Here is a 72,089-nt window from a genome sequence, read left to right as displayed (position 1 = left end):
GCGTGAAGTCATAGGTCACAATATCCAATGATCCACAATAATAACCTTCACAGCTCGTATAAATCATCCAGACGCCAATGTCCGTTGCACCTCGCACATGATTCACTAGGTGATCTCTCAATACGCCCACATCTTCAGTCGAAACCACACGTTAAGGCAATGTTTGAGCATCTTTGGCTCCCTCGTAGTCCATCTGCGGCATCACAAACCGTCGATGCACAACTGATATTGAGTGCGCAATGTCATACACGAGTGGATACAAAGGAATATGAGATATATGTTTCAAGCTAAATCAATGCCGCACGATAAGGAATCAAAGAAGTGAATATTTTTCTAACAGTTCCATAGCCTCCCGAAGATAAGTACAGACGTCTCCATACCGATCCACAAGACTCTACTAAACCTGCTTGTGACTCATGACACCTATGAACCTAGTGCTCTGATACCAACTTGTCACGACCTCAAATTCCCTCCGTAGGATGTCGTGATGGCACCTAGTCTCTAAGACTAGGTAAGCCTATCAATGCGGAATAATAATAAATATCTGAAATAAATAAATTAAAATTCAAACAATTTCAACTCCCAAAACCCGGTAGAAATAAGTCACAAGCTTCTAAGAATTTATTCTCAATGTCTCTATATGTCAAGGTCTAAATAAAATATAAGGAAGCAACATAAAATGATAGAAGGGGACTCCGGAGTCTGCGGACACTGGCAGATATACCTCGAAGTCTCCGTGCGCAGGTAACTCACTGACGTCTAGGCTGGTAAAATGTACCTGAATCTGCACAAAAAGATGTGCAGAAGTGTAGTATGAGTACACCACAGCGGTACCCAGTAAGTGCCAAGCCTAACCTCGGTAGAGTAGTGACGAGGTCAGGTAAGGCCCTACTGGAATATAATAATGGTATGGTAAAATGTTTATCAATGTAGTAAAATAAAATGACATTGGAAATGAATCAAATAGTATGTCACATTTAATGACACCAAATAATTGCAAATAATATCTCGTGGAATCAAAACAGAACTTCCTTCAACTTTATGAAAATCACAACAATTAATCGAAAGCAACTATGGCCATAAATCAATATCAACAAGGGCATTACCGAGGTACCGCCTCGTAGTCTCAAGTTATAAATAATTTCACAATATCTCATTTCCTTATATCACCGCGGGAGCCTTCACAATTTATTTAAAGAAAAAAAATATTTTTTTCCCGAAATAGCATCCCGCGTTTTAGCCACCCTTATCACACCGCATGACTTCTAGTAGTCACCCCTACTAGCCACGCGTATCAATCCACCCTTATCTCACCGCATGCGTTTCAACACCCAGACCTTATACCACCGAATGCGTATCAATATCACACTATATCACAATTTGCACCTCAACTGCTCAAATAATTTAACTTGCCAAAATAATTCAACAACAATATTTTTTCACAATAAGGAGCTCACGGCTCATGCCAAAATAAATCATCAATAATAGTTTGCCACAATAAAGAGCTCACGGCTCATGTCAGAATAATTCATCAATAATATTTTTCCACAATAAAGAGCTCACGGCTCATGTCAAAATAATTCAACAATAATATTTTTCCACAATAAAGAGCTTACGGCTCATGTCAAAATAATTCAAAAATAATATTCTTCCACAATAAAGAGCTCACGGCTCCCTCACAATGAGTATAAAAATATTCAGGAGTAAATAATTTAGGAAAATAATATTTCAAAATCTTTACTACGTTGCTTCAATATCAAGTTTAAAAATGTCAAATACTTCATATTAATAATATTTAATTTAAAGAAAATCAATCTTCAAATAATGCACAAAATAAAAGAAACCAAGTTTCAACTAAACAGGTAAAACAATTAGTAAGAAAAGAGCAAACAAATTTGAAGTATATATCTCAGATCAATGATGAAGAATATAACAAGATAAAATAATTTAATAAATGTGCAACAGTGATCTACACAATTTAAAAATATAATCTTTCGCAATTTAGCCCGTGTACACACTCGTCACCTCGTGCACACGACTTTCAACACATTTCAATAATCACATCAATACCAATCCTAGGGGAAATTTCCCCCACACAAGGTTAGACAAGTCACTTACCTCGACTTGCTCCAATTTAACCAAGTATTATGCTTTTTCCTCGATTTTCCGACTCCGATCGACTCGTATCTAGTCATAATTAATTCGATACAGTCAACAAAAATTATAGTAATCAATTTCATAAGAAAATATTACATTTTCATTAAAATCCGAAATTAGCTCAAAATTTGCTCGTGGGGCCCACATCTCGAAATCCGGCGAAACTTATAAAATCCGATAACCCATTCAATTACGAGTCCACCCTTACCAATTTTACCAAAATCCGATAACAACTCGACCTCCAAATCTTAAATTTTTGTTTTTGGAAGATTTTGCAAAAATCTTGATTTTTCTTTCATAAATTCACGGATTCATGATGTAAATGAGTATGGAATCATGAAATATAATCAATATAGGAGAAGGAACACTTACCCCAATGTTTTTCCGTGAAAATCGCCCAAGAACCGTGCTCCACAAATCCAAAACGAAATGAATGAAATGACCATTTTTGGTCCTTAAGTTTCTGCCAATCCGTCACTAAAAGTCCATTTTTCGTCACTAAAAGTCCACCAGAAACTGCTATACCAGCCTTCCTTCAATTGATCATAACTTCATGTACAAATATCCAAATGATAAATGGTTTAACTTTCTGGAAACTATAATCCAACGACTACAACTTTCATGTTTTGAAAATATTCTGATTCCTTATGAATTGCGAGATATAAGCTTCCAAAGTTGGCTCCATGCACGAAATTTCCAGCACTCTTGGTCCGAAATTCATTCCGTTTACCTTCCGAAATCCACCCGAGACCCTCGGGACCTTAATCAATTATTCCAACATGTCCCAAAATACCATACGAACTTAGTCGAGGCTTCAAACTACATCAAACAACATCAAAACGACGAATCGCACCTCAAATCAAAATCAATGAACTTTGAACTTTCAAATTCTATATCTTGTGTCGAAACACATCAAATCAATTCGGAATGACTTTAAATTTTGCACACAAGTCATAAATGACATAACTGAGCTATGAAAATTTTCAGAATCATATTTCGACCCCGATATCAAAAAGTCAACCCCTCGGTCAAACTTCCCAAAAATTCAACTTTCGGCATTTCAAGCCTAATTCCACTACGGACTTCCAAATAAAATTTCGATCACGCTCCTAAGTCCAAAATCACCATACGGAGCTGTTGGAATCATCAAAATTCTATTGCGGGGTCGTTTGCACATAATTTGACATCCGGTCACTATTTGAACTTAAACTTTTAATTTTTCATCAAAATTCCATATCTCGGGTTAGGGACCTCGGAATTTGATTCCGGACATACGCCTAAGTCCCAAATCACGATACAGACCTACCAAAACTGTCAAAATACTGATCCGAGTCTGTTTGCTCAAAATGTTGACCAAAGTCAACTCAGTTGAGTTTTAAAGCTCTAATTCACATTTTAATTCATTTTTCACCTGAAAACTTTCCGAAAAAATTTTACGGACTGCACACGCAAGTCGAGTAATGGTAAATAGTGCTTAGATCACATAATTAATCATTAAATTTAAAGATGACATTTTGGGTCATCACATTCTCCACCTCTAAAACAAACGTTCGTCCTCGAACGGAGTTAGAAAAAGTACCTAAGCTGGTGAATAAGTGTGGATAACAGCTGCGCATATCATGCTCGGTCTCCCAAGTCGCCTCCTCAACCGGATGACCCCTCCACTGAACCTTCACGGAAGTAATGTTCTTTGACCTCAGCTTTCGAACATGCCTATCCAAAATAGCCATTGGTTCCTCAACATAAAATAGATTCTTGTCCAACTGAACCGAACTGAAGTCTAGCACATGAGACGGATCGCCGTGATATTTCTGAAGCATGGAAACATGGAATACCGGATGACTGGCAAAGAGACTAGGTGGTAGTGCAAGTTTGTAAGCCACCTCTCCAACTCTCTCAAGAATCTCAAAAGGCCCAATATACCTAGGGCTCAAATTGCCCTTCTTCCCGAACCTCATCACACCCTTCATAGGCGAAACCCGGAGCAATACCCGCTCACCAACCATGAATGCAACATCACAAACCTTCCGATTCGCATAACTCTTCTGTCTAGATTGGGCTGTACGAAGTCAATTCTGAATCAACTTAACCTTTTCCAAGGCATCCTGCACCAAGTATGTACCCAATAGCCTAGCCTCGCCCGGTTCGAACCAACCCACTGGGGACTGGCACCACTTACCATACAAGGCCTCATACAGAGCCATCTGAATGCTTGACTGACAACTGTTATTGTAAGCAAGCTACGCAAGTGGTAAGAACTGATCCCAAGCACCCCCAAAATCTATCACACACGCACGAAGCATATCCTCCAGTATCTGAATAGTGCGTTCGGACTGCCCGTCTATCTGAGGGTGAAATGTTGTACTCAACTCTACTCGAGTACCCAACTCACGTTGTACTGCCCTCCAGAACCGTGATGTAAACTGCGTACCCCGGTCAGAGATGATAGATACCGGTATGCCGTGAAATCTGACAATCTCGCGAATATAGATTCGAGCCAACTGCTCGGAAGAGTAGGTAGTCATCATAGGATTGCAATGAGCTGACTTGGTCAATCTATCCACAATCACCCAAGCTGCATTGAACTTCCTCTGAGTCCGTGAGAGCCCAACAATGAAATCCATAGTGATCCTCTCCCATTTCCATTCTGGAATCACTAACTTCTAAAGCAATCCACTAGGTCGTTGATGCTCATATTTTACTTACTGACAATTTAGACACCGAGCTACATACTCTACTATGTCTTTCTTCATCTTCCTCCACCAATAATGTTGCCTCAAGTCCTGCTATATCTTCGCAGCACCCGAATGTATGGAGTACCGCAAACTGTGAGCCTCCTGGAGAATCAATTCACGAAAACCATCTATATTAGGCACACATAGCCTGCCCTGCATCTGTAATACATCTTCATCTCCAATTGTGACTTCCTTGGCATCGTCGTGCTGAATTGTGTCCTTAAAGACAAGCAGATGGGGGTCATCATACTGACGTTCCATGATACGCTCATAAAGAGAAGACTGAGAAACCACACAAGCAAAACTCGGCTCGACTCGGAAACATCCAGTCTAACAAACTGGTTGGCCAAGGCCTGAACATCCAAGGTTAGAGGCCTCTCTGCTACCGGTAAATATGCTAAGCTGCCCAAACTCTCCGCCTTATGACTCAAGGCATCGGCCACTACATTGGCCTTCCCAAGATGATAGAGAATGGTGATATAATAATCCTTAAGTAACTCCAACCATCTCCGCTGCCGCAAATTAAGATCCTTCTATTTAAACAGATATTGTAGATTTTGGTGATCGGTGTAGACCTCACAATGGACACCGTACAAATAATGGAGCCAAATTCTTCAAGGCACGAACAATAGTTGCTAACTCAAGGTCGTGGACGGAATTTTTTTATTATTTTTTTTTTTATGTACCTTTAACTGTCTAAACGCATAGGCAATCACCCTACCGTCTTGCATCAACATCGCGCCGAGACCAATATGTGACGCGTCACAATACACAGTATAAGACCTTGAACATGTAAGTAATACCAACGCTTGTGTCGGAGTCAAAGTGATCTTGAACTTCTGAAAGCTTAACTCACACTCGTCTGACCCTGTAAATGGGGCACCCTCTTGGATCAATTTGGTCTTAATAGTTGTTCATAATCAATTACAGAATCGTCATTTAACCTCATGTTAACAAAAATCTCGTTGCAAACCTTCACAATACTGATAACTAGATGCGAGGCATGAAGACTTCATAATTATTTACCCGAATTAACGAGTCACATTTAACGCCACCTAGGCAGGCACCTACCTCGTAGGTTAAAAATTAATAATTACAACACGAATTTGACAACTATGCACAGAGAATTTCATATAAGAATTTTCAAATAAGCCTAACACGCATGACTCCCTATTAGTACTATAGTACAAATTTAATTTCACAAGGGAGAACTTAAACACAAGAATTTTTCTCACAAGGATCCCGTCCTTATATAACTTCCACCGCAACTCGTAGCCCGGTTTAAACATATCAATTTATATAAAAATGTGAGGATCTCGTCCTCAGTTCTGAATCACAAGTAATATGCACATCATGCCAATTGAAAATTTCCATTTTCTCCTTTTAAATAATTTCGGTTACACCAAATCACAACACATAATGAACCCCATACCGGTAGGGCATATAATTCATAATTTGCAATTAATTATTCAGAATTTACATCAAAATTTACCGAAATGAGTAACAGAAAGCCACATTTAGCCCCGCAGCTCTTACTAGTGACCAACACGAAATGATAGGCGTAGTTATCTCCATAAAATCTCCCAACAGGGATAAACACATAAGTAAATTATAGAATTATGAAGCTCACTCATAAGTGGAGCACAATAGGAAGACTCATTTCGATATTGAGAACCGAATCAACTTAAGAAAATTATTCCTTTATATTAAATCGAGGTCGTACCTGTAACGACACCATCTGATGTAGCGACCTCCGCCATACCGTAAAATAAATATATCAACGGCTGGGTCTCCACCTCTAGGACGCCTTCTACCCGTATGTCCTCCACCCCTAACTGGTCGTGTGAGTGGTGTAGTAACTTCAATGGGGCACGTAGCCTGAGTGCTTTGATGAAATATGTCTCTCCCAAGTTTGGGACAATTTTCTCATTATGTGCCTAGTATCACCGTATTCATAACAACCATTTTTGCGGGTTAGGCTGCTCATATTGAGTCTGTGCAGATAACTGGAATAACCATTGTAGGAACTCATGTCGGTGGTGCATTAAAAGAACTTACTGGAGCACCCCGAGTAATCCGATGTGCGGACTGGGCTGGCCGACTGCCCGAGCCCCCGCCATAATGATTTGTACTTGCAGAGTAGAATCCACTGAATCCCCCAGAACCTCCAGATGTCTTGGTCTCCTTAGTTTCCTTTTTCCTCACCCCGAACACATTCTAATATCTTGGTAATTTGTACAACTAGCAGCAATGAAGTATCATCTTGTAGCTCCCGAGTCGTACAAAATTTTATGATCATAATTGAGTTCTTTAATGAGTCTATGGACTCGCCCTCTGGGTGTAGGAAGCAAAGTAGGAGTATGACGGGCTAACTTATTGAACTTGATGGCATATTCTGACATCGTCAATGGTGACATGACGCAACCGTTCAAACCCTATGTGCCACGCATTACGGAGAGTCCAGAAAATAAACTCTTTCAAAAGCGTTTCTGAGAACTGAGCCAAGTGGGCGGTGTTGCATTGGCTGGTCTGCCCTCTTCATAGGCTTGCCACGAACACTGGTGGAGAATTATCTCTCCCAAGGCAAATTTCTTCTTTTGTTATGCTGACTCAACACTGTTGAGCTGACCAATTTCTTAACAAACTCTTCGATTCTTCTTTGGGGTAACCCTTACCCCTATTTATACACAACGATCATGAAAGTAGAGCTCCATACAGACAAATCTTATCACGAACCACATAGTCCAGACTCTCGTCAACAAGTGTAAATACTCCGAAGCACCCCAAAATCCGCAACAGTGACGTCCACGCTGAGTAGACCTTCTATAAATTTAGAGTTGTTTCTATAACTCCTTTGGTATTGAAGTATAGGATTATTAAGGAGGCGGACATACCGCAAGTCCCAACCCTATCCTCTACGAAATTTCAGGCCTTAAACATGTGTAAATTTTAGGGAACCTTTCAGTACCACATATATACATATCAGGCCCAAAACTGATATAATACATGACCCCGCAATCCACCCATTGATAGTGGACGGCATGAAGTCATAGGTCACAACGTCCGATGATCCACAATAATAACCTTCACAGCTCGTATAATTCAACTAGACGCCAATGTCCGTTGCACCCCGCACATGATTCACTAGGTGATCTCTCAATACGCCCACATCTTCAGTCGGAACCACACGTTAAGGCAATGTTTGAGCATCTTTGGCTCCCTCGTAGTCCATCTGCGGCATCACAAACCGTCGACGCACAACTGATATTGAGTGCGCAATGTCATACACGAGTGGATACAAAGGAATATGAGATATATGTTTCAAGCTAAATCAATGCCGCACGATAAGGAATCAAAGAAGTGAATATTTTCCTAACAGTTCCATAGCCTCCCGAAGATAAGTACAGACGTCTCCGTACCGATCCACAAGACTCTACTAAACCTGCTTGTGACTCATAACACCTATGAACCTAGTGCTCTGATACCAACTTGTCACGACCCCAAATTCCCTCCGTAGGATGTCGTGATGGCACCTAGTCTCTAAGACTAGGTAAGCCTATCAATGCAAAATAATAATAAATATCTGAAATAAATAAACTACAATTCAAACAATTTCAACTCCCAAAACCCGGTAGAAATAAGTCACAAGCTTCTAAGAATTTATTCTCAATGTCTCTATATGCCAAGGTCTAAATAAAATATAAGGAAGCAACATAAAATGATAGAAGGGGACTCCGGAGTCTGCGGACGCTGGCAGATATACCTCGAAGTCTCCGTGCGCAGGTAACTCACTGACGTCTAGGCTGGTAAAATGTACCTGAATCTACACAAAAAGATATGCAGAATCGTAGTATGAGTACACAACAGCGGTACCCAGTAAGTGCCAAGCCTAACCTCGGTAGAGTAGTGACGAGGTCAGGTAAGGCCCTACTGGAATATAATAATGGCATGGTAAAATGTTTATCAATGCAGTAAAATAAAATGACATTGGAAATGAATCAAATAGTATGTCACATTTAATGACACCAAATAATTGCAAATAATATCTCGTGGAATCAAAACAGAATTTCCTTCAACTTTATGAAAATCACAACAATTAATCGAAAGCAACTATGGCCATAAATCAATATCAACAAGGGCACTACCGAGGTACCGCCTCGTAGTCCCAAGTTATAAATAATTTCACAATATCTCATTTCCTTATATCACCGCGGGAGCCTTCACAATTTATTTTTAAAAAAAAACATTTTTTCCCGAAATAGCATCCCGCGTTTTAGCCACCCTTATCACACCGCATGACTTCTAGTAGTTACCCCTACTAGCCACGCGTATCAAGCCACCCTTATCTCACCGCATGCGTTTCAACACCCAGACCTTATACCACCGTATGCGTATCAATATCACACTATATCACAATTTGCACCTCAACTGCTCAAATAATTTAACTTGCCAAAATAATTCAACAACAATATTTTTTCACAATAAGGAGCTCACGGCTCATGCCAAAATAAATCATCAATAATAGTTTGCCACAATAAAGAGCTCACGACTCATGTCAGAATAATTCATCAATAATATTTTTCCACAATAAAGAGCTCACGGCTCATGTCAAAATAATTCAACAATAATATTTTTCCACAATAAAGAGCTTACGGCTCATGTCAAAATAATTCAAAAATAATATTCTTCCACAATAAAGAGCTCACGGCTCCCTCACAATGAGTATAAAAATATTCATGAGTAAATAATTTAGGAAAATAATATTTCAAAATCTTTACTACGTTGCTTCAATATCAAGTTTAAAAATGTCAAATACTTCATATTAATAATATTTAATTTAAAGAAAATCAACCTTCAAATAATGCACAAAATAAAAGAAACCAAGTTTCAACTAAACAGGTAAAACAATTAGTAAAAAAAGATCAAACAAATTTGAAGTATGTATCTCAGATCAATGATGAAGAATATAACAAGATAAAATAATTTAATAAATGCGCAACAGTGATCTACACAATTTAAAAATATAATCTTTCGCAATATAGCCCGTGTACACACTCCTCACCTCGTGCACACTACTTTTAACACATTTCAATAATCACATCAATAACAATCCTAGGGGAAATTTCCCCCACACAAGGTTAGATAAGTCACTTACCTCGACTTGGTCCAATTTAACCAAGTATTATGCGTTTTCCTCGATTTTCCGACTCCGATCGACTCGTATCTAGTCATAATTAATTCGATACAGTCAACAAAAATTATAGTAATCAATTTCATAAGAAAATATTACATTTTCATTAAAATCCGAAATTAGCTCAAAATTTGCCCGTGTGGCCCACATCTCGGAATCCGGCGAAACTTATAAAATCCGACAACCCATTCAATTACGAGTCGACCCATACCAATTTTACCAAAATCTGATAACAACTCGACCTCCAAATCTTAAATTTTCATTTTTGGAAGATTTTGCAAAAATCTTGATTTTTCTTCCATAAATTCACGGATTCATAATGTAAATGAGTATGGAATCATGAAATATAATCAATATAGGATAAGGAACACTTACCCCAATATTTTTCCGTGAAAATCGCCCAAGAACCGTGCTCCGAAAATCCAAAACGAAATGAATGAAATGACCATTTTTGGTCCTTAAGTTTCTGCCAATCCGTCACTAAAAGTCCATTTTTCGTCACTAAAAGTCCACCAGAAACTGCTCTACCAGCCTTCCTTCAATTGATCATAACTTCATGTACAAATGTCCAAATGATAAATGGTTTAACTTGCTGGAAACTATAATCCAACGACTACAACTTTCATGTTTTGAAAATGTTCTGATTCCTTATGAATTGCGAGATATAAGCTTCCAAAGTTGGCTCCACGCACGAAATTTCTGCAACAGAAATTTCCAGCACTCTTTGTCCGAAATCCATTCCGTTTACCTTCCGAAATCCACCCGAGACCCTCGGGACCTTAACCAATTATTCCAACATGTCCCAAAATACCATACGAACTTAGTCGAGGCTTCAAACTACATCAAACAATATCAAAACGACGAATCGCACCTCAAATCAAAATCAATGAACTTTTGAACTTTCAAATTCTATATCTTGTGTCGAAACACATCAAATCAATTCGGAATGACTTCAAATTTTGCACACAAGTCATAAATGACATAACTGAGCTATGAAAATTTTCAGAATCGGATTTCGACCCCGATATCCAAAAGTCAACCCCTCGGTCAAACTTCCCAAAAATTCAACTTTCGGCATTTCAAGCCTAATTCCACTACGGACTTCCAAATAAAATTCCGATCATGCTTCTAAGTCCAAAATCTCCATACGGAGCTGTTGGAATCATCAAAATTCTATTGCGGGGTCGTTTGCACATAATTTGACATCCGGTCACTATTTGAACTTAAACTTTTAATTTTTCATCAAAATTCCATATCTCGGGTTAGGGACCTCGGAATTTGATTCCGGTCATACGCCTAAGTCCCAAATAATGATACAGACCTACCAAAAATGTCAAAACACTGATCCGAGTCTGTTTGCTCAAAATGTTGACCAAAGTCAACTCAGTTGAGTTTTAAAGCTCTAATTCACATTTTAATTCATTTTTCACCTGAAAACTTTCCGAAAAATTTTTACGGACTGCACACGCAAGTCGAGTAATGGCAAATAGTGCTTAGATCACATAATTAATTATTAAATTTAAAGATGACATTTTGGGTCATCACATTTTGAGAGGAGATTTCATCTAGCAACTTGAAGGTAAGTTAATTCTACACACTTTGAGTTAAATACATAGATTATGGGTAGATTATAACTTGTAAATCTTGGAAATCAAGGGTTAGAGGAAAAACCTAGATTTGTATAAAAATGAGATTTTAACCACGAAAATGGTTATGGAATTGGATGGAAATTGTATATTTGAGTTCTTGAGATTATGGGTAACGATTTCCTCCAAAAATTTTCGAAATCCGGGCATGAGGGCCCGGGGTAACTTTTAGGAAATTACCATTTTTGGATAGGGTAATTTATTTAATAGTCTAATTTTGAATTTTTGAGGATGTATTAATTATTTTATATAAGTTTTGGATAGTTTCAGATTTTTCGGCACCGAATTGAGATTTTTTGTGACATTGTGATCGGGAAGTGGGCTTTGAGACAAGGTAAGTCTCTTGCCTAACCTTGTAAGAGAAAATTTACCTCATAGCCGATTCACATTAATAATTGTTGCTAATTGTGGGGACTACGTACGCATGAGGTAACGAGAGTCTGTGCGTAGCTACTAATTATGTTAATGTCCGGGTAGTTTAGGACTTAAATCATGAATTACTTGAGATAATTGCTCCTTTTATTTAATAAAATTATTGCAATTATATTGTAAATTGTTTGAGGAAAGAGTAAAAGATAGAAACTTCATATACTCGAATTTTGTGTAAATTATTTAATTGTTAATAGAGACTGAACATCCTACATGTTAATATTATAATAACTTCTCATTCCGGAGGTTCATAAGAAATGTCTTCCTTTCTTGTGGAGCGGGCCGAACTCCTCGGCAGCATAGATGCATTTATGGATCGTGTCGCACGTCCCTCGGCAGTATACACGACACTCTGGATCGGTTCGTACGACCTCAGCAAAAATCATGCCTAATAATAATAATTACACGATACCTTGATATTTTAATTGTTGTTGGTGAAGTTAATTGATAAATTAGAAATTATTAAAATGTAAGGAATTAATTATTTCTGTTTGTTAAGAAAATTATTGTTGTTCATCTAAAAATCATGTTTAATTCAATATATTCTATTGTAATATTATGGACCCATAGTGAGTGTCAAAATCGACCTCTCGTCACTACTTCTTAGAGATTAGGCTTGATACTTACTGGGTACACATTGTTTACGTACCCATGCTACGCTTGCTGCACTTTTTGTGCAGGACCTGAGACAAGTACTATCGGAGGACCTATCGGAGTGCACCCACGTTATCCAGAGGCTTAGTGGTGAGCTACATTTCTGAGTCGTTCTGCAGCAACTAGTGCCTCTTCTTGTATTTGTATTCTGTCTATTTTATTTCAGACAGTATTTAAAATTTTGTATAATCTACTAGATTCTCATACACTTGTGACACCAGGTCTTGGCACACACTAGTAGAATTTGTGGATTTAATTATTTTAATCGGGATTTAATTTATCTTATTTTTCTCATATCTTCTTAATTTTTTTGAAATTTTGAGGAGTTTGATTATTCGGATAATTTTTTAAAGAAATGCATATATGTTTAAATCATTAGTTGGCTTGCCTAGCTGGGATGTTGGGCGCCATCATGACCTATAGGTGAGTTTGGGTCGTGACAACATGGTATCAGAGCATTAGGTTCACGTAGGTCTCACAAGTTATGAGCAGGCCTAATAGAGTCTTGCGATTCAGTACGGAAACGCCTGTACTTATCTTTGGGAGGCTATAGGGTGTTAGGAAATCTACCTTTCTTCATATCCCATCGTGCAAATAAAGTAGTACTAAATATATTTCTCTTATTCTCTCATAGATGGTGAGAACGCGCTCTAATGAGGTTCAGGACCAGGGAAGAGCTACTCCCCCTGTTGTTAGAGGCCGAGGCAGAGGGAGGGCTCCAACCAGTGGTAGGGGACGAGGACGTCCCAGAGTTGTTCCAGTTATGCCACCAGTGGGTCCAGCGGAGGATCCTATTATTGAGGAACAGGGCGAGGTGCCCGTAGAAGAACTAGCTCCGGTAGATTTCACGTCTGCACCAGGATTCCAGGAGGTCATGGGCCGTATGTTGCGGTTCATGGATACTATGACTCATGCCGGTTTATTTCCGGCAGACCCAGCCATATCTCAGGCGGGCGGGGGAGCACAAACCCCTACCGCACATGCTCATAGACAGGCAACTATTGTATATCAGACCCAGGGTGCACTACCCGTGGGTAGAGTCCAGCCAGTGGCTGCAGCTACACCTGAGCCCAGACCAGCTGTGGCCGCCAAGCCGCAGAAGCTATTGGACCAATGGACTAGACTACATCCTCTTGTCTTTGGGGGTGAGCGGCATGAGGATCACCAGGATTTCATTGGTCGGTGCAGGGACAAACTACACAATATGAGGATATTGGAGTTTCATGGGGTAAACTTTCCTACTTTTCAGCTGGAGGGCGAATCCCGTAGATAGTAGAAGTCTTATCTTCTTGGCAGACCAGCAGATTCTCCTCCCATGACTTGGACAGGTTCACCCATATTTTTCTGGATAGGTATATTCCACCATGTCATAGGGAAGAGTTGCGGTTTCAGTTTGAGCAGCTCCAGCAGGGTCAGATGTCAGTGACCAATTATGAGGTGAGGTTATCTGAGTTATCTCGCCATGCACTTATGATACTCCCTACAGAGGCAGAGAGAGTGCAGAGGTTTGTTGGGGGTTTACATACTAGCATTCAGGACACTATGGCCGAGAGATTGAGATGGGGACTTCTTATAAGTTGGTTGTGGAGATAGCCTGGAGGATTGAGGGTGTGCGTCATCGTAGCCGAGAATAGGTTATGCGGGATAAGCGATTTAGATATTCTGGAGAGTTTAGAGGAGCTCCGTCTGGGGGTAGAGGTCAGTTCGTGAGAGGGCAATCCAGCAGGTCCCCCATATCCAGCACCATCACCTCCTTGGGGTGCCCCAGTGCGACCTTATTTCAGTGCTATGCCAGAAAGTTCTTATCGCCCACCAGCTATTCAGGGTTCTTCCAGTAGGTACTCGGGTCACTAGGGTCATACTCCTAGTCAACTACCCATCGCACCGAGAAGTTATTACGAGTGCAGGGATTCCAGTCACATGCATAGATTCTGCCCCAGGCTTCTAGGTAGACCAGTGCAGCAGGGTCAACAGCCTATGATTACCGCACCAGTTTCTCCACCAGCCGTCCGACCACCTATAGGTGAAGGGCAGGTAGGTAGGGGTCGTCCTAGAGGTGGAGGCCAACCAGTTGGCGCTCCAGCCCGGTTCTATGCTTTTTCGGCCATACTAAATGCAGAGGCCTCAGATGCAGTGATTACAGGTATTATTTCTGTTTGCGGCAAAGATGCCTCCGTATTATTTGATCCAGGATCTATGTATTCATAAGTGTCGTCTATATTTGCTCATTTCCTGGGGGGTTTCGAGAGTCTTGAGTACTCATGTTTATGTGTCTACTCCTGTGGGCGATTCTGTTGTTGTGAATCAGATCTATTGGTCCAGTGTTGTTATGAGACTAGAGCAGATCTTCTGTTGCTTGATATGACCGACTTCGAGATTATCCTGGGCATGGACTGGCTATCCCCATATCATGCCGTCCTAAATTGCCATGCTAAGACTGTTACTTTGGAAATGCCGGAATTTCCTAGGTTGGAGTGGAAGGGTTCGTCTGTCAGCGCATCTAATGATGTTATTTCCTTTCTAAAAGCTCGACATATGCTCGAGAAGGGTTGTTTGGCTTATTAATCCTATGTTTGAGATACTAATGCAGAGACTCCAACTATTGATTCAGTACCTGTAGTTCGAGAATTCTCCGATGTATTTCCTTCAGATCTTCCGGGCATGCCACCAAATCGTGATATTGATTTTTGTATTGACTTGGCTCCAGATACCCAGCCTATATCTATCTCACTGTATCGCATGGCTCCGAAAAAATTAAAGGAATTGAAAGAATAGTTTAAGGAGTTACTAGCAAAAGGGTTCGTCAGACCGAGTGTATCGCCTTGGGGTGCACCGGTGTTATTTGTGAAGAAAAAGGATGGAACTATGCGAATGTGTATTGACTATCGCCAACTGAACAAAGTCACCATTAAGAACAAGTACCCGTTTCCGCGTATTGATGATCTATTTGAGCAATTGCAGGGTGCTAAGGTATTTCTAAGATCGACTTGAGGTCGGGGTACCATCAATTGAAGATTCGGGATTCAGATGTTCCGAAAACTGCTTTCCGGACTAGATATGGTCATTATGAATTTCTAGTGATGTCCTTTGGTTTGAATAACGCCCCGGCAGCGTTTGTGGATTTGATGAACAAGGTATTCAGGCCATATATTAATTTGTTTGTCATTGTCTTCATTGATGATATTTTGATTTACTCGCACAGTAAGGAAGAGCACGAGCAGCATATGAGAGTGGTGCTTCAGACACTGCGGGAACAAAAGCTATATGCTAAGTTCTCCAAATGTGAGTTTTGGCTAAATTTTATAGCATTCTTGGGGCATATTGTATCAGGCGAGGGCATTAAAGTTGATCCTAAAAAGATTGAGGCAGTTCAGAATTGGCATCGTCCCACTTCGGCGATTGAGATCAAGAGTTTCCTAGGTTTAGCAGGTTATTATCGTCGGTTCGTGGAGGGTTTTTCATCTATTGCAGCGCCTTTGACCCAATTAACCTAGAAGGGTGCTCCATTCTGATGGTCTGATGATTGTGAGTTGAACTTTCAGAAGCTCAAGACAGCATTGACTACAGCACCAGTGTTAGTGTTGCCTTCCGGTTCGGGGATGTATATAGTGTATTGTGACGCTTCTTGCATTGGTTTGGGTTGTTTATTAATGCAGGAGGGGCAAGTTATTGCATATGCCTCACGTCAGCTGAAACCCCACGAGAAGAACTACCTGGTACATGATTTGGAGTTAGCTGCAATTGTTCACGCTCTTAAGATTTGAAGGCATTATCTTTATGGGGTGTCTTGTGAAGTTTACGCTAATCATCGCAGTTTGCAGCATTTGTTCAAGCAGAGAGACCTAAGTTTGTGGCAGTGAAGATGGCTTGAGTTACTAAAAGATTATGATATTACTATCCTGTTAATGGTTCTTCGAGAAACGGTACTACGGGGTGGTGCCAAGGAAGTTACTATTGGCGCGGATGGTGTTCTGCGACTCTAGGATCGTCTATGTGTTCCTAATGTGGATGGACTGAGGAAAAAGATCCTAGAGGAGGCATACATTTCTCGGTATTCTATTCATCCAGGTGCTACGAAGATGTATCGTGACTTGAGGCAGCATTATTGGTGGCGGTGGATGAAAAAGGACATAGTTGAGTATGTAGCTAGGTGTCTAAATTGCCAACAAGTTAAATATGAGCACCAGAGGCCGGGTGGCCTACTTCAGTAGATAACTATACCGGAGTGGAAATGGGAACGCATTACTATGGACTTTGTAGTTGGGTTGCCGCGGACCTTGCGGAAGTTTGATGCAGTTTGGGTCATTGTCGATAGGTTGACCAAGTCGGCACACTTTATTCCGGTTGTGACTACGTATACTTCGGATAGGTTGGCCCAGATTTATATACAGGAGATATTTCGGTTGCACGGTGTATACTTGGGTCGTGACATTAAATATTTGAGTTATTTGGCTTATATGTAAATAATCTTAAAATTTAAGCCTTCTGGATAAATATAGATAATCATTGGATATTAATTAAGAAACACTACATGAAAATGATTAAAAATTTCTCAAATCTCCTAGTTATAATTCTATTTTTCTTTTTTGGTACCATTCACGCCGGTGTCATTGGATCCAAAAAATAGTTAGGAAGCAAAATAATAACTCATATTGATGGCAAAACAATCAAAGGTTGAGACTATGAAAGACTCTTTGGATATGACTTGACTCATTTACTACTGCTTGAACTCTTATTTGGTGTGTTGATATTTTTCAAAAAATATTTCTATTTTAAAATTTTAGTTTCTAAAACTTTATTTTTCAATAATAATTCTTTTTATAATAATATAAGTGAAAATATTATTCTTAATTCAAAACTCATTTTAATCGGCTATCTAAAATTTAAAAAATTCTTCAGCCAATGATTTTTTTTCTAGTATGACTCCATTTTGATATGTGACATTAACCATGTTAAATATCTGAGTTATTTGAATTATATATAAATAACCTTAAAATTTAAACCTTCTAGATAATTATAGATAATCGTTAGATATTAATTAATAAACACTACATGAAAAAAGGCTAACATTTTCTCAAATCTCGTAGTGATAATTTTATTTTTGCACCATTCTTATTAGTGTCATTGAAACCTAAAAAAGTCACAAAGCGAAATAATAACTCGTATTCATGAGCTATGGCAAAGCACAAAGGTTGGCACAATATGAACGATTCTTTGGTTACGACGTGACTCTTTTACTACGATTTAAATTCTTATTTGGTATGCTATTATGTTTAAAAAAAATATTTCTATTTTGAAATTTTAATTTCTAAAACATTATATATTTTTCAATAATGATTATCTTTATAATGATGCAAGTGAAGATATTATCCTTAATTTAAAATCCACTTTAATCGGCTATCTAAGAATTTAAATGATTCTTTGGCCGGTGAAACTTTATTTCAGTATGACTCCATTTTGAGTCTATCGATATATCTAGCTACAGATTTTGAATTTTGAATACCCTACATATACATATTTTTTGTTATTTGAATCATTAAATGTTAGATTAATTGATTGTTATTATATAACATTGCATATATTGTCTTAAAATTACCAAGTAGTTTTTTTTCGATACCATACTTGGCTTAACTTCAATGCAAACTACTTAAATTGCATTCAAATTCAAATTCGAATATCATACCAGTTTGTTAGTAATAGTAATTTTTTTTAAAACGACACACAATGTAAATAAAAAAAAAAGTATTCTAAGATATTCTTATCTTATAATATATGTATATGAGTTGAAAAAAATATTTGAAATCGATGAGATTCGATTCCAAATTTTTACACTGAACAAAGATGAAACAGAAGAAGAAATTCATTGTCGTCTCTTATTTCTGGTTTTTAGATTTTTCATACATTTTTTTCTATATTTATTTTCTTTATCTTATTTTTTATGTATTTCTTTCTTTTGTTACAAAAAATTAATTTATTTCATAATAAAAGGATGAGTTTTAATAGAAATTGTATACATAAAAACTTTATTTATATTTTTAGTCTTTGGTTGAAATTTTGTCATATTTTTCTTTTGGATTTATCTTATCAGCCTAAACAGGTGCTCACCCAACCACTTACATTAAAAAGTTGAGGATGTGAAATATATATATAATTTATATATAGCAGGTGTATAATTGTGTATTGTCGGTATATCATCTACGTAAATTAGCTATAAAAAGTAAACAATAAATTTGACCAGATATTTATGTAATAATCCGTAAGATTTCTGTTTCTTGATTTTATCCATGATATGAATTCTATTACAATTATTTTAAAAACTCTCTACTAAAATTTAAAAACATCTTATCTTTTATTTTAAAAATTATATTTTAATTTAAAAAATAATCCCATTTCGAAATAATTTGTTTACATTTTAAAAATAACTATTTCACGTCATACCAATTTATTTTTTAAAATATACTTTTTGTTACACTTGAAAATCGCTATAGAAACTATCAATTAGAAACCAATATCCCTCTTGTTGAATTTGAGAAAAAAAATCTTTCACATAATCTAATGATTCAAAACTAATATTCTTCAACGAAAAAAATACTATACCTTTGCAATGTTGGTTTTGACTGCAGCTAAATGAAGAGGTTTCGGCTTATACCCTTCAATTCCTTGAAGGTGTTAAATAGAAATTAATGATATCGATTGTATAGCCAAAGTTTTGTTATTTGTTTGATGTCCATTTATACAAATTGACTCTTCAAAAAAATTTTTTTAAAAAAAAAAAATAATAATTTATTTTGTGTTATAAAATAAAAACTATAAAGTAAATAAACCGAAGACAAGTATAGAGAGAGATTGATTTGAAGTTTGAATAATATATCAATCTCTCTCTATACTTGTCTTCGGTTTATTGACTTTAATGCCAATTATATATGGTAATATTTGGTAAGGAAGCAGCTGCAAGGCTTTTTTTAGCTGCTTGTAAGCTGTCTGCATGACCTGCTTGCAACCACAATGCCAATTATATATAGTAACTTTATTCCTATATATATATATATATATATATATATATATATGGAGCAGCTTATACGGAGATCAATTTTCTTGGATAACGTACCTAACGACTAAAAAGACTAATTATAACTTTATATTTTTTAGTATATCTCATTTTTTGATGAAATCAACCGAATATTCGTAAAAAATATGTGATGACCCGATAGGTCATCTTTAAATTTAATATTCAATTCTGTACTCTGAGACCTCGTAGTAATATTCCATTTCAGTTGGAAAATGCAGTCAAGTGTTTGGGGCAGTGTAAGTGATCAAGGGGTAGTAACTCATATCACGGGAGGAAACTGTAATAGCGCCATTCAGCATTCATCGACTTGCGTGCGTAGTCCGTATATTTTTTCGGAAAGCTTTTAAGTGAAAAATTGACAAAAATGTGAAATAGTGCTTTAAAACTAACTTAAGTTGACTTCGGTCAACATTTTGAGCAAATATGCAAGGATCAATATTTTGACAATCCTGGTAGGTCCGTATCGTAATTTGGGACTTGGGCGTATGCCCGAAATTTAATTTGGAGGTCTCTAACTTGAGTTATCGCCATTTATCAAAAAACTTAGAAGTTTGAAAGCTTAAAGATTTTAAAGTTTGACCACAAATTGACTTTTATTGATATCACGCTCGGATATCGATTTCGAAAGTTAGAATAACTCTGTTATGTCGTTTGAAACTTACATGCAAAAATTTAGGTCATTCCAGACTGTTTTGACGTGTTTCAATGCGAATTTTATAATTAAAATTATTATAAATTCATTACGTTCGAATCGAGGTGCGAATTATAGATTTGTTGTGATTTGAGACCCCGAGTAGGTTCGTATGATGTTTTAGAACTTATTGGTATATTTGGTAGAGACCCCGGGGGCCTCGGGTGAGTTTCAGATAGTTAACGGATCAAAATTTGGATTTAAGGAAAATCTGGAATTTTGGCCTTCTAGTGCAATAGCACCTGCGGATTTTTGACCGCAGGTGTGAGCTCACAGAAGCGAGGTGAGCATCACAGAAGCGACCTTTCAAGGGGTTGCGCAGTGTGCACAGGTGCGAAGCTTTTGTCGCATCTGCGAAGCCGCATAAGCGGCTTGTTGATCGCAGAAGCGGAATGCGGAGGGGCGAGCTGCTTCGCAGAAGCGGACAACCTCTTCGCAGAAGCGAGTCCACAGATGCGGAAACACTGGCAGTGTTAAAAACGTAGGGGTTCCGACATTTTTGTCATTATGGACATTTCAAGCATAGTTTGGGGAAATTTTTCGGTGGGAATTCACGGGAAAGCTTTAGGTAAGTCACTTCTGATCATTGTTAGTCAATAATATTAAATTATCGTCGAGTATTTCGACTAGATTACATGTTTATGAGCAGAAATCTGAGGATTTGGGCCTAGGGATTTGGAGGTCGAGTTAGTGTCAGAATTTGGTAAAATTTGTATGGTTGGACTCGTGGTTGAATGGGGTTCACATTTTGTAAATTTTGTGAGGTTTCGAGATGTGGGCCCCACTATTGATTTTTGAATTGAATTTCGGATTTTTAATTGGAAACTTTAGTATTTTCATATAGAATTGGTTTCTATAATTCGTGTTGAATATATTAAATTGTTTGTGACTAGATTCGCGGCATTCAGACACCAATTCTCGAGGTAAAGGTTTATTGGAATCTTGAGTTGGTTGCAAAGCGAGGTAAGTGTCGTGGTTAACCTTGACTTGAGGGAGTAAGACTTGTTTGTCTATTTGCTACGTGATTTAATGTGCGGGTACAACGTATATGTGAGGTGACGAGTACTTATGCATTGTGGTTGAGTCAAAGCATGTTGGAGAAATTTAATTCATTGTGAATAATTGCCTATTTAATTAAGGTATTCCTGCTTAAGTTTATTATTATTTATTTGATCATTTTTCATGAAATTATTGCTAATTTAATTATTGTTGAATATTTTGGAATGTGAGGTTGGTATTCTGGTATTGAATTGATTGACAAGTATAGATCCCCGTATTTAAATACTCTTCTGAATTTATATTATCATTTTAATAGTAAGGAAGAGTGTAAAAGCATGAAGGGTGATACTGTGCCATTTATACTATTTATATTATTATTATCATGGTGAGGAAGAGTGTAAAAGCACGAACGATGATGCCGTATCATTTTCACATTATTATTTTTTGATTTATAAAGTGAGAAAGAGAGTCAAAGCACAAATGGTGATGTCGTGCCATTTAAATTATTTTTTCTTCATACTGTGGCAAGAAAGAGTGTAAAAGCACGAAGGGTGATGCCATGCCATTCATATTATTTATTTATCATTTCATGGAAAGGATGAGAGTAAATACACGAAGGGTGGTGCCATGCCATTTTTATATTTCAGCTACCTATTTTGTTGTTGGTGCATTATTTGGCTGCTACGTGACACTTCCTGGCTTAAATTTGCATACCATTTCCCTTCACATGTTCCCTCCCAAATTGTAAAATTTGTTAATTACTATGTTCAATATTGCTTCGTATATGTATATACTTGCACATATTGTTTACATATGTGTCTTGTCATAGCCTCGTCACTACTTCGTCGAGGTTAGGCTCGACACTTATGGATTACATGGGGTCGGTTGTACTCATACTACACTCTGCCCTTTTTGTGCATATTTTGGAGTTGGTCCCGGCGGCGTACCATAGACTTGCTCGGATTCAACTACTCAAAGGAGACTTGAGGTATAACTGCACATCGTCCGCAGTTCTGAAGTCCCCTTCTTTTTTTTTGGTAATTAACTTTCTTTTGTATTAGTCGCCAAAGAGAAACTGTACAAACCATAGTCATGCTAACTCAGCTGACTATCTCAAAGCTGAAAGACAAAACAAAGGATACCTATTTATAAACAAAACTAATGAATCTACTCTGTTCCTAGCCAAAACTGTTGTATGTAGCTCCTAGCTCGAGTAGCTACTCTAACATTGCATATCTATGTTATCTCCCTCATAAGGACATCACTCCCTCGGTACCTTTGCTCAAATATACGTGTGTTTCTTTCAATCCATATTGCATGCGAAATCTCATCATAGATCATTTTGAAGATGCTAGCCTTCTTGGATTTCCCCTTTCCTTGCTTGATGATCCACTGAAGATGTTGATCCCAGCAAGTGGTAGACATATGTGATGTTTGAACCCAAGTCATTACTTTTTTTCACAGTTCTCTAGTGTATGGGCATGTAACAAAGAGGTGCTCCCTTGATTTATCCTGACCTTCACAAATAATACATTGAGAGGTAGCAGTTATACACCAGCTGGCTAGCCTATCTTTAGTTGGCAATCTACCATGGAGCAACAACCACATAGTGAAGACTGCCTTTGGCCTAGCAGTATTCTGGAAAATCAAGCATTTCCAGCTTACTCTTGGTAAATCACCTAGGAGCTGCAGGTATATTTGTCTAATAATGCTTTTGTTGTTATCATTTATACTCTGTTTCTGCAGCAGAGTTGCTCTAGATCTAATTATATGTCTCACCATCCAACTGGCTTGCTGTGGTATTGGCATATGTTGTAGCTGTTGTTGTTTGATATAATATGCATTGATCCGCCTTATCCATAGCTTGTCTTGTTTGTGTGCTAAATCCCGGCAAGTTTTGAAAATTGCTGCTTTGTTCCACAAAGGAAGGTTAATGAGGTTAAGTCCACCAGCTAACTTGGGAGTACAGATATTTTCCCATGCTACTAAGGACTTCTTGGTTATTGTGTTAGTTTCAGACAAGATGTAGCTTCTACAGAATGCTTCTATCATTTTCAGTACCTTAGTAGGTAAGATAAATAATTAAGCCCAGTATGTTTGTATGCCAAAGATTACAAACTGGACCAGCTGCACACGACCATCACAAGAAAGCTTTTTAGCAGTCCAGGAAGAAATCTTAGTTGTGATCTTTTCAATCAATGGTTGCCACTGGATGAGAGCTATTTTCTTTGTAGACAAAGGAATGCCTAGGTACTTGAAGGGTAATGCACGGCTTCCTACATCTGGGATGATATTGGAAGTGAGGCTCCTTCTTAAGTTCATGCAGTGATCTACTCAAGTACTCCATCACTATTGCAAAGAGAAAAGGGGAGATGGGATCTCCTTGTCGAAGACCCTTGGCAGCATTGAAAGGTTCTGTGGTTTCTCTATTCACAAGAATAGTATAGTTGACAGTCTTAATACATTCCATTATCCATCTAATAAACCTGTCAGGGAATCTAAGCTCCTTCATCACTTGTTGTAACAAGATCCATTCTACTGAGTCATAAGCTTTCTGGAGACCAATCTTTATCATACATCTAGGGGATATATGGGCTATAGTGTAAGATTTGACAAGCTCATGAGCTAGAATGACATTATCTGCAATCTTTCTACCAGGAATGAAGCTTGCTTGAGCCTCACAAATGATGTAAGGCATGACTTTCTGTAATCTGGAACCCAAGATTTTAGAGATCATCTTATATAGGATTGAACAGCAGGCTATTGCTCTGTACTCTTTGACTGTGGTGGGTTTATTCACTTTAGGTACCAATGTAACATTAGTGCAATTTATAGCCTTATAGAGTTTTCTAGTCGAGAAGAACTCTTTCACAGCATCTATGATCTGAATATTGATAATGTCCCAGGCTTTCTTGAAGAAAACTGCATTAAAGCTATCACGACCCGAAATTTCCCACCGACGGGACCGTGATGGCGCCTAACATTTCACTTGCCAGGCAAGCCAACGTTAGAGAATTGTTAAACCATTTACTTATTTCGATTCAGTAAATATCAATAATTAACTCAAATGAAATATAATAAGTGCGGAATATCATAAAACTGTATTAATTACTACCACCCGGATCTGAAGTCACAATTCACAAGCATTCTAGAATTTACTACAAGTAATAGGCTGAAAGAAATACAACTGTCTAAATAAAAGAAACAGTAGAACATAATTGATAGACGGGGACTTCAAGGTCTGTGGACGCCGACAGATCTACCTTGAATCTCCGTACAACGGACCAATAGCAAAATCTATATCAACCAGAGCCGGTATCAAAATCTGCACAGAAAGTACAGAGTGCAGTATCAGTACAACCAACCCCATGTACTAATAAGTGTCGAGCCTAACGTTGACCAAGTAATGACGAGGCTAAGGCAAGGCACCTACAAATCAACCTGTACAATTCAACAATGTATATACGAATAACAGAAATGAAGAACTAAACAGGAAATATCGGGAGGGGAACATACTAAGGGGAATACAAGATAAAGAACTACAACAGAATGATCACTGGAGCAGTCAATATACCATGAATCGACAAAAATAGTGAATACAGTAAGGAAAAATGCACGGTATCACCCTTCGTGCTTTTACTCTCAATCTCACCATAAAATTAATAGAAACGGCACGGCGTTACCCTTCGTGCTTGTACTCTCATATCATGGCACGACATCACCCTTCGTGCATTAGCACTCACAATATGGTACGACATCACCCTCAAATTGAGTTCCTTCTGCTTGAACAAATACTGCAAGCTCCGATGATTAGTGAATACCTCACATAGCACGCCGTAAAGGTAGTGCCTCCAAATCTTCAACGCGTGAACAATGGCTGCCAGCTCTAGATCATGAACATGGTAATTCTTCTAATGAACCTTCATCTGTCGTGAAGCATATGCAATAACCTTGCCACCCTACATCAATACCGCACCCAGACCAATACGAGATGCGTCACAATATACTGTATAAGATCCGGAACCTGTGGGTAACACCAATACCGGTGCCGTAGTCAAAGCTGTCTTGAGCTTCTGAAAGCTCGCTTCACACTCGTCTGACCACCTGGACGAGGCACCCTTCTGGGTCAATCTGGTCAACGGGCTTCTATGGATGAAAACCATTTCATAAATCGACGGTAATAACCCGCCAAACCCAGGAAACTACGGATCTCTATAGCTGATGTGGGTCTAGGCCAGTCCTCGACTGCCTCAATCTTCTTAGGATCCACCTGAATACACTCTGATAATACAATGTGACCCAAGAAAGCAACTGAACTCAACCAAAACTCGCACTTTGAGAACTTAGCATATAACTGGCTGTCGTTCAGAGTCTTAAGAACGATCTGAAGGTGCTGCTCATCCTCCTCTCGACTATGGGAGTAGATCAAGATATCATCAATAAACAAAACCACAAAGGAATCCAAGTAGGGTTTGAACACCTGGTTCATCAAATCCATGAATGTTGTTGGGGCATTTGTCAACCCAAATGACATCACTAGAAACTCATAATGCCCATACCGAGTCCGAAAAGCTGTCTTGGGAACATCAGATGCCCTAATCCTCAACTGATGGTAGACAAATCTCAAATCAATCTTTGAAAACACCTTGGCACCTAGAAGCTGATCAAATAAATCATCAATCCTCGGCAATGGATATTTGTTCTTGATGGTGACTTTGCTCAACTGCCGATAATCTATACACATCCTCATCGATCCATCTTTCTTATTTACAAACAACACAGGTGCACCCTAGGGCGAGACACTAGGTCTAATGAATCCCTTATCCAGCAGATCTTGCAACTGCTCCTTCAATTCTTTCAACTCTGGCGGGGCCATGCGATATGGCGGAATGGAAATAGGCTGAGTGCCCGGAGCCAAATCAATGCAGAAATCAATATCCCTGTCAGATGGCATCCCCGACAGGTTTGCAGGAAACACCTCTGGAAACTCACGAACAACCGGCACCGAATCTATGGAAGGAACCTCCGCACTAGAATCGCGAACATAAGCCAAATAAGCTAGACACCCCTTCTCGACCATATGCCAAGCCTTCACATAAGAGATAACTCTGCTAGCAGAATAGCCAAGATTCCCTCTCCACTCTAATCGAGGCAACCCTTGCAAGGCTAAGGTCACCGTCTTGGCGTGACAATCTAATATAGCATGATAAGATGACAGCCAATCCATTCCCAGTATGACATCAAAATCAACCATGTCGAGAAGTAGAAGATCTACACGAGTCTCAAGACTCCCAATGGTGACCATACACGAATGATAAACACGATCTACAACAATAGAATCTCCCACTGGTGTGGACACATACACAGGAGCACTCAAAGAATCATGGGGCACAACCAAATAGAAAGCAAAATAGGAAGACGCATATGAGTAAGTAGATGCTGGATCAAATAAAACTGAAGCATCTCTACTGCAAACTGAAATAGTACCTGTGATAACAACGTCAGATGACTCAGCCTCAGGCCTAGCTGGAAAAGCATAACACTAGGGTTGGGGCCCACCACCCTCACCTACATCCCTGGGATGGCCTCTAGCTGGCTGGTCTCCACCTCTAACGGCCTGACCTCTACCTCTAACTTTCTAGCCCCTACCTCTCGCTGCCTGACCCCTGCCTCTGACTGGCTGAGCAGGTGGTGCAGCAACTGGTGTCGGAACCATGGCACGAGAACTCTAATGCTGTGAGTTGCCTGTTGCTCGAGGGCAAAATCTAGCAATGTGCATCGGATCACCACAAGTATAACACAACCTCGGCTGCTGTGACTGTTGACCCTGAAACTGACCTTGTCGACCTAAATAACCACCCTGATAACTTTGGATTGAAGGTGCACTAATAGGAGCTGGTGGTGCACTGTAGGCGAGATGGTCGGAATAATGCATCTGCGGGTCACGACCACCTGAGGCACTGTGGGATGCCTGGAGCGCTGAATGAAATGGCCTGGGAGGATGGACTCTACCAAAAGTACTCCTGCCTCTAGATGAGGCACCGTTGAACTCACCGGAATGACGAGGTCTCTTGTCATACCCCTGACCTCCCTGAGTAAGAACCATCTCGACTCGTCTAGCGACATTAGCCATCTGCAATCTGATAGGCTGAGCAAGTCCATCAATAAACCTCTCCACCCTCTCTCTCTCTCTCTCTCTCTCGGTGGGAAGCAGAAGAATGGCATGACAGGCCAAATCCACAAAACGGGTTTCATACTGAGTAACAGTCATACCGCCCTGCTGGAGACGCTCAAACTGACGGTGACGCTCCTCTCTCAATATGATAGGCAGAAAATGCTCCATAAAGAGCTGAAAGAACTAGTCCCAAGTAAGATCAGGCAACCCAGCTGATCTGGTCAACAAGTAATCTATCCATCATTTATTGGCGGAACCAGTCATCTGAAATACAGCAAAATCAACCCCATTGGTCTCCACTATACCCATGTTCCGTAGAACCTCGTGACAGCTGTCAAGATACTCCTGGGGATCCTCTGAAGGAGCACCACTGAAGTGAACAGGAAAGAGCTTGGTAAACCTGTCCAATATCCATAAAGCCTCAGAAGAGCTATCTGCTTGGCCCATCTCCGACCTGTGCCGCAATAACCGGCTGAACTAATCTGACTGGCTGAGATGATGGAGCCTAATACTGGGGAGCCATCTGCTCCGAAGCGGGAGTGGTAGGAGTTTGGGCTCCTCCTCCAGCTTGGGAGACTGTTGGTGCCATGGGAAATGCGCTAGTCTGGGCCACACTCTCCATAGGCCCACCAAATGGACCAAAGCGTCCTGAAGTACTGGGGTAGCAATGAACCCCTCCAAAACCTGAGCTGGTCTAACAGGAACAGTTTGGGCTGGAACCTCCTCGCCAATCTCTATCTAAGGCTCCACTGTTGGGGCTGCTGCTCGGGCCCTAGGCTGAGCCCTGCCCCTGCCTCAGCCTCTGGCATGACCATGACCTCTGCCCCACATAGGAGTTGTCACTGGAGGCTCTGGCTTCTGCTCAGCTGAGGAAGCGGTACGTGTTCTCGCCATCTGCGAGAGAATAAGAGTAGAAGAGTTCAATCAATATTGCAAAAGAAAAATCATACGACAAGGAAGAATAGAAGTGAAACTCGTTCCTAAACTTCATAGCCTCTGAAAGATAAGCACAAACGTCTTCGTATCGATCCTCCAGACTCTACTAAGCTTGCTCATGAATCATGAGACCTAAGCAACCTATTGCTCTGATACCAACTGTCACGACCCGAAATTTTCCACCAACGGGACCGTGATGGCGCCTAACATTTCACTTGCCAGGCAAGACAACGTTAGAGAATTGGTAAACCATTTCCTTATTTCGATTCAATAAATATCAATAATTAACTTAAATAAAATATAATAAGTGCGTAATATCATAAAACTGTATTAATTACTACCACCCGGATCTGGAGTCACAATTCACGAGCATTCTAGAATTTACTACAAGTAATAGTCTGAAAGAAATACAACTGTCTAAATAAAAGAAACAGTAGAAAAGAATTGATAGATGGGGACTTCAAGGTCTGTGGACCCCGACAGATCTACCTTGAGTCTCGGGACAGCGGACCAATAGCAAAATCTATATCAACTAGAGCCGCCATCAAAATCTGCACAGAAAGTGCAGAGTGCAGTATCAGTACAACCGACCCCATGTACTGGTAAGTGTCGAGCCTAACCTTGACCAAGTAATGACGAGGCTAAGGCAAGGCACCTACAAATCAACCTGTACAATTCAACAGTGTATATACGAATAACAGAAATGAAGAACTAAACAGGAAATGTCGGGAGGGGAACACACTGAGGGGAATACAAGATAAAGAACTACAATAGAATGATCACCGGAGCAGTCAATATACCATGAATAGACAAAAATAGTGAATACAGTAAGGAAAAATGCATGGCATCACCCTTCGTGCTTTTACTATCAATCTTACCATAAAATTGATAGAAACGGCACGGCGTTACCCTTCGTGCTTTTACTCTCATATCATGGCACGGCATCACCCTTCGTGCATTAACACTCACAATATGACACGACATCACCCTTCGTGCATTAACACTCTCCTTTACCATAATGCAATACATAGATAACAACAGGGAGACAGAATAACAAGTACACAACTTAATTCAATACATGGTTCCATAATATCAACCTCAACTTGAAATAAGAACTCAATTATCACTAGAAAATCTGTAAACATGATAAGAACGATAAATTAAACAATACTAGCATGACACGTATCAATTTGACATGGAAAATGATAATATAAGAAAAACAGAGAAACATAGAGAAAAAAATAGGTAAATTTGGCGGCGCATAAGTACTCGTCACCTCACATATACGCCGCTCACATGGATTTTACTTAGCAAGAAATGTAAGGTTCATAATTTCCTCAAGTTAGGGTTAGACACAATACTTACCTCGCTCTGAAGGCCACTTAATTTTCAATCACAGCTTTTCCTTTGGAATTCACCTCCAAACCACTCGTATCTATTCAAAAATGACTCAATAATATCAAATATTGCTAAAGGAATCAATTATATTGCATAAATTAAATTTCCCAAATTTTCCTCCAAAAAGTCAAAAAATCGACCTCGGGCCCCGCTTGGTCAAAACTTGAAGTGCAGACCAAAATTCTTTTACCCATTCACTCCCGAGCTCGAATACATAATTAGTTTTGGAATCTGACCTCAAATTGAGGTCTAAATTCCTAAAATCCCTAGTTTCTACCCTAACCCCTAATTCTACCATGAAATTCTAGATTTTAGGTTGAATTCTAGTAAAATGAAGTAAAAGATTGAAAGAAACGAGTTAAGGAACACTTACCTATGATTTTGGGAAGAAACTGTCTCTGAAAAATCTCCCTAGGCCTCCTATCCTTTTGAAAACAAGAAGAAAAATGGTTGGAGCCCGAAATAAATGCTCATTGCCCAGCGACCTTCGCACCTGTGCATCCGCATGTGCGGACGGGATATGCGCTTCTGCGAAGAAGGACTGGGCCAACTAGGGCCGCACCTGCGTACAGGGTTTCGCTTCTTCGGTCCCGCTCATGCGGAGAAAAGTCTGCATCTGCGGAAAAATGAAGTCTAGGCCTGGGTCGCATCTGCGGTGCTTTCGCTCGCACCTGCGACCAAAGGCTCGTAGGCGCGGGCACACCAGATTTGGTGCACCAGCATCCTTGTTGAGGTTTGAACTCAACTCGCGCATCGCTCGAATGGCACCCGAGCCCTCGGGGCTCCAAACCAAACATGCACGCAAGTATAAAAATATCATACGGAACTGCTCACGCGATCAAATCGCTAAAATAACACATAAAACTCTAAATTTATCACCAAATCAAATGAAATTCTCAAGAACACTTTAAAAATTTTTATTTCCTCAACTGGACGTCCGAATCACGTCAAATCAACTCTGTTTCTCACCAAATTTCACAGACATGTCTTATATATCATAATGAACCTGTACCGGGATTCGAAACCAAAATACGGACCCGATACTAACAATGACAAACATCAATCAATTCTTAAAAACAAATAATTTTCAAACTATTAATTTTCATCAAAACTTCATAACTCAAGCTAGGGACCTCCGAATTCAATTCCGGGCATACGCCCAGGTCCCATATATTGATACGGACCTATCGGGACCGTTAAAGTACGAATCCGGGCCCGTTTACCAAAAATATTGACCGAAGTCAACTAAAATTAACTTTTATGGCAAAAATTCTTATTTTCATTAGTTTTCAACATAAAAGCTTTCCGAAAATCTACCCGGACTGCGCATGCAAATCGAGGAGGGTAAAAATGAGATTTTTAAGGCTAAAGAGCGCAGATTCAAGTTCTAAAATATAAGATGACCTTTAGGGTCATCACAAAAGCCATCAATACCTGGAGCTTTACCATCACCAATTGCTTTGAGGCTCTCAACAATCTCTTGATTGGTTACTTCTGCACATAGATCAACCCTTTTATTGGTGAGATAGTGTAGGACCATTCTTTATGTACATTCTGTTGATGGCGGGCAAGGTATTGGTAGTTGTTCCCATTAGGCTTTTATAGAAATCAACAATCTCTCTTTTGATAGCATCAGGGTCAGTCTCCTTGTCTCCTAGCAAAGTTGTAATTTCTATGATTTGCTTCTTTTGAGTTCTATCCTTCATTACTGCTGTGAAGTACTTAGAGTTTGAATATCCAAGTTATATCCATTTTGATCTAGCCTTCTGCTGAAGGACACTCTCTTCAATTAAAGACCACTTCTCAAGGTTCAGTAGTACTTTTTTCTCCATATCAAGTAAAGCATCAGTGCAACCCTGTGAAATTTTCCCTTGGATGTCACTCAGCTCTATTCCAGCCTTCTCAATTTTCTGAGTAATGCCCTTGAATTCCTTAGAGTTCAGAGCTTTCAAAGCAGGTTTCAGATCTTTCAATCTTGCCCAAATTGATTTCAGTGTACCATATGGACTATGTAAACTCCATATGCTAGCAACTATTTATGAAAATTCATCATGTTCTACCCATATGTTAAAGAATCTGAAAGGCACTCTACCTTTCCATGTGGAGGTTGTCAGAGATAATAGCATAGGAGCATGGTCTGGAATTTGAGTCAATCCATAGTTTGTCTCTACATGACCCCATGACATCATCCATTCATAATTGCCAAATATTCTATCTAATCTACTGCTGACCCTATCAGTTCCAGGCTGCTTGTTAGACCATGTATAGTAGTCACCTTTCCAAGGCACTTCTATTAATGCAGTGTGTTGAAGGCAGACAGTAAATCTTGGATTTCTGAGTAGCTTATTGAGTTACTAGATAACTTGTTAATGGGTGATAACACTGCATTAAAATCCCCATCTATCATTCATGGGACTGCTATACTTAGATATAGTTGCTGCAATGTATCCCAGAGGGCTCTTCTTTGTTCAAGCCCATTGTATCCATATACTACTGTTAGTAAGAAGTCAATATCTCTTATTCTACTTTTTACCTGACAGTGTATTATTTGAGCATCACATTTAATACCATTAACAATCAGGTTAGTGGTATCCCATAGTATCCAGATTCTTCCATTACCTGAAGTCCCCTTCTACTTTATCTTATCTGTATATTATCTTTCAAACATCTTGAATTTTTTTAGACCTTTATTTATATTATTCTAGTATCTCGTGTACTTGTGATACCATATTCGGGGATGTATTTATATGATTCAGTTGTTATGGTCCTCCACACTTTATTTCAGTAATTGACTTTGTAATGATCCAACCGGTCATTTTTACTTTTAGAACCTCGTTCCCCTAAATAAAACTCCTCGTATGTACTTCTATAAATTTATTACTTGTGGGGATGGTTGGTTCGGGATTTAAAAGTGTTCGGGTTAAAATCGGAACACTTGGTTTCTTAAATTGGCCTTAAAATGCTAAGTTTGACTTCGGTCAACATTTTGAGAAAATGACGCCGGAATAGAATTTTGGTGATTCCAACAGCTCTGTATGGTGATTTTGGACTTAGGAGCGTGTTCGGAATTTTATTTGGAAGTCTGTAGTTAAATTAGGCTTGAAATGGCTAAAATAGAAATTTAAGTTTGGAAGTTTGACCGGGGAGTTGACTTTTTGATAACAGGGTCGGAATCCAGTTCCGAAAGTTTTTATAGCTCTGTTATGTCATTTATGACTTGCATGCAAAATTTGAGGTCAATCGGACTTGATTTGATATGTTCCGACGTCGTTTGTAGAAATTAAAAGTTTCAAAGTTTATTCGGCTTGAACCTATGTGTGATTCGTGTTTTTAGTGTTGTTGGATGTGATTTGAAAACTCGACTAAGTTCGTATGATATATTAAGACTTGTTGGTATATTTGGTTGAGGTCCCGAGGGGCTCGGACGTGTTCCGGATGGTTAACGGATCAATTTTGGCCTTGGTGAGATAGCTGATATCTGCTGCTGCAATTTTTTTGGTTTCCTCTTTCGCATTCGCGAGAGGAGCCTCGCATTCGCGAAGAGTGTTCTGAGCTAGTGAGAATTTTGTTCTCCACGTTCGCGGAGGAGAGAACACGAACGCGAGGGGGTAGGGCAGTGTGTGCATCGCGAACTCGAAGGAGAGTGAGGCAGCTAGGGAACCCCAGTCTTTTGTCTACGCGTTCGCGAGGTAAGGGACGCGTTCGCGAAGGTCTGAGTTTGCAAAGCTTCGCGTTCGCGAAGCGTAGGTCGCGTTCGCGAAGAGGAAAGTTGGGCAGCACAGTTTTTGTGCTTCGCGAACGCGAGGCAAGGATCGCGTTCGCGAAGAAGAAACCACTGGACATAATGTTTAAGTTGGAGCTCAGATTGAGGCGAGTTTTGGGAGATTTTAAGAGAAAACATCGGGATAAGTGTTCTTAACTCAATCTTGGTTAGATTACCCTAATCCATCACTGTTTTTAACATTTAATTGGTGATTTAAGTTGGAAAATTTTGAAAACCCTCTTGGATAGATTTGAGGATTTGAGGGTCGGATTATTATTGGAATTTAGTCATTTTGGTATGGTTAGACTCATGGTTGAATGGGCGTTAATATTTCGTAAATTTCACTGGATTCCGAGACGTGGGCTCCACATGCCATTTTTGAGAAAATTTCGGTTTTTATTGAAAAATATAGTATTTTCTTATAGATTTAATTCTATAATTTCTGTTGACTGTATCGAATTAATTATGACTAGATATGAGTCGACTGGAATCGAAAAATTGAGGAAAAAGCATATTACTTGGTTAAATTGGAACAAGTCGAGGTAAATGACTTATCTAACCTTGTGTGGGGGAAATTTCCCCTAGGATTGGTATTGATGTGATTATTGAAATATGTTGAAAGTAGTGTACACGAGGTGACGAATGTGTACACGGGCTAAATGTGAAAGATTATATTTTTAAATTATGTAGATCACTGTTGCGCATTTATTAAATTATTTTATCTTATTATATTCTTTATCATTAATCTGAAATATATACCTTAAATTTGTTTGACCTTTTCCTGCTAATTGTTTTACCTATTTAGTTGAAACTTGGTTTCCTTTATTCTGTGCATTATTTGAAGGTTGATTTTCTTTAAATTAAATATTATTAATATGAAGTATTTAACATTTTTAAATTTGATATTGAAGCAACGTATTAAAGATTTTGAAATATTATTTTGCTAAATTATTTATTCCTGAATATTTTTGTAAGAATTTTGTACTCATTGTGATGGAGCCATGAGCTCTTTATTGTGGAAAAATATTATTGATGATTTATGTTAGCATGAGTCGTGAGCTCTTTATTGTATGTTGGCATGAGCCGTGAGCTCTTTATTGTGGAAAAATATCGTTGTTGATTTACTTTGGCAAATTGAAATATTTGGGCACTTGAGGTGCAAATTGTGATATTGATACGCATGCGGTGGTATAAGGTCTAGGTATTGAAACGCATGCGATGAGATAAGGGTGGCTTGATATGCGTGGCTAATAGAGGGAACTACTAAAAGTCATGCGGTGTGATAAGGATGGCTAAAACGCAGGATGCTATTTCGAAAAAAATATTTTCTTTAAAATAAATTGTGAAGGCTCCCGCGGTGAGATAAGAAAATGAGATATTGTGGATTTATTTATGATTTGGGACTATGAGACGGTACCTCGGTAGTTCCCTTGTTGATATTGATTTATGGTCGTAATTGCCTTTGATTTTTGTTGTGATTTTTCTTAAAATTGAAAAGAAATTATGTTTTGTTTCCACAAGGTATTTATTTGCCATTATTTGGTATAATTAAATGTGACATACTACTTGATCCATTTCCATTATCATTTTATCTTATTATATTATTTAAGTATTTTTTTCATGTCATTATTTATTCTTCGGTAGGGTCTGACCTGACCTCGTCACTACTCTACCGAGGTTAGGCTTGGCACTTACTAGGTACCGCAGTGGTGTACTCATAATACGCTTTTGGACATCTTTTTGTGCAGATCCATGTACTTCTTACCAACTCAGATTAGTGAGTTACCTGCGCACGGAGACTTCGAGGTATATCTGCCAGCGTTCGCAGACTCCGGAGTCCCCTTCTATCATTATTGTGTTGCTTCCTTATTTTCTTTAGACCTTAATATATATATAGAGACATTGAGGATAAATTCTTAGAAGCGACATTGAGGATAAATTCTTAGAAGCTTGTGACTTATTTCTACCGGATTTTGGGAGTTGAAATTGTTTGAATTGTAGTTTATTTATTTCAAATTTAAATTTTATTCTGCATTGATAGGCTTACCTAGTCTTAGAGACTAGGTGCCATCACGACATCTTACAGAGGGAATTTGGGGTCGTGACAGACTTTCGTTTAATTTGATTTGTTTAAAAATGATTAAGATTATTATAACATTGGCTTGCCTAGCAAGTGAAATGTTAGACGTCATCACGGTCCCGAAAATAGGAATTTTGGGTTTTTAACAAAATCTGTTTGAATATTATAAACTCTGCATTGTTGAACCGGCAAAACTCCGTGCAAAAACCATATTCTACATTTTTCCTTTCCACTTATATTCACGGTTCACCATCTTTATTTGTTCAGTTCTCATTTGTTATCTTACCCACAAAATAACAGTTTAAATTGCTCTTAGAGGGTGTTTGGCTAAGCTTATAAGTTAGTCAAACTCACTTATAAGTACCTTTTGGTTTATTTACGCGTTTGGCAACACCCAAAGTGCTTATAAACTAAGTGCTTAAGCTAAAATCAGTCATAAATTGATCACCTCCAACTTATGACTTTTCAGCTTATAAGCACTTTTAGTTTGACCAGGGTTTTTACTAATTTATCCTTAGTAATAATTTTTAATTCACAAAATATTTTTCCCAAAATAAATTTTCTAACTTTCTCTTTATTCCATTTTCAATATTCATCATTTTCTTTACAACGAAACTTATTAATTTATAGTAATCTTTTATAAAGTTTTAAGGTTATTTTAGTCATTTTAACAAAAGAATAGCTTATCAGCACTTTTCTACCAAACAACTTATTATCAGTTTCAGCATGTCTATCCAAACGCGTAAATATTTATTTAAAAAATTAATTTCAGCTGTTAAATATATTTTTTAGCATTTCACGCTTATCAGTTATTTACAATCAGCTAATCCAAACAGGTTCTTAGAAATAAGCATGCCATGCCAATTTTCAAATATTAAATTCGAGGCATAAAAGAATCCTAGTTGTCCTCATTAAGGTCCGTTCATGTCCTATTTCTTCTAGAAATTACGACTTGGATTTGCGTCAAAAGAGTTTATCTTACATGCTACAAAGATTCTAGTGGACCGATAAGTATTTCCTCATTATTAATAAATAAAATAAAAAAATTGCCTAATATTCCTTTATTTTCCCCCCAAACGTCTATAAACGTTATCATTTTCCAAATTCCTTGTTTGCTAATTTCAACAAAGAATTGCAGTTGGGAAAATGCAGGCTTACTGCACCATTGTAAAATATTCATGCGAGATGGCACAACCTTAGCTGAATTCACAAATCAACAAACAACATAATGAACATGTATAAATTCAACCGATTTTTACCGAGCTATACACTTTATGAAACATTTTATCCTCTCTACTCATATGAAAATATCTTTAAAACAGTACAAGGCATTTCAGATCTTATCAAATCATGTAATTTCATTCGTCTCCATATACACTCGCGCACCCATATCGTTCCGAATTTTCATTGGAGGATACCGTTCGTTCACTCTGTATTTGATCTCGATGATTTTTACAGAAGTATTTGTCATTAGGTGTTCTGCAATTGCGGCATTCAAAGCACTATAACTTGAATCTTCATTGATTACAATTCTGTCAACATCAAAATCTATATATCTCCCGAAGCTATCCCACCGACCATTGCGCTGAATTATTATCACCAGTTTTGACATTGTAATCCAGTCGTATCCACAAATTCAAGCTAGACAAAATAATTTCGCAATCATATAATTTTTTTAGAAATCTACTATATGGTCAGAGCTAATTGAGAATACTTCACATTCATATGCAATCGGTTTATTCTGAAAGGATTTTGCTTTGAATTTGTTGCCTTTTTGTGAAAAAGCTAAGGAAAACATCGTAGAGAATGATTATGCAGAAACTTGGGAGTTAATTGCGTATTATTTTGGTTGTAGATTGCAGCATATAAATTTTGCAACTGAAAAATATTCTCTCTCGCGCGTCTAATTATAGATGCCCACAGAAATAAGGAGACTATATTAGGCGATTGTATAATTTTTATAGGGAAAATATATTTATGGTGGGTAATTTATAATATTTGAACATTTTAGGTAAATAAGTTTCATATAGTGTATAGAAAGGAAAAAATCCCAAAATTCAATTTTAGAGTTACATTTGACTATAATGCCTTTAATAAAAAGTGCTTTACTCCTAATTGGAACATTTCGGCGCGAAATTTAATTAGACCACGCCAAAGCGAATATTGAATAGCGGATGAAATGCCAAAAGAAGAGAAAACAGGCCACAAACATACCTTTGGAGCTGTGACTTGTGAGCTAGATTGACCCCTTATTAATATTGGGGCCAATGGAAAAGACAAGAAAAAAATAGAAATATTGTGTAAAAAACACAAGAGAGACAAAAACAGAAAAAATATTGTGTGAACTCTAGTGTGCCATATGGGTGGAATGGTTGGAAATAATTATTTGTATTCAATGTTTGTATTAAATTAATAAACGTAGAATATTTTAACTAAAAATAACTTTATCCATGTTTCTGAGGATTCTTATCTTTTTTTTTGGGGGGGGGGGGGTAAGGAATTAATAAAATTTTAACAAGGAGGACTCAATCTTTTTATATTTAGATTAAAGATTATATCTGCAATTGGCATGTATATTGTTTAATTTTTTATTTACTTATAAGAAAATCACTTAATATAAAATAATAGTATTGGTGCTTCTAGGCCCCGTTTGGATTGGCTTAAAAAAAATAGCTTTTAAGTTAAGTGCTTAAAAGCATTTTATAAGTGTTGGAACTTGTTTTATAAATAAGCAGTTATGTGTTTGGATAAAAGTGCTGAAACTTAAAACAAGCTGATGAAGTGTTTGGTAAACAAGTGCTGGTAAGCACTTTTTCTTGTTAAAATGATTGAAATATCCTTAAAGTTGTTAACATTATAAAGAAGATGATGACTATAATATTATATTTTTCGTTCATAGCTTCAAATTCAGGGGTAACACGTAAATTCATTGAATGATTTGATTTTAGAATATAGTTACACCAATTTAAAAAAAAGAAGGATTCAACAACCAAAAAAATTAAATGTTATGGAACCAAAAAAGAAGCCAAAAGAACAATATTTACAAAATATTGGAATGTATCAAACATTATTTTAAAAATTATTGTTTGCTTCACGTTAAGAACTTCAAGAAATTGACAAATATTGGAGAATGGAGAAAAAAAATAGTATGTTGTAGGGTTTTTACTTAGGGGTAATTTTGGAATTAAGAAAAATTATAAGGGATAAGAATGTAATATCCTTGGTCAAAGCAATATGGCTTTTAAGCCAATTTAGAAAAAGTTGTGTTTTTCAACTTATTGGTTTTGTTTTTTTTAAGAAGATTTTAACTTTTTTTAAGTTTATTTTTTGATTGCAAAATACTTTCTCAAGTTAAAAACTGCCGCTTTTAAGCCCATCCAAACAGGCTCCTAGTCTAGTATCCATAAATTTCAACAAAGTTGACTCCATTTTGTTTTTTAAAAGACTCAATAAATTACGCAACCAATTGTTACGTTGACATCCATAGCTGGCATGAAATATGGACGGCTACATTTAATGGAAATAAAAATAGTTATATTCTACCACTTCAAACATTGTCACAAAAATTAAATAAAGAAACAAAATAAATAGACGAAATTAAAAATATAAGAAACAAGGAGATAATAAATTCCATTGCCAGTCGTTTCTATTCAAGATCACCATTTATTTTTAACAAAATAACAAATTATATTCCGTGAAAACTGGTCAATTATTAAAAGAACAATATCTTATGCACAATGTATAAGTTTCAATTCCGTAATCTCCTTGTCGCCGTTGACCCATTGGGTCCCCTATTAACGAAAAAAAGGAAAATAAACAGATTATAAAATTACTTAAAAGCAAAATAAAATAAAAAATAGCACCTTATGCTGATATAAGATAATTTTAAAGGTTTAGAAACAATATTTACTAATTTAAAAGAGAAGTGGATACTTTGGAAAACAAAACAAAAACAAAAATAAATGATAGGTTGATATTAAATAGACATTGTCTTCTTAAAATCACCGTTAATAATAATATTTTAAGATAAAAAGGGGGAAATAAGTATTTATAGCTTAAAGTTGGATGAGAATCATTTTTTCCAACACAAAATTAGAGGAAGAAAATATTCACTTAAAAATAAAGTATAATTGTATAAATGCTTGCATTGGAGTTTTTTTTTTTTTTTTTTTTTTGTATAACACACTAGATTAATAGCTACCAAATTCAATTAAGGTAACATAATACACTTCGATTTAGCTAATGGGGAGAGTTACACGTATCTTTACCAAGGTTCGGCATATTTAACATATCTTTGTATGGTCTTAAATATTAGGTACATTTCTCCAATTTCTAATTTTAGTTTTTCCTATTACAAATGATTATTTAAGTAGTTAACTTATATAACTAGTTTCAAGTTATCACTTTATATTTTTAGACAGTTAACAGGCTTTTAGATAATAATATAAGGAGTTTAAATATTTTGATAATCATTAATTTATAACCTAGTTAAATTGATAATTAACCTGGTATTACGGGTTAAAATTCACTGTTAATCTATAAAAACGATTTGCATTGTCAGTATATATAACTTAAGTTTTATTGTAAAATTATTTTTACACAATCTAAAAATTAACAAAATTTGCTAGATATTACACAGTGAGTATGTTATTCGGTGCGCGCCCGAATATAGTGGCCGCAGGTTTCCTTTGAATTTTATTTTTTTAAAAAAATTAACAAAATATTTGCCGGTAGACTACCCCACAATGACAAAGTATGGGAAATAATTGCAATTGCGAGAACCTAAAGGGAATAGGAGTTATAACCAATAAATTTTAGTGCAAAGAATTTGACCAACTGCCTACCAATAACAACTACCTACCACCTTCTTGTCCTAATAATAAACCCCACCTCTACCTCTACCTCTACCTCTACCTCTACCTCTACTCCCTCCAAATTGTTGGCGATTCAATTCACATCACAAGAAAAAACAATAAAAACAAACAACAAATAGTAACAAGAAAGAAGTTTCTGAAAGTTATTAATTACTGTAGCTTTATACACACACCATATATATTAGCTACTGATCACCAAACACAGACAAAGACTCTCCCCAAAACAACAAAGAACTCTCCTTCACGTTTCCTTTGTGGGGTACTTTGTGGGGTAAATATTACTTCCTCTATAGTTTATTATAATTTTTTCCACTGTTTTCAGAAATACCCTGAAAAAAAAGTTTAGAGCTTTGATTCTTGTATTGACCTTTTTCTTGATTTTTCAGGTGAGTTTCTTGTTTTTCTGCTAAACCCACCTTTGTTTCTTGTTGAAAAGAATTAAAGTTTGGAAATTGATTAATTTGGGTAGTTGGTATTGGTTAAATTTTGAAATTGAACTGAGTTTTAGAAGAATACATGTGAAAGCTTGGATTTCTTTTAGTTATCTTGGTTATCAGTTTGATTTATGGGAAGGACTAAGTAAGAATTTGTATTTACTGGAAGAAAGTTGTGATCTTGATGTTATGGAAAGGACTAAGTAGGAATTTTTTTATTTTTTTTTATTTTTTGGAGAAGAAAGTTGTGATCTTGATGATATGGGAAGACTAAGTAGGAATTTATCTTCTTTTTTGGAAGAAAGATGTGAATTGTGATTCTGATGTTAAAGGGTGCATAATTCCTGTTGAGTGTAGCTTTTGAGTGAAATCCTTTATTTGTTGCAATTGTTGATAAAGAACAATGAAGAAGGGAGCCTTGGAGCAATGGTAAAGTTGTCCCGTGTGACCTATAGGTCACGGGTTCGAGCTGTGGAAGCGGCCATTAATGGTTGCATTAGGGTAGGCTGTCTATATCACACCCCTTTGGGTGCGACCCTCTCCCGGACCCTGTGTGAATGCGGGATGCCTTGTGCACCGGGCTGTTTTTTTGTTTTTTTTTAAGTTGATAAAGAACAATGAAATTTGGTGCATAGTCAGCTCAGGATGTGTCAATGATACTACACCCTCGTCGAGGAGACCGGAGATCATATACAGTTTACATAATTCTTGTCATTTAGCGGGAAACTGATATGGTGCATTTCATTTTAGGGAGTGAGAGTGTTTAAACTTTGGTTACTTTAGTTAGCTTATGTTGATCATTTGCTGCATGATTCCCTTTGAAAAAGTCTTGAGGCTCATCTGAGGGAGAACTGGATGCAGAAGTTTTTCATTGCAGGTCGATAGTTCAGCATTGCACAATGTAGGGGATGAATAAGTTAATGTTAGTGTTTGTGAATCTCCTTTTTTATATGCTTAATTTTGGGGTTCAGGCTTAAAATTGGAGGAATGCTCAAACAAAGCTATGTGCTTGGACAAAAGATAATGAATGCTGTTGTGATCAATTCTGAGTGGTATTTGTTGCTATGGGTTTATGATTCTCCTTCTCTACACCTACAAAGCTATGTGCTTCGACAAAACGAGTAAACTATCCTGACGAGCATAGTGCAATGTGCATTTCCAATAGACTCTTCTACAATTGATTTTTTTCTCTCACCAGCCACACTTATTTGAGTTCTTAATATTACTTCAACAGTACAAGATGGTCAAACCCTTGAATTGTTATGGATCTGATTCTTGCTAGAAAGTCTCTTGGCGAATTTTTAAGGCAAAGTGCTTACTTTTGTCTTGCTTTATTTCTCGTTCCAGCAGCTTCATCCCCCCCAACAATGTCAAGCTTGGAAGAGCCTCTTAACCTGGACAGGTTGCCAAGTTTGAGCAACATTGATTGGCTAGAGAGATTCTCATCTGGTGGCTGCAGGCCTATAGGAGAAGATATGGCGATGGGGGACTCCTGGACTGATGGGAGAAGTTGCAGCTCATCCAACAGCTGTGTGTAAGTAGATAAAGTGTTGCTCTTATTAAGCTAGTATATATCATGACTCAGGTTGTGCTTTTCGGTGTTTCTCTCTGCACAACTTAGAGTGACAAATAGTGATGGGGAGCCATTTCTTGTACTGTATATGTCTTTGCACGGGGTTAGATGCTTATATCCTTTTTTTGCAAGTTGTTCCTCTTGCTCATTCTTATTATATTTGACTTCAAGGTGCCTGCTCCTTCCACTGATTTGTTTTTGAGTAACAAAGGTTCAAATAGGCCGATATCTTGGGTAAAATTGAAGCCTGCATGAACATAAAAATCGGTGTTAGGAAAAATTATTCATAATGTAGATCTGTTTGTATTGCTATTATAATGGTTTCTGTTGTTTTGGATCATTAATTTCTATCAATGTCTTGAGCAATGTTTTAAACAAAGCTAGAATGTTATCTTTTTCGTGACAAAGGACACAACTTTTTCCACTCTTTCTTTGAATAAAAGAGTTCCTATCATTTGGTGGTTCATTAACAGAGGCACTATTATCTAATAATCCTTGAAGTTTCTCGCCACTTGGCATCTCGACGTGGATTTTTTTTTTTTTTAGGAATTTTCGCCTTGATGTGCTTGACTGAATTTCCCAGACCCCACTTGTGGGAAATTACTGGGCTTGTTGTTGTTGATGATGTGCTTGACTGAATTTGATGTATGAAATTCCTAATATGTTTGTCTTCAGTGAAGATGATGACGAATATGGGAGAGAGAATTTCAAATGGAGAAGACATGGATCGCGTAACGGCATCTCAAGTCGAAGGTCCAAGAGTTTTAGCACTAATTATAGAGTATGTGGAACTGTGTCTCATTCACAGTACTTGACAGATCATCAATATAAATCTTACAGCAACCATAGAAGTACAGTGAGTAAAACGTTCAAGGTAATTCGTCGAAGTCCTTTTTGTCCCTCTGTTAGCTCGTCTAGAAAACATGGAATGAACAGTGATTCTGGTTTGCCTGAATGTTTTTGGTTTATCGTAGATCAGTTGGAGATCCAGCACAATGATAATGTTTTATTTCAAGACAATTGTTTCTTTATTACGTGCACAGATTTCCGGTCCTTCTTAATCATTTTAATTTCCTGATTGTTTCTTTGTCTGGTAACAGTTGTTTGATGGCATGCCAAAGTATGTGAAGATAGTGGAAGTTGGTCCAAGGGATGGGTTACAAAATGAAAAGAATATTGTTCCTACATCAGTGAAGGTTGAATTAGTTCAAAAACTTGTCTCTTGCGGGCTACCTGTTGTTGAAGTGACGGGGTTTGTTTCTCCAAAATGGGTACCTCAGGTAATTCTTCCTCCTTTTATATATAAGGAAACCTCTTTTGCTGAACTTAAACATTGGCTATAGCCTATATAGAAGCTTGCTTTAGACTCTGTGATTAAATAGCTTGATTTTTATGCGTTTATTCTGTGAAACTTTTCCTTACTATACTCATTCTCCTGCTTCTTTTTGATAGCTGTCGGATGCCAAGGATGTAATGGAGGCAGTGAAGGATCTGGAAAGTGCCAGATTGCCTGTATTGACACCTAATATGAAAGTATGTAGCACTTATTGGAAAAAATTTCATGCTTTAGCTACCACTTTCTTCGTCTGATAATTATATTGGTGTTATTTGAATTTCTGTTAGGGCTTTGAAGCAGCTGTTGCAGCTGGGGCGAAAGAAGTAGCTGTCTTTGCATCAGCTTCGGAGTCTTTTTCAAAGTCAAACATTAATTGCAGTATTGAGGAAAGCCTTGTCCGATATCGAGCTGTTACTTCTGCTGCCAAAAAGCTGTCAATACCCGTGCGCGGGTATGCATTTCATGCCCACATATCTTTATATTAAATGAAATGCTCTTTCGTTTTCTATTTTTCCCATGAGTTCGAATTCATTGACCTCTAATGATCATTTGAATTGCCTTAATTTTGAAGCGAGCCGTCTAAATTACCTCACTTCCTAACTTCAATTTCATTAGTAGACTAATGACAGGATGAGGACCTTAATATTATTGGATCAACAATCCTTGTTACTAGTAGCTATCAGTTTGTTTTTAGTATTTATCTCTTTAGATTAGATTGCATTTATCGATATTATAGTTAGGTATTCAGAGTTATCCCTTTGATTTAGATAGGATTCGTCAGTTATTTGGTTTACATAAAACTCTAGAAAGATGGTTACTGTAACTTGTATTTAAACTCATTGAGGCATTCAATAACAGAAATAGTATTTCCATCATCTATTCAAGTGTTCATAAATATTTCTATAGGGAAAGAGAAGAAGAAATCTTATTAGTTTGCTGCAGCCAGCTTGGATGTTGTAGCATGTTGCATTTTATGCCTTACCATCATATGTGGTTCAAACTTAAAAATCTGACCTTTCAATGCGTGACAGATATGTATCATGTGCTATTGGTTGCCCAGTCGAAGGAGAAATTTCACCTTCGAAAGTGGCATATGTAGCAAAGGAACTTCATGACATGGGATGCTTTGAAATCTCCCTTGGAGACACAATAGGAGTCGCTACTCCAGGTAAAATATTTTGAACGATGTACTTTACTTTTCCAGTGAAAAATGCCTTAGTTTTTCAGTGATTACTTCAACTGAAATGCTATTTATGTTTCTGAACTAGTTCTATGATTAGGTTCCTAAACTCAAGTTTTTTCTTTTTGGTAAGTGGTTCAAAAACAAAAGTATTTTGTTGCTGAAAAAAGGATTTTTTCCAGTGTAACCAAGCTTATTGGATTAGAAAATACAACATATACAGTTAAGATATAGCTTCGACCTCTTATCTTGCTTTAGTTGGTATCTAAATCGTATTTCAATTGGATGGTTGGTAAGAGCGGATAGGAACGAAAAACAGAGTTTCTACATATTAAATTTGTGGAGTGACTTCCTAAAAAAAAGTGTGTGACTTAACTTCCTTTCCATGTTATTTTGTTTTACAGGAAGTGTTGTTCCTATGCTTGAAGCTGTGATGGCTGTGGTTCCTGTTGAAAAGCTTGCTGTGCATTTCCACGATACCTATGGACAGTCTCTTTCTAATATTTTAGTTTCCCTCCAAGTAAGTTCTTCTCTTGGAATTCAAGTACAAGATGAAAGTTTAGGTAGCCAATCAACTGAGCTTCTAATATTCCCCTCTTAGTCTGGCTATTGTTGCAGAGTTTTCAAATGTGTAAAAGATTTCAAGAATGTTCAACTCATGTTACTACTGTCTGTTGTATTGTCCACAGATGGGTATTAGCACAATAGACTCGTCGGTTGCTGGACTCGGAGGCTGTCCATATGCCAAAGGAGCAACTGGCAATGTTTCAACTGAAGATGTTGTTTATATGCTTAACGGTCTAGGGATAAAAACCAACGTCGATATACAGAAACTCTTGCTAGCCGGAGAGTTCATCAGCAAGTATTTGGACCGGCCATCCGGATCTAAAGCAGCCATTGCTTTGAGCAGAGTCACAGCAGATGCATCCAAGATATAGGAAAGTAAACAACTCGCGCCCAGATGTGATCAAATGGTCTCACTTAAGGTGCAAAAACCAGAAGATAGAGATTATAATATATATGCCACTTCTATAGAGTATACTTATCAAAATTTGATGAAAAATAATGTATTTGAGACTCTGTTGTCAAAATGAAGATGCCATCTATGACTACATCAGGCTGCTCATTGCAGCATATCTAATACAAAGAGTATTGATTTATGCTTCCCTTTTTCTTCTTCATATTTGTTCAACTTGTTATCAACTTCTCACCAGGCTTTCTTTGGCGTAGACGTCATTTTGAACTTCGTAAAAAAGGAAAAAAGAAAAGTTGCACAGTGCACTAAGCTCCCGCTATGTGCCAAGTCCGGGGAATGGTCAGACCATGTTGAGTCTATTGTACGGAACCTTACCTTGCACTTCGGTAGGAGGTTGTTTCCATGGCTTGAATATGTGACCTCCTGGTCACACGTTCCATTATCATCGAGATACACAAAGAACCTTCTTAGTGTGTCTGTATACGCACACATTATACAGTGTGTATATACATATACATAAAAAAAAAAATCCAGATTTAGCTCAAACAACCATTCTTTAGTAAAACTTAAAAACTGATTTTGCAAAATCAAAAACTCCAAATAAACGCCAAGGTATACTTTCAAATGAAATTTGGACAAAAAAAAATACAAATGAACATAAAATGGAGAACGAAACTATATATATATGTATATATTCCGGTGGTGACTACCTAATCTTCAAAGTAGCTGGCTCATATCTATATCCGTGAGGTTGTTCGTCTCCATGGTGTGCCGGTGTCCATTATCTCCGATCGAGGCACGTAGTTCACATTGCATTTTTAGAGAGTCATGCAGCGTGAGTTAGGCGCACGGGTTGAGTTGACTACAACATTTCACCACAGACGGACGGGCAGTCTGAGCGCACCATTCAGATCTTGGAGGATATGCTACGCGCATGTGTTATGGATTTCGAGGGCTTCATGGATCAGTTCCTACCGCTTGCAGAGTTCACCTACAACAACAACGACTAATCGAGTATTCAGATAGCTCCTTATGAGGCCCTATATGGAGGTAGTGTCGTTCTCCAGTTGGTTGGTTTGAGTCGGGAGAGGCTAGGTTGTTAGGTACTGATTTGGTTCGGGATGCCTTGGAGAAAGTCAAGTTGATTCAGGATCAGCTTCGTACAACACAGTCTAGACACAGCTGAATTGAAGTAAAAGTTGAAAGAATCTCTTCTTTGCCTTGTACAAATTATTGGAAAAAAAAAAAAAAACTTAGGTTCATAAACTTTTTATTCATGTGAAGGAATGTCGAACAAATTTCTTTCCTTTGTTCTCCGTCAATCAAATGATAAAAAAAAATATTGTTTATTTCGAGCATATTTGTTTATTTTCCTTTTTCTCGAACAAAGGAAGAAAAAGAAAGAAAGAAAGAAAGAAAGAAAGAACATAATCTTTTTTTATTCGTCCTCAAGCTATAATCGTGTGATTTATAAGTCGCATTTTTTGAATGAGATTTATAAGTAACATTATTGAATGTGATTTATATTCGCTAATGGACACGCCTCAATTTTTTTCCATTCTCGATCCGCGTTTGGATCCTTAATCGTATTCATATAATTTTCCCCCCAAAATTTTAGCTCTTTATTTATAATTCTCTGGTAGAGAATGACTTTAAAAAAAGATGAGATTTGTCCTCTACAAAGTAATAATTTATTCTTCAATGTAGCATAACGCATATTTAATGTATTTACTAAGCGCCTACATAAAATTTAACTGATTAAGCATTATTGAGTAAACTAGTTTATGTTTACGTGCGTTGCACGTGTTATTCTGCGTAAATCATTACAAATTTACATGTCAAAACAATAAATTTATACGTGTATATAATATTAACAAAAATAGGAAAAATTAGATATAGTTCCTTTAATTTATATCAAAGTTATGTAACTAATGTCATGGATGTATCTTTTGTAATTTTAATAGATATGCTATTTTAATCACATTAATATTGACAAATTTATAATTAACTTTAAAGTCTAAAATATGAAGTTCAATCTAGCGTCGATGAGTGGTTCTCCACTACTCTTATGGAGTATATTGAACTTTTCTTTCGAGAATTTGGAGAACCGGGAAGACTTGAAATGTAGTAATAGGTCACTCAGTTTTAATATAATAAGACCTTCAATTGGGACTCCATAGAACATACTTCTCCCACAATTACATTTTCGATTAGGATAAAATTCATGAAATTCTCCCGCAACTCGAATTTTCACTTTGTGGTTGTATTCTATTTAATTTGTGATTAGTTACCTTAATTCTTCAATTATATCTTAGACGTGGTCAAGCACAAAATTTGTCCAGCATGGAAGTATATAGGTCAAGTTTAGTTGATTTCAAACACTTGTTAGAAAAGTATTGCAATTTTATCCAATCGAAAGCCATATAATTATTCGAATTAATTAGTTTTCAAAGGGCATAAAAGACAGTTAAATTTTCAGGATATTTTCGTCATTTAACATTCAACGTTTTAATATTCATGCTTTTATAATAACATAGATATAGAAATAGATAGACATGGGTTGATTCGCCTTGCGACCTACGGGTTCACGTGAACTCGGTAGCTTTTTGTCCAAATAGTGTAAATGTGTTCGAAAAATTCACTAAATATCTATAAATGTTTGAATGTAAATCCAGTTACTATAGAAAATTTACTCGAAGTCATTATTGAAACACATAAATATTAAATTCTGAATCCACCTCTGTAGATAGATTATATCAAACCGTTATTAGCGATATAGTTTTGATGTAATATGTTTATTAAAAATATCTGCCAATGTCTCGTTACAGAGCTTCATACTTTTATAATAAAATAAAATAAAAAAGATTTAAAGGTGTAAAAAAGCAAGAATGCGTATATTTTGGAATATTTCTTGTTTTATTGTGAACATGAAAATTTAGAGTAAAACTTAAAAGCTCTAAAAAAGGTTTACTATTTTTCTAATGTCATACACGAAAATAATAAAAAAATTGTTAACTAAAATCTAATACAAGGAAAACAATAAAGTTCTTTAATTATTAAAGGTCAAATGATGAGTAAGAAATTAATGAGTTCATAAAAAAAATATTCTACTATAAATGTTTCCTGACATTCATTTCGAGATCAAAATGTGATTATTAAAAATGTGTCATTTATACCAATTGTCGCTATATTGCATGGATGAACAAATCAACATGTAAATATATTTGGTGGCTCTCCCTCTCAGTGAGAGTACTGTTGATGAAAATCAAATTAGGCATAAGAAACTGATAATATCTATGATAAACCTTAAAAGAAGATCATATGCTAAGTAGGAAACTTGAAAAATAAACACAAATAAATCAACAGCAGTGAAAGAGATATGAATGTCACATACCTCGTAGTCCATTTAATCAGGTTAATGTCATCCAAAGTCCTGAAAATTACAACATGAAAGGAGGAATTAGCATAATTCAAAGTAATACTCTCACTGTCTCGATTTATATGATGGTGTTCAATTGAGCAGGAGTTTAAAAATAATTAAAGTTTGTGTTCCTAAATAATATTGTTGGTGGATTTTATTTTTCTAGAGGCAACCGATATAGAAATTTACAAAACCTAAGTAGATGCATATTCCTAGTATTAAAGCAACATCAATTAAAAAGTTAATTTCCCAAAGTTATGAAATAAAAACTACACATGAAACACCATTAGAGGCATCAAGAAAATAAACACAAAATCTAAGAATGATATATCTACTAATGCGATATATCGGGTAATACCAACATGTAGCATAAATCATAGAAAGCACTAAAACAAGACTACATAACATTATAATATCAATAGAGCAAAACGATTGAGAAAACAATAGAATTGTAGCCTAATGCATTCTTTTCATTGTTAAGGTTCTTTTATATAGGGTTTTTTATTTGTTTCCTTGATTATGAGTAGGAGTGTTATTGTACCGATTTCATAGGAATGAGTTTTTAAAATCTATATAGTAATAATGACGTAAGGAAATAATTATTACGCCTGCTTTTATTTGTTTCCTTGGATTATAAATAGAAGTGTTATTGTACCGATTTCATAGGAATAAGTTTTAAAATCTGATATAGTTATTTTGATGTAAGGAAATAATTAAGTCTTTAAAATTAATTGATTTACAATACACATCGTAATAAATAAAAAATTTAAAGAATCCCTAAAACTAAGGGGGGAAAAGACCAAAGGAAAAAAAGTCTATAACGAAAGAATCCCAATTCTAAAGAATCCTAAACCTAAAAGCAAGCACAAGGCAATTTTTAATTTTGCCCCAAAAAAAAAAATAGTGATTACATTACAAGTATATCCAACATAAAAAAGACGAACTAATATTTTGATAGGTGTTCGTACTTTTAATATAGCATACATATATGACTGAATGCGACTTATAATAGGCAGAGGTGAATGCAATTTATAAAGCGCAAAATAGAATGCGATTTTATAAATCGCAATATCTGAAATCCAACGCTTGCTTATAAATTCCCTTTTTCCTTTCTTTTCCTTTCCCAACGCTTGTTTCCGCTCATCTTAAGCAAATTTTAACAACACACTTTCTCCAGCAGTTTTTGGCAGAAGAGAGATCAGAAAAATGGACGAGCAAGAATTTAGACGCCTTCTTGAGCTCTTCCCAGCCGTTCGCTCTCCCGATTACTACGTAAAGCTCTCCCCTTTTTCCTCTCTATAAATGAGCAATCTTTAATAAATCATTCATTAAAATTGAAAAAATGGGTTCTAATTAAGTATCCTTTTCACTTAATACCCACTTGATTATCTTTTTTTTTTTGGGGGGGGGGGGGGGGTTCTGGGTTTTGGGTTTTTTCTAATCAAGTTCTCAAGTAGGGTGATTAAGGTTATTATATGCTGACTTGATTCAAGTTGATTTTGAACTTGATTAAGGTTATTAAGCTCCAAATTGATGTTTTGGGTGTTTTCATGCTGTAGTTTTTTTAAAACTTGGAGCTTATTAAGTAATCTGAGTTTCCCCATTATCATCAATTTTCTGCAAGTAAAATGTTTCCTTTTTATTTTATTTTTAAATTTTGAGATTTGCAGTGTTAGGGTTACTTTTTCTAATCAAGACTTAGAAATTACAATTTTTAAAAAATTATGAGAAATTAACTTAAATAGCTGCCCGCCAATAAAATAGCCCAAAAATGTATATATTATACATAATTAGTGTATAATATATGTATAATTATTTGTAACTTCTCCTAGAATTATCGTGCTAAAGTTCTCATTTTTTTGGTTGATCCAACTTGCTTTGTGGAATCTTGGACCAAATTGGGATGCTGAATTTTTAGTCGTAGGCCTGGTGATTTTAGCAACTCAAACAGCCTGTGAAGTTTATGTTAAGTTTGAATCCAATTGTGGAGTATAAAAGGAGCTTTTGAAGCCATTACCTTGATTGTTCCTTTTTTCCCCCTTGAAGCGCGAATGAATTAATAGGCCAACATTGTCTTTATATGCATCTATTTAAAAAGAATTTATGTTGCTCTGGAAAGAAGGCAGTAGGTGAGCTTAGATAAGAAATATAGGAATTTATTCTCTATATCAACCTTCGATAAAGCAAGAGACGTCTATAAAAAAACTGGCTTTTCCATTTACTGGAAGAAACGTTGTCAAACTGAATTGCTTTTCTAGTGTAATGTGATTTAAATTCATCACTGTAAATTAATATCAATATCCCCTGCTTGGTCTATTACTTCACAGAATTAACTGATATGGTCTAAACAATAAAAAGCAATTGTCCTCTTTCAGCTTCTTTCTGCCCTGAATCTACAGTTATACACTCATAAGTATTCAAATCTCAACAAAAGTCCACTCCATAGTCCATACCAGCCTAAAGGCTCTATTAGGTTGTTTGTCTTCTATTCCCTTTGGAGTAGTATTACATGATTTCATAGCCTTTTTGTTAGGGTCCAAAAATAGAAAAGAGTGATGTAAACTCTGCTGTATGGTGGGATTTAACTCAACTTTTTTTGGATGTAAATGAGGAAGATGTGAAATGGAGGGATGTCCAACTGTAAACTCTTATGCTTCAATGAATGTGGGATTGCTGAAATAGAATTCAAATATCTGAGATGTGAAAGTGTGAATTCTAGACAAGTATATCCCAATACCTGTCATGCTCCCATCCTGATCATATTGATCTCATCTAGTGCTAGTTTCATTTATTTTCCAGCTGGTTCTTTTTCTTCTTCAGTTTCCTAGTGCTTTCTTTTTAATCGTCTTACCTGCTGACTCTCCTTTGTGTTGTGTTGTTCCCATCAGCTTGAGTTGGATACATCAAGGCAATCAACTTCCCAATCCAAGCAGAAAGAGGAGGTATGGCAGAAATTTTTCCTTATGTAATCGTCTGAAGCTTTGCTTTCAGGTTATGATTATTTCTCCTAACACCAAAAGCTTCATCAGGTGAAGCAATTGCTAGACGGGCATAGTAAGGGAAGTGTAGAGTCCAGTACTCGAGCAATGGATCATGGTGGTATGTTATGACGTTATCAGTTGCTTTGCTCGGGTGAAAATGACCAAAAACTATTCTTTATCATGTAGTAATAACTTTGGAATTTTCAACCTGCATGAGAATACTGCTGTCTTTAGATCGTAAAAACTAAACAACCTACTCAACTGCGTTTCTTAAGGGTGCGCTCATTTCTCTAAAGTATATATTCTTAGAGATTGTTAGTCATTTAATATCCATCTTAAGTTACTGCGTACTGTCTTTTGTTTTCATTTTCTTCTCTTTTCGGAGGTCCCCTCTTAAAGTTTCTGCAGCAATCTTCTTGTTAGTAATTTAAATTCCAAAAACCTATCTAAATTTTTTGATATTGAAAATAAAATTCAAAAACTCTACTTATTTTGATTCTTTTCAGAGTTGAAATTATTTTTAATGGTAATGAAGTTATTTGGCAATATTGAGATTGCTCAGTTTGTATCTCTTACACCTTTATGGAAAGATCTCAGTAACTGAATCACTTTCTTGTTACAGAAGCATTTTGGGGCAAACTAAAAGCAGCTGCTGAGAAAAAGGTGTGTCCTGTTATAATCGTTGTTTATGTAATTTTTGCGTAGAGTGAAGATCCCTATGCTGTACTACTAGATATTGTCCAGCTATGCCTAGTAGATTCAAAACTTTGCTTTGAATTCATGTCTGCATACTATAGGGGGGTTATTAATACGTCTTATTGTTCTGAATCTGTTATTCCTTCATATAATTGCTTGAGCAGATGGAGTGAGTTCATTACTACAGTGTTTCCTTAGGTCTGTACATCCTAATAATTCTTTCATTGGGCTGTTTTAATGATTCTTCCTAGGGATAAATCATCAAATTTTGATAAATAGTTCATATTCCATCAATGATCAAAGAGGATACATAAACAAACTCCTAAATCGATACCTTCAGATTGGGGAGGAAGTTGAATGGTTTGTTGGTTAAGTACTAATGCAAGTTTAACCAAATGCCCATTTTCGATTAGCATGAGGCTTCTGGAAGTAATAGAATTTGGTGGAAACGTTTAGGAGGACTGCTTTAATTAGAGGCATTAGAAGGCGAATTAGTTCAAATGATCACCACCCTGGAGATTTTTCTGACCTAGAAGACCGAAATAATATAGCTAAAACTACAGCACATTTAATTCAAAAGTCATTTATGTTTTGTGCTATGTTAGAAGGGACGATTAGGTAGGAACAACTACTGAAAAAGCTGCTGAATGACCAAGCAAGCAGTATTGCTCTCGTTGAGAGTTGAACTCAATAATTATAATCCTAGTTAGACGGTTGAGAATGTCTTGAACAAAACTTCATCAGATGGTTTGTGTACAATATTTCATCTTACTAGCCCCCGGGGCTTTGGCTCAGTGGTAAGAGTGGTAAGACCACAACACATGATATGTAGATTAGGTGCACGTCACGAGTTCGATTCCTGCCGAAAGCTAAAAGCCTGGTATTCAAGAGGGGCTGACAGATTATCCACGGAACTTTGAACCGTACACCAGCTACCTCTCAGGAATTTCTCGGTTATAAAAAAGAAAAATACATCATCTGTGATAACGACTAACAAGGTGTTGGTCTGGCTTTCTACAGATGGGTCCAGCGGAAGCGGAAACTTTTTGCAAGGCATTTCAACAAGTTTACAGGAAACTTGTAAGTAAATACTTCTGAAGTAACCCAAGCAGAAAATTTTCCTGCTTTCTCTACGTATGATTCACTTATAATGTGTATCTTCATTTCGTTTTAGCCAATCGCCTAAAAACTTTCTGCTGTAAGTTATACTTTGGAAACCTTCATGACTTTCAGGTGAATGAAGAACTGAGTTTGGAAGCTGCTCGGAGCTTGCTGAATTCATGATTTTTTTCCCTGAACTGTTGTTACTTTTAATCACTTGATGTTCTGGATATAGCTATTGTGTAACTTATATTTTCTTTTTTGTTAATGTATTATTACATTGAGTTATATCTTCTTCTTTCTTTTAGTGAAATTATGTTTACTCTGTAAAGATCTTTTAGCTTTGATTTGCTCTTCCTAATTGTTTTGTCACATCTTTATTTTATTTTTTGGGTTAAATGGTTGGTGACCAATGCTATTCTTGTTGTTTACTCACTGCCCTCTCCTCCTCCACTGCGCACGACCACTACTTTCTTCACCTCAACCTGGAGTAGTTACAATTGAATATTTTTACATGATTAATGTAGTTTAACATATTACAACTGATTAATTATCTTTTTTTATCAGATTACTAATCAATAATAGGACTGCTCTGCACTAAGCAACGAAGGGTCACTCTACATCTTTGTTGTGGCAAATGGCAATGTCAGTACCACAAAATCTTGATGTATCAGCATCTTTTCCAATGGATCCCTCTACAATTTGGTTGGCAGTAGCTTGGTTAAGGGAATCCACCGGAGTCATCGCCGAAGCGAGTCTTCATAGGGCTATTGCTTATGGACCCGTACTTGGGTGATCTTAAGTGGAGGTTTGAACCGACTGATGTTGAAGAATCACCGAGGGAGTCGTGGTTAGGGGTGAAATACCACTCGAACCTAGAGTTAGTTGGTTCTTCCCGAAATGGGTTGAGGCACAACAATTGATTGGACATGTAGGGGTGAAGCATATTCACATGGAACTGTTCTCACGAAAGGAGTATTAAATCACTAGATATATACTCCAGCCTAGTAGGTCAACGATACAGCACGATGTAATAATATACTGACATAAGATTCAAGTCATAGAGATGAGTAGATTGAAGCTAAATTATTAAGAAAAACAAAAAAAAATATCATTTGTCTCACTTCCTTCAAAAGAAAAAGAAATTTATGGTGATCAAGATTGTAGATGATAGTTACCACTATAACCAGTAAAATTCTCACATTTAAAGAAAGCTATCATTTAAAATGGTTGTCATTTAAATAATCCCAATCGTCAGATCAAAATCAAGCAAATAAAACTCTTGATGTTTGACTATTAAAAAAGCATTATTTGCAGTGTTTCACAAATTTAACAATTTCATAGTATTTGTATCCTATTTTAAGAAATGACGACTCTCATTTTCTAGTTTCTGTTACTCTGAAAGTTTGGTCAAATGAGCATAAAAGTCAATTTAGGACCACTAATTAGATTCTTTTTCTTTTTTGGTATATACATATAACTTTAACTATCAAACCCAACAAGAATTTGGACAAAGGGAGCAGTAAAACATTCCTTAAGAAAATTTATTATGTGGCACAATTAATATTTAAAAAGTCAAATAACTTTATGTAGAAAAATTTATTTTTAATATATGTAATTTAGCATAAAAGTTCTTACCCGGTTAAAATTGTGTTAATTTGGAAAAGTAATATCCCATCTTAAATTATCTGTCATAATTTTTTAAAATAGTTTTTCGGATTAGTTATCATTTTAGAAGTTCGAAACAAAAATATTTTTTTTATTTTACCTTTAATATTAATTATTTTTGAAATAAATAATATATTTTAAGACATAAAAAAAAAAGTTCAAAACTCATTTTAATTAATATTTTCCAAGAGGCATACATATTTTCTTAACATAAAAATCGCATGTGAGGATATGCACATGAAACAAGAAACAAGAATCATGAATCAAGAATGAGTATATACCTTAGATGACTATGATCTAAGGCTGGTATTTTCTCCAGTGTCAGACATCGTAGGACCCATTTGTGCTATCTTCAAGAATGAGCTGGATCTGACAAATTGCAGCACATACAATATGCCAATACAATCCTATTAAAAAAAACAACAAGTGTAAAAAAGAAAGGAACTTTTCTGTGATTGAGTTCAAGATTTGATGACCCAATAAAGAAAAGTTGATGATTTTCACATTTCCATGAAGAAAAAAAGAAGAAGAAGAAGAAGAAAGAAAAAAGAAACAGAGGTTTTTTAAACATGGTTTTTTCTAAAGATAATATGACTGGGATCATTTTGGCTTTGCTTTCAAGTGTGTTTATAGGGGCAAGCTTTATAATCAAGAAAAAAGGTCTTAGAAGAGCTGCTGTAGTCTCTGGTGTTAGAGCTGGTATGTGGGGTCTCTAATTTTCTGTTTGTTCTATTATGGAAGTGTGTAAAGTTTTAATCTTTTTGGCTTTTTGTTGCTTGTTCTGTAGCATGAATCTTGTTTGAGTTTTCTTGGTTTTTATTTTTGTAGGTGTTGGTGGGTATTCATATCTATTGGAGCCCCTTTGGTGGATTGGAATGGTCACAAGTAAGTTTTCTCCTTTTTGTTTCTGTTTTCTGCTGTCCTAATATCCTTAATTACAGCATTTTGTCTGTGTGTGTGTGTTCTTAGAATGTTTTGATACAGTGCTACTGCTAGAAAGGACTGGTAGAAGTGTATATTTAAATATAATTTATTGAAATTTTTTTGGAAGTAAGATTAATAATTGGTTAGTGTGGTCCTTTCTTCTTCTTTTTTCTTTTATAATTTTGTACTAATATTGGTCGTAGATGAGCTTTAATGAAGCGATATGGTCACTGTTGATTCATATAACCGACCTTAATTTGCTTGTGATTGAGGCATAGTAGTAGTTGTTATTGTAGTTATCTTAATCAACCACCTAGCCTATTGATGTTATTGATATGTTTCCTGAATTTGTTCTAACAGAAGTAAGGTGTGTCCTATGTCTAGTTTTTTCTTTCTTGGCCATTGGCTGACTGTCCATAGGATGTTCTTGTTGTTTTGCTTCTCATAGTGATTGTCGGAGAGGTTGCGAATTTTGTGGCATATGCATTTGCTCCGGCAGTTCTTGTTACCCCTCTTGGTGCATTGAGTATCATTGTCAGGTGTGTAATCTTGGTGATTCGGTAAGACTGAAGATATACTTTTGGTTGTTTAACTGTTTTTATGGCCAAAAACTCTTGCAGTGCTGCACTAGCTCAGATTGTTTTGAAGGAAAAGTTGCATCCTCTTGGAATTTTGGGTTGTGTGATGTGCATTGCTGGTTCTATCGTGATAGTTATCCACGCACCACAGGAGCATGCTATCGCTTCTGTCAAAGAAATATGGTACATGGCAACTCAGAAAGGTGAGACGCTTCTATCTTGACCAAATCGTCTAGTTCCTTTGCGACCATCTACACTTTTCTAACTTCATTTTCTTTTCAATTCCAGCATTTTTGCTCTATGTAGGATCGGTGCTTGTCTTGGTTTTCATTCTTGTCTTCTACTTTGCTCCTCAATGTGGACACTCGAACGTCCTTGTTTTCACTGGAATATGCTCATTGATGGGTTCTCTCTCGGTAAAACTTTAAATTGGATGCTCTTGCCTTGTGGTCTATCTTCTAAATGCTCAATTTCTGCAAATCTTATTTCTGCCGGTTAAGTGAATAACAAAAATCTCTGTAATTACTAGAATTTATGTCCCTCTATTCTGTTTAATATGCAGGTTATGAGTGTTAAAGCCCTTGGTACTTCACTAAAGTTAACTGTTGAAGGAAAGAACCAGTTGATGTATCCGGAAACCTGGTTTTTTATGTTTGTTGTCGCAGTTTGCGTCGTTACACAAATGAACTATCTCAATAAGGTGAGTAGCTACTATTCTAATTATTTTTGTAATGTAACACATTTTGTCCACAAACTTCCTCTTCAAATTGACTGCTAATTCATCCTTCGAGATTCTAAGAGTGCCCTGATAATTTTCTGCTCACCTTGTCCTCTTTCTTTGAATTCCTTGTTTCCTTCTTTTTGCCCCTCTCTTTTCCTATTTATTCATTTATAGAAGTAAGAACCAGGTGAGAAAGTAGAAACTATGATACTACGTAGATTAGGTAAACAGTTTGGGAAAATTGCCCTGTTTGTACTTCTCTTACTGATATTTAACTAATGAAAATAACAATAAAAATAAGAAAAAAACTGTCTTTTTATATGATCCTTGCGTGAAGCCTGATTCATCAAGTTTCGGTTCAAATTTGTTATATTTACATTTACCTGGTATTAGATTTAGTCTCTTGATAATATTTCTGATTGCCAGATCTTTTTTCCCCCCTTTACTTGCTAATTTTTCAAGTCTAAAGGAGGTTCTAAGTATGCTCCAAGTAATGTTGTTCTCTACTTATCGGAATCTCCACTTCTTTGTATATTAATCTCTTATTGCTTTTCTCTTGATCATCTTGGAACCAATGAATTGGCAGCTGACGACACTACATTCGTTTCAATCTGGGTGATATTTGAGATAATGCAAATCCTTTGCACTGTCAGATATTATGCCCAAGGAAAGATAGACGATATTTCTAATCCGTTCATTTTCTTTTGCCTTTTTTTCTCCCTTTGTTGTGCTTTTCCTTTTATCGATAAAGTAATAGTTTGTTGATGTTGTGGGGGAAACACCATATACAAGAAGTATATCAAATTGTAGAGAACTACGCGAAAATATTATTCTCTATAAAACACATCCAGCTATACTAACAGGAACCTCATTGGTGCTCCAACCATTATCTAAATTATAAGCCATGTTCTAATCTTTACAAAGCCGTATTCCACCCCTTCAAAATCTGTCAGTTATTGTGCTATTATTTATCAGTATACTATTTACTGCATCAGAGAAGTACAAGGCAGCCTCTAATTTTGTATATTGCAAGTCATGAGAGAGAGGCTTTGTCAAGAAGTTTATTCTTTCAGATTATTGAATAGAAAAATATTATAATTTTGAGCTTTATCTTATTCCTTATTTTCAAATACCAACATTGTCAACTTAGAACTTCCCTCAAACAATAAAGGGCAGCCCGGTGCACGAAGCATCCCGCATTCATGCAAGGTTTTAAGGTAGGCAGCCTACCCTGATGCAAGCATCAGTAGCTTATTTCACGGCACGGCTCGAACCCGTGACATATAGGTAATAGGTCACACGGAGACAACTTTACCATTGCTCCAAGGGTCCCCTTCAACTTCCCTCGAACAATGCCAAAACCATTTCATTGCAACTCAAAAACTTTATAAAAGGTGCAAAAATCTTTAACTGCATGATGGGTTGATTTTCATCAAAATGAATTCATTTTATCATGACAGTAACTTTATGTGTCTAGGTTTCATTCAGTCCTTGTAGTTGATTTTCTAGAATAATAGTATATTGACAAAGTATATTAACAATGAAGCAATGAAAGAAGTGACAGAAGAATTTGAGGAAGGCTGAAAAATCAGTATCATATATCTCTTGAAAAAACAGTTTCTAGATAAAGATTCTAAAACATCTAATTGAAGAGTTTTAGATTAACTTTTAGATACTATTGTTTTATGAAGGTCGTTCTCGTTGCAGATATCATATTTTTTTTATTTTTTTTCTTTGTCAATCTTCAGACACTACTTCATTTTCTTGTTGGTACTGTATGCAGCCTTTCTTGAAATTTTAGCATTTATTCTTGAACTTCTTTAGGGTATCAATCTTAAATAGTGTGATAGCATCTTCCTCTTATTATTCCTGATTCCTGATTTCTAGTGTAAACTGATAATCTCTTCTTTAACATCACTTTTTGCTTTCCATGTTTCAGGCCCTTGATACCTTCAACACTGCCGTTGTATCTCCTATATACTATGTTATGTTCACAACATTGACTATTGTTGCCAGTGTCATCATGTTTAAGGTATTAGCATCTACCTTTTTTTCTTTTGTTGCTTTGTGTTGAGCTTGCTATAGAATGATGAGTACAATTAGAGTCAATCCGCTTCTTGGGAATTTATCCCAAAGTTTACGGACAGTCACAAAATAGCATGACTTGGAACGAAGCTAGGAATTTCGCTAATGGTGTTCAAGATTTAATATATATCTATATTATATTAATATATTAAGAGCACGAAGGCCCTTAACGAAATGTCGTTCGTCTTTTTTACCCTGTAAAAATAGAGTTCACACTAGACAAAACAGTCATTTATATTAATTTCCTAATATGTAGGAATGATCATTTAATTAATTTCCTAATATTTAGGAATAGTCATTTAATTACAACCTAAATACTTAGGGCTTTAATTTTAACTAAAATTTGGTTAATATTGGTAAAAAGTTCTCATATTTAGAAATTCAAAAGCAGTATATTTCTACTTACAAATATGGTAGTCAATATTTCTAATTCCTATTTCGATATTCTAAGTTTGTTATTAAACTAAGACAGAAAAAAAAGGTTGTTAACTTATCAATTTCTAACTCAAATAAGGATATGATAATAACAAAACTATCAATTTGTTTGACATTGAATGTCTTTTATTCGTAGACAGAATTTTATGCATTAAATTCTTTCTTATGTATTTCTGCAAAATTTTTCTTTTTTGAATGATGTAACATAGTAATTTATAAAAGACAATTAATACCATAAATTAAACAATTAACACAAAATAAGTAAAAAGTAGTTATTACTTATTGTATGTTTGAATTACTCTTTGGCGCATAACTATAACCAATTAATTTTATCTTAGTAAAAAAGAAATTAGAGAAAGACAAAGTTTAAATTACAACGGAAGTCGATAAAGTCGACCGGCACTTCTTCGATTTTTCTTATTCTTAATTCTAGATTTATTATCAAATGTAGAATTCCCATAAATTTTGCATACTTTAATTATCTTAGTAAAATGAAAAAGAAAAGCCCTTTACGTGAAAAATTATGATTGATTCTCTGGTATACAATAGAATATCCATTATCCTTTGACCAAACATGCCTTCTATAAAATTCATGTATCAAAATGTAAATAAACATTCTAATAAATACGATAATTAGATATAAATAGCCTAACTTCTACAATTACGATACTCTGTTACTCAACATCAAATTTAATAAGTACTTTTAAAATGACACATTATAATTGCACGTGGGATAGTCACATAGTTGCATATACTCTAAAAGTACGGAAAAGGCCTCTTTTCATTTATGTATGAAGTCATATTTCGTAGGACTTTAAAATTCATTAAAAGCAGTTAGAAATGGTTACTTAAATATGTAGAAAGTCCTCTTTCGACCAACATTTTCATTTTCATAAACTTATATTTTTCTATTTAATTTTTATTTTATAACTCAAATATATTGGTAAAAATGTTAATGTAACTTTTTAATATATATACTTATTAATGTAGGTACATGCGCAAAGCGCGTACCCTAAGACTAGTATGTATAAAAAGTATTATTTGATCTATGTACACAATTTATTATTTTCCAGCAAAGGGTGTTCAACTGACCATCCTTTGCTAAGGGTAGCTCCGCCCTTTCTTGGAAATAACACCAACAACTGCGTCTCAATCCTAATCAAGTTAGGTCTGATATCAGTGTTGTCAAAGGCTCATTTAAGGCGCTTCGCGTCCCTTGAGCTGTGCTTCAGTGTAGGCAAGCCACCAAAGACGTGCCCCTTATTGCTCATGAATTCTATCTTGAATGGAGCAATGCTAGACTACAAATATAATCGGCAAATAAGTGTATTAGTTGTTATGGAAAATAATATGAATGATTGTGAGTTGTTTATTTCAAGAATAGGTTGTTACTTTTCTATTGAATTACATATATATTTTTATTTTTTTCTAGCATTGCGCCTTTTTTATCTAAAGCCCACACTTAAAATTGTGTTTTGCGCTTAAAGCCCCAATTGACCTAGAGCGCTTTTTAGAGCTTTTCTCCTTTGACAACACTGTCTGATATATGAATCTTCACTTACCATAGCGCTCCATTTAAGGTCATCTCAGATCAATATTATACATGACTTGGAAATATCGACTAACAAGAACAAAAAATTCTATGCTGTTAGGGATGTCAAAGACATTTCTGCATATTGATGATGTGGAATATGATTAGTTGTCCGAAACTCTGATGTCATACTTATCGACCTATTTATACTAAATTATGTAGGACTGGGATGGCCAGAATGTTGGGAGCATTATATCAGGAATATGTGGTTTTATCGTTGTGCTGTCCGGAACCATCTTGTTGCATGTTACCAAAGATATGGAGAGAAGTTCATCTTTCAGAGGTTCATTATTCTTCATACTATAATTTTTATGAAAAATACTGATATTCTTCCCCTAAATACTTAATATCATAAATGCTCTAGCTCTAAAAGTAATATCAAAATGCAGGTACAAGTTACACACCTTTATCCCCGACATTATCAACCCGACTATGTAATACAAATGGGGAATCACTTAAGCATGAAGAAGAAAGTGGATCGTTTTCTGAGGAAGTCGATTCTAGACGACAGGAACTCCAGGTTTAATATGAACGATTTTTTATTAGAAAGTGAAGCATGCAACCGTTAATCCATAGCAAACGTCCAAAGCTGCAGCGTGTCAATTTCTTCTTCTATTGCATCTGTTTTTCTAGCAGCAAGGTAAGGATTTCGCAGGATCTTAAAGAAAGAGCTATTGAAAGATCATCACATGGCAGCTTTCGTTGTGCTTTCGTTGGCAGAACGAAAACTAAAGAATTTGTTTATAGTTATAGCAGTTTCAAATATTGGTTTAGTGTACATCCTTAAGCATCACAGTTGTAGTCGCGGTGAATTGCAAAATATCTATAATAACAGAGGAATGATGAAAGGTTGAATATTAGGAGTGATTTAATTCTTTTTTGCTTTTTCTCTTTTTCCTGTCCCTAATTTTGCTGGAATGTATCTTGTATATGTATAGCATTTGTTTTGAAGTATTGGGTGGAGTTTTTGTTTATGTTTCATTTTTTAATGAACTTGAGATCAGATGATGTTTGATTGACTTCAATAACACTGCCTTTCTTTTCAAGCGATTTTACACTGTCAGTGTATTAGGGTAGAAGGCTAGTAGGTAATCGAGAGTTCCCCTTTCATTACCTATAGTATTAGTAGCACTCTTGTATTTTCATATTCTTCTATATCTATTATTTGCATGTTGTTTCGTTCGCTTTGTTTATTTTATTTCCCTGTTGTTACTATTTGATGTTACTTTTTCTTCTTCGGCTTCTCCTCTTCTCCCCTTCTTCCTTGTCTTTTGTTTTCTTCTTCTTTCGTTCTTTTTCCCTTTTCACCTTTTCTTGAGTCGAGTGTCTATTAGAAACAGCCTTTGTACCTCACCAGCTGTAAGGTTTGTGTACACTCTATCCTCCCCATACCTTACTTGTGGGATTATACTGGGTATGTTGTTGTTGTTTATTTATCAGTGTATATAAGTTTAAAATCCATAGACTAATAAGAGGTAGGGATTCTTTACCTCTTTGACTAATAGATTCTCATCTTTTAGCACTATTCAGTAACTCAGCCTTGACTTTCATTTATCATCTTGATCTCTATTTAAATTCTAATTTTTTATCTTACTTTTTCCCAGCCACTCGAAAAGGTTAAGATCTCTTTTATTAAATCCATGTTTACGTTTTGGTAAGCGAACATTGAGACTAATCTATTTTACCTAATTACACTTTGTACAGTTTCATTGATCTCATTATCACACAAAACTACTCAAAAATTATCTTTAAGAAAAAGGAGCTGTAATATTCGTCATATTTTTTTGACTTCAATTATTTCACTTTGTGCAGTTAACCATGAATTTTTCTGGAAAATGATTTTTATAAGATCTTCGTGAAACTCACAACAAAAACCTTCATGCAAGTAGAGGTGGGGAGAGGTGATTAGGCAAGACATGGCGCAACTTCAGCTGACCGAATACATGACCCTTGATAGGAAGGTATGGAGGTCGAGGATTAGGGTAGTAGAGTAGGTAGTATAGAGTGTTCTTAACAGTAGTATCGGCACGCAGTATCGCTTTCTGTTGGTAGTGGGTTTTAATTGACTAACCGTTGTTTTCTTTCATCGTTATCACCTTACTATCTTGTTATCTTTATTCTACTTTTTATATGGCTTTTTTGGATTGTTCCTTCTTGTCTATATTTTCAGTAATGTGGTGCTTATGCCGAGGGTGTATTGGAAACAGTTTATCTATCCTAACAAGGTAGGTGTAAGGTCTATGTACACACTACCCTCCCTAGACCCCACAGTGTGGGATAATACTAGGTATGTTGTTGTTGTTTGGGTCCTACAAACCATAGGGAAAATGTTAAAATCAGACAAACGGCAAAGAAATGGAAAAAATGTTTGAAAACAAAAAACATTTTATTTATTTATAGGTCCTACAAACAAGAGGGAAAATGTTAAAAGCAGACAAACGGCAAAGAGTTGGAAAAAATGTTTGAAAGCAAAAAAAAAAAACGATCACCGACTCTGCTGGGGATCGAACCCAGAATCTCTGGTTCCGTAGACCAGCGCCTTATCCATTGGGCCACAGAGTCTTGCATGTTTTATTACTTGACTTAATATATTTTATTAACCAATACATCGATTACTTGAGAGTAAACACATTTGAAGATAAGTCATGATATTCGGGATCGGACAAAGTCTACTATAAAAGCGGATCCCTACTAATAGTGATACCTCACTTCTCGTTTTTCCCTCGAAAAAGTTGGTAGAAATGAACATTTTGCACCTCATATGTATCATGTTTTAACTTGAATCCTTTTGTTTTACAATGTTCTCCCTAATGTAAGCAACATTTCTTGATTTCACAATGTCTTTTGACTTTTTCTAATTTGCTACCAAATGTATCACAGTCTATCAGAAACAACCTTTCTATCTTCAAGTTAACCGTAAGGTTTGCGTACACTCTATCCTCTCTAAACCCCACTTATGGGATTAATTGGGTTGTTGTTGTTATTTGCTACCAAATGTATCACTACGATTTATTTTGCGCCTTTTGCTTTTTAATAAACGGAAAAGGTCTAAATATGCCCTTGTACAGTACGAAATTGAGCACATTTGCCATTCGTTAATACTTTAGCTCAAATATGCCCTTACCGTCATATAGTTGGTTCATATATGCCCTTAGAGTTACACAGTTGGCCCATATATGCCCTTTTCGAAACGGAATCCACCCAAACTAATTAGCTATTTCGTTAATTATATTAAAGTGTATTACAAACACTATTTCCTTTTTATTAGTACTTTTTTTTTTCTTTACCTTTCTTTTTTCTTTCTTCTTTTTTCTTTTCGTTCTCTTTTTTTTTTTTCCCTTTTTCTTTCACCCTTATCCGATTTCCTCCATTACTGATGTCTTCTCCATTTTCGTCACCAATTTCACTTGACAAAACTCATGAATTTCAATTACTAAGAAAATTCTCCCATAAGAATACTTTTATAGATCATATGTTTGTCAATTTTTTAATTTTTACTGAACATATATTTAGTTCTAAAAAATTTAACAAAGTAAGATTGAAATAATATTTATGTAACAAAAAATCCGAAAAATCCAACAAAACCGAACAATCCAAACCGATATAATTGGTTTGGTTTGGTTTGGTTTTGATAAAAACCGAACCAACCCGTTCCATGTAAACCCCTAATTTTCATAGTTAATAAAAAAAATAGATCCAGTTGAAAAAAGATGAAAAAAGATTAACAACTTAAATTTATAACATTACAACTTGAACTTTAGGCTTTTAATCATTAAATTATCTTTCTGAAAATAATTTAAATATTTTGGTCTTTTGAGTATTGTTAAAGGTTGAGATGCTTTTATTATTTTAAAGTTTAAACCATAATTTTTGGAACAATTTAATTTCGTTTATTTAGAGGGCTAGTGAAATTGGAACTTGATTACCTTATGGGAGAATTTTCTTAGTAATTGGAATTCATGAGTTTTGTCAAGTGAAATTGGTGACGAAAATGGAGAAGACATAAGTAATGGAGGAAATCGGATAAGGGAGAAAGAAAAAGGGGGAAAAATGAAGAAAAGAAAAAAGAAGAAAGAAAAGAGAAAGGTAAATAAAAAAAAGTACTAATAAAAAGGAAATAGTGTTTGTAATACACTTTAATACAATTAACGAAATAGCTAATTAGTTTGATTGGATTCCGTTTCGAAAAGGGTATATATAAGCCAACTGTGTAACTCTAAGGGCATATATAGACCAACTATGTGACGGTAAGGGCGAATTTGAGCTAAAGTATTAACGAAGGGCAAATGTGCTCAATTTCGTATAATACAAGGGCATATTTGAACCTTTGCCCTTTAATAAATCATAAAAACACTTAATTTAAAGGGACAGAATCGACTACTATACATTTCAAAAGCAACATAGCAACTACCAGAAATTATAGCAAAATAACACACTTCTTTCAATGACTTCTAGAACGAGAATTATGTTAAAATGTCAGTGTTTAACGGGATTGGTGTGACAACTGAGGCAGAACTATAAATTTTGATGAATGTCTGCTAAAGTGTGCATTTTTCTAAGGATTTGGAGAACCAAAAACGATCTTTAAAAGTGCAATTGATTAGGATAGAGAAAGGTGATTAAGTAGTGAAGGAGAAGAAGATCAACGAACGCAGGGATGAAAAATGAGTTGGAAAGAGAGTAGAGACAACAACAACAACAACAACAACAACAACGCATCCAGTAAAATCCCACAAGTGATTTCCGATAAAAAATGAGTTAGAAAAAGCGAGTAGAGAGATGAAGATATGTTGTTCTTGTACAATATTCCATTGTACAAGAAAAAATGATGCTTTTCTCTATGTAGACAATGGCAGATCCAACCATGCGTTTACTAACTCGAGAAACCCAGTCCTTTCAAGTCTCCTTATATATGTGTGCGTAAAAAAAAGTGTAGATAGAGTTAGATATACATTTTAGACTCATTCTCTCAACCTGGAATCCATGGCGTCTAAATTTCTGAATCCGCTACTGTGTGTAAATAGCCAGTTATGAACAAGTTAAGAGTTCGGCGAAACCTTCATGATTTCAATACGCAAAGAAACCCGAATATCAGAGGGAGAAGGGAAACCAACTCTTGTTGTATAGAACATTTCTGCTAGAATTTAGACGAACATAGACAAGTCATCATTATTACAAATAAGACCATCAAACAAAGCTACCTACATCCTTGCTTCAGTTGCAGCTGTCAGTGTTTCTATAAAGAAAGAAGTATCAAAACCTCAGATGTATACATAGACCAGTGCGGGGGAGTCCGTTATGCACGTTAGTGGTTACCGATGGGTCATTTCTTGCGGGATAAAGCAGCTACAATTCCACCAGCCAGGATACCAACTGCAGTAACAGCAGTAGCAGCAATGCCAATGCCAATAACTCCATCTGCTAGGACAAAGCAAAATGAGTAACCCTTAAACTCTTTCTTTAACCAGAAACAGATTCTGATAAATAATTTAAGACATATATTCCGTTTGCTACCTTTTGTGATTTTGTCTTCAATAGTTTGTTTGAGTGTCAAAGCCTGTCTCCAATCCGGTGCAATCTACAGATTCAAACAGCTACAAATTAAGACTGTTGAAAAACAGAGGTTGAAAGAACTGAAAGACTAATAGAACTCGAGCTTAGTTCAAGTATGCAATTCCTAAATTTCATAAATCAAGCTGCCAAAAACTTCAGTCCAAAACATACTTACAGAGAAAACATCATAGCCTGGAAACAAATATCTCAAGTTTTTAACGCCAATGTGAAGAGATAATATCCCAGCAAAGATTGAAAGACAAAGATCAAACCTCCAAACAACGCTCAACAAGCTGTCTGCTTCTTGCATAGTCCCCACTTCTGTAGTAGCCAACAGCCAGAAGATAAATCTTTTCCCTCATTTGCAGGGGACTGTTACTGCCACCCAGAGATGCTGCAAATGACAAAATAAGTCAGACATCTTCCAAATAGCCAGGTAGGAACTATATTTCAAAGGAAGGAAGCTGGTTAAAAGAGAAGTTACAACAATAAATTGCAACGCAAAAGGAGAAGATAGGAGGAGGGAGAGGAGTACAAAGCTAAAACGATTAAGAGCTAGGGAAAAGACAAATTTATAAGCCAAAACATGGATTCCAGGGGGCATGAAAAGCAAGAACATGCCAGAGTCGAGAATGAAAAGGGGGCATGGATTCCAAAGCAAGAGGATTAAAGATCTCACCTTCAAGCATTGCTATTCCACGTTGCACGTCTTCTGGCCGTTTTGAGTGAACAAGAGCCCATGACAGACGCATGATGCATTCACTTTTGAGTTCATCAGAGGAACCTTTTTCCGCCTCAGCAACTTCATGTTCACAACCCTGTACAGTGTACACAGATTGCCCTCGTGAGAGACTCAGATACTCTCAATATTACCTTGATCAGGTCTCGCTAGCAAATGCAAATCAATTATAAATTTACACGTTATTCTCTTAAACCAAGCAAGTCTCTTTCAGCAAGATATACAGAGAGAGTTTTCAAACTTTCTGGAAGACGCGTTAACCAACATCTTCCAAATATTTGTTGGCAAATGATTGCCTAAGATGCTATCTACTATGCTATCCTTCAAACATACTCTCCCCTTTAGTCCCTGTTATAATTATCAACACCATGAATCCCTAGAGATGGTTGGCACCCCACAATGAATTTCTGCTTCGAATGTGTAATGATTATTCAAGGAAAACACACAAAATTGACGCACGATCATCCAGACTCCAGAGAGCCAAGTGAGCAGACCGACCTAAACTCTTTTGTTCTGTTGTCTTGAGTGGAATGGTTTGTGGGCATCAGATATGCTTTAAGTGCCTCTGATTTGAGTTCAGAAATCACTTGAGAGTCATATCTCATATCTGAACTCCAATAGTAGTTAAAAATGGTACTGTCTTTCAACAAAGTAAGCAACACCAGTCTGATATACATCATATAAATAGTTTGTAGTAAAGTTGCCACGACAGCTTACTCATTTTACCTGGAAGCTTTTCATCTCTCGGGTGGTTGTGTTTCTCTAACATATATTTCTTTCTTGCTTAAAGCTACTGATTTATGTTACCTTCTGGAAATGAGATCAAGACCTCAAAAGACAACTATTGAAAGTAAAACAAAGAAGGACTGGGGAAGCTAAAATTGGTAAATCACTTGCTAAGTCAATTATGTTGCACTTAAAATGTAAATATTCTCCAGATCGCCGCTCTATATAAATCAAACCCATTGCAAACATATTCATACTGCTCGGAAAAAATAAAAAAATAAAAAGCAAAGTTCATTTTGAGCTCTTATTTTGGATTGATTTGAAAACCACTTGAAAACGTGCCTTCCAAAATCTTAAACCGAAACTTATAATTTTGAAATTTCCTCTTTATCCACATTTCTTTGTTCAAACCATCCCTAACCATTTTTATTCCCCCCACTCCCACCCCCAAAAAAACCACACGCACACACACCCGACCTTCAGCTAAAGAATCCCTCAGCATGCACCTAAACAGGCTACTCCATAATTTGCCGCAAAACCCATCTGAGTTAGTTCTTTCCTTCTCAACTTCAAAATAAAGAAACAACAAACAAACAAACTTCAACTATGCCTCAGTCCCAACCAAATTTGGAGTCAACTATATGAATCCTCACTGACCATGTTACACCATTTAAACTTATATCATCCCAATATTATGCAAATAGACATAAAAATTATCATAAGTTCTCTATATTTCCGAACTTATAAATCTCTGAAAGGCTAAATCATTTCGTTGATACAAGGACCTAAAGTAAAAGTGCTAACATCTCAAACATATTCTCAACTAATAGGTAACGCTATGCTCAATCTTTCACTGAGTCTGCACGAATACCTAGAGATCATAGGATAAACACCAACTATACAAAATTTCAAATGAAAAAAACAGATGTATTGATAAAATAGCAATTTACTGATAAACCCACCAAAGCTTTATAAATCAAATTGCAAAATTATTGATAAATAAGGTGCTTACAGTGACAATATTGGAATCACACCAAGGAATCTGATCTCCGCCGCTGAAGAAATTTCCGACCGATTCCATGAATTTTCCGATCTTCGCTTCCATGTTTCTCTAGCTTGTACGTTATGCTGCTAGTATTGTACGTAGTGGGGTTTAAGGAGATGTGTGTAACCAGAGGGGGTTTTCTGAAGTAAGGAAATACAACTTGGGAGTATAAAGTGAATTGCTTTTTGACTCACTTTGATGGTTGAAAATTAGCGTCTGCGCCCATAGAGTTTTAAAAATTGAACTTAGATCCTAAACTTTCCATTGTTCTTAAATAGTCACTTCCTTCCTTTTTAGTTGTCATGTTTTCCTTTTCAATAGTCAATTTAAACAATCTTTCAAGGATCAATTTAATATTTAAAAATTATATAAAAAGTACTACAAATTACTATTCTTCTCATGTCAATACATTCAAATGTTATATTTTTTAAATATTGATCAAAGTTCACATAGTTTGAATTTCGAGAAACAAAATATGACAATAAATTTGGAAAGAATGGAGTATAAATGTGTGTCATGCTGGTTTTCGATTTTTAGTTTGTTCCCAAATGATCCTTAGATATTCACTTTGGTCTTTAAGTGACCTCAAAATGGTTGTTGCTGGATGGGTATTAGTCGATTTGGCGATTCGACAATATGTTTATAAATATGCTAAATCAATAATAAAACCAATAAAATATCAGTTATTGGATATCAATTAATCGGTTCGATCATAACTATTCAATTATTGATTTATCCGATAAGACAAGGTAATGCCTTAATAATCAAGGAGATAACAAGATATTAATATTTTTTTTAATCAGAAGCTTTATAAGTTTAGAAGATGGATATAAGTAATGCCTTAACCGATCAACTATAGAGGTTGCTGGTTTTTAACAAATATGGGCATGTAATATTCTTTTAGCAATGATATTAAAGCTTACCTAAGGTAGCTTTTACACCTAAGAATAAAATTATTATTAATAAAGCTTATTGGGGTATCTTAAATCGTTAATTAGGTAAAATGTTATTTAATTAACCAAATAACCCGATATTGATAATTCAATAACGTATTTTCAATTCGAACTATCGTTTCCTTTAGTTGTTGCTAAGTCAATTTCATATCTTTTGCTTTATGTTTTAGACACCTACAATATGACAAATCAAGAGAAGAGAATAGTGACAAAATTGAAGTATTTAATTTCTGAATACAGTGAATGCATGATTTGCATTTACTCTGTGAATCTAAAGAGAGTTTCATCTAATTCTTATTTTAAAAAAATTGATTCAAAGTATACTAAATACATTAATATTTTTTTGTGTGTACTAGATACATTAATAATTAACCTCTAAAATCAACATGAAGATTAATAAATATCTTATTTTGTTGGTATTGTCAAACAAAACCCTTTTCCTAAAAAAGAAAAACAAGCCCCCCTTCACGGTGTGCAAAATTGAAAGCATTTAATTCCCAAAAAAAAAAAAGTAACTGTAAAAATCAATAATTCTCTTATTCTATAAGTGAGAGTTTAGTAGCTTTCGGTCAACAT

General features: G+C 36.1%; 5 protein-coding genes and 1 non-coding gene across 10 annotated transcripts; 3 read left to right on the top strand and 3 right to left on the bottom strand.

Moving 5' to 3' along the window:
• Window positions 1-23,029: 23,029 nt before the first annotated feature.
• LOC142164116 (uncharacterized) lies at window positions 23,030-23,623 on the bottom strand. Its single transcript, XM_075221296.1, has one exon. The coding sequence runs from the start codon at window positions 23,621-23,623 to the stop codon at window positions 23,030-23,032; it is 594 nt and encodes a 197-aa protein (XP_075077397.1).
• Window positions 23,624-40,753: 17,130 nt separating this feature from the next.
• LOC107796243 (hydroxymethylglutaryl-CoA lyase, mitochondrial) lies at window positions 40,754-46,486 on the top strand. 5 transcript variants are annotated; one of them, XM_016618992.2, is made up of 9 exons: window positions 40,754-41,068; window positions 42,582-42,765; window positions 43,480-43,678; window positions 43,905-44,084; window positions 44,257-44,337; window positions 44,428-44,591; window positions 45,172-45,308; window positions 45,725-45,840; window positions 46,010-46,486. In XM_016618992.2, the coding sequence occupies exons 2-9, from the start codon at window positions 42,599-42,601 to the stop codon at window positions 46,256-46,258; spliced, it is 1,293 nt and encodes a 430-aa protein (XP_016474478.1). In that variant the 5' UTR covers window positions 40,754-41,068; window positions 42,582-42,598; the 3' UTR covers window positions 46,259-46,486. The 5 variants fall into 5 exon arrangements, with proteins under 5 accessions (XP_016474478.1, XP_016474480.1, XP_016474481.1 ...); XM_016618994.2 differs by having other exon boundaries at window positions 40,887-41,068; window positions 42,579-42,765; XM_016618995.2 differs by having other exon boundaries at window positions 40,888-41,183; window positions 42,579-42,765.
• Window positions 46,487-50,786: 4,300 nt separating this feature from the next.
• Window positions 50,787-54,880, top strand: LOC107796244 (uncharacterized). Its single transcript, XM_016618996.2, has 6 exons — window positions 50,787-50,989; window positions 52,606-52,659; window positions 52,747-52,816; window positions 53,321-53,361; window positions 54,415-54,474; window positions 54,628-54,880. The coding sequence occupies exons 1-6, from the start codon at window positions 50,924-50,926 to the stop codon at window positions 54,676-54,678; spliced, it is 342 nt and encodes a 113-aa protein (XP_016474482.1). The 5' UTR covers window positions 50,787-50,923; the 3' UTR covers window positions 54,679-54,880.
• Window positions 54,881-56,543: 1,663 nt separating this feature from the next.
• On the top strand, window positions 56,544-63,471 carry LOC107796245 (putative magnesium transporter NIPA6). The gene is made up of 9 exons (XM_016618997.2): window positions 56,544-56,862; window positions 56,992-57,048; window positions 57,536-57,626; window positions 57,708-57,868; window positions 57,954-58,081; window positions 58,228-58,365; window positions 60,326-60,418; window positions 62,660-62,780; window positions 62,887-63,471. The coding sequence occupies exons 1-9, from the start codon at window positions 56,733-56,735 to the stop codon at window positions 63,021-63,023; spliced, it is 1,056 nt and encodes a 351-aa protein (XP_016474483.1). The 5' UTR covers window positions 56,544-56,732; the 3' UTR covers window positions 63,024-63,471.
• Window positions 63,472-64,986: 1,515 nt separating this feature from the next.
• On the bottom strand, window positions 64,987-65,059 carry TRNAR-ACG (transfer RNA arginine (anticodon ACG)). The gene has a single exon. It is a non-coding gene; the product is annotated as a tRNA-Arg (tRNA).
• A 2,562-nt stretch (window positions 65,060-67,621) lies between these two features.
• LOC107796247 (mitochondrial fission 1 protein A) lies at window positions 67,622-70,752 on the bottom strand. Its single transcript, XM_016618998.2, has 5 exons — window positions 70,528-70,752; window positions 68,730-68,868; window positions 68,323-68,444; window positions 68,012-68,075; window positions 67,622-67,915 (listed from the first exon to the last, which is right to left on the bottom strand). The coding sequence occupies exons 1-5, from the start codon at window positions 70,618-70,620 to the stop codon at window positions 67,821-67,823; spliced, it is 513 nt and encodes a 170-aa protein (XP_016474484.1). The 5' UTR covers window positions 70,621-70,752; the 3' UTR covers window positions 67,622-67,820.
• Between the last annotated feature and the right edge of the window lie 1,337 nt (window positions 70,753-72,089).

The sequence above is a fragment of the Nicotiana tabacum genome, chromosome 9 (assembly GCF_000715075.1).
Source record: "Nicotiana tabacum cultivar K326 chromosome 9, ASM71507v2, whole genome shotgun sequence".
Lineage (NCBI taxonomy): Eukaryota > Viridiplantae > Streptophyta > Magnoliopsida > Solanales > Solanaceae > Nicotiana > Nicotiana tabacum.
The sequence above is the reverse complement of the archived record's forward strand: the minus strand, read 5'-3'. Positions and strand labels throughout refer to the sequence as shown.

Coding starts and splice junctions, on each gene's coding strand:
- LOC142164116 (XM_075221296.1), bottom strand. CDS start 23,623: ATGATAGAAGCATTCTGTAGAAGCTACATCTTGTCTGAAACTAACACA.
- LOC107796243 (XM_016618992.2), top strand. CDS start 42,599: ATGTCAAGCTTGGAAGAGCCTCTTAACCTGGACAGGTTGCCAAGTTTG. Junction 43,679..43,904: donor CAGTGAGTAAAACGTTCAAG/GTAATTCGTCGA, acceptor GTCTGGTAACAG/TTGTTTGATGGCATGCCAAA. Junction 44,085..44,256: donor CTCCAAAATGGGTACCTCAG/GTAATTCTTCCT, acceptor TCTTTTTGATAG/CTGTCGGATGCCAAGGATGT.
- LOC107796244 (XM_016618996.2), top strand. CDS start 50,924: ATGGACGAGCAAGAATTTAGACGCCTTCTTGAGCTCTTCCCAGCCGTT. Junction 50,990..52,605: donor TTCGCTCTCCCGATTACTAC/GTAAAGCTCTCC, acceptor TGTTCCCATCAG/CTTGAGTTGGATACATCAAG. Junction 52,817..53,320: donor TCGAGCAATGGATCATGGTG/GTATGTTATGAC, acceptor TTCTTGTTACAG/AAGCATTTTGGGGCAAACTA.
- LOC107796245 (XM_016618997.2), top strand. CDS start 56,733: ATGGTTTTTTCTAAAGATAATATGACTGGGATCATTTTGGCTTTGCTT. Junction 57,869..57,953: donor GTACATGGCAACTCAGAAAG/GTGAGACGCTTC, acceptor TTTCAATTCCAG/CATTTTTGCTCTATGTAGGA. Junction 60,419..62,659: donor CCAGTGTCATCATGTTTAAG/GTATTAGCATCT, acceptor TAAATTATGTAG/GACTGGGATGGCCAGAATGT.
- LOC107796247 (XM_016618998.2), bottom strand. CDS start 70,620: ATGGAAGCGAAGATCGGAAAATTCATGGAATCGGTCGGAAATTTCTTC. Junction 68,076..68,322: donor TTGTTGAGCGTTGTTTGGAG/GTTTGATCTTTG, acceptor TTGAATCTGTAG/ATTGCACCGGATTGGAGACA. Junction 67,916..68,011: donor TGAAGACAAAATCACAAAAG/GTAGCAAACGGA, acceptor TTGTCCTAGCAG/ATGGAGTTATTGGCATTGGC.